This window comes from Triticum aestivum, chromosome 5A, assembly GCF_018294505.1.
Source record: "Triticum aestivum cultivar Chinese Spring chromosome 5A, IWGSC CS RefSeq v2.1, whole genome shotgun sequence".
NCBI lineage: Eukaryota > Viridiplantae > Streptophyta > Magnoliopsida > Poales > Poaceae > Triticum > Triticum aestivum.
Genome location: NC_057806.1, coordinates 682,609,519 through 682,680,546, shown reverse-complemented (window position 1 = coordinate 682,680,546; position 71,028 = coordinate 682,609,519). Strand labels below are relative to the sequence as shown.

Below are 71,028 nucleotides of genomic sequence, written 5' to 3'. Positions count from 1 at the left end.
AATTACACAGATTGGGTCCGTAACTTCAGGATTATCCTCATTGCCGCACAGAAGAATTACGTCCTGGAAGCACTGCTAAGTGCCAAACCTGATGCAGGAGCAACACCAGATGTTATGAACACCTGGCAGAGCAAAGTTGATGACTACTCGATAGTTCAGTGTGCCATGCTTTACGGCTTAGAACTGGGACTTCAACGACGCTTTGAACGTCATGGAGCATATGAGATGTTCCAGGAGTTGAAGTTAATATTTCAAGCAAATGCCTGGATTGAGAGATATGAAATCTCCAATAAATTCTATAGCTGCAAGATGGAGGAGAATAGTTCTGTCAGTAGCATATACTCAAAATGTCTGGGTATCATAATCACTTGACTCAACTAGGAGTTAATCTTCCTGTTGATAGTGTCATTGACAAAGGTCTTCAATCATTGCCACTAAGCTACAAAAGCTTCGTGATGAACTATAATATGCAAGGGATGAATAAGACAATTCCCGAGCTCTTTACAATGCTAAAGGCTGCGGAGGTAGAAATCAAAAAGGAGCATCAAGTGTTGATGGTCAATAAGACCGTCAGTTTCAAGAAAAAGGGCAAAGGGAAGAAGAAGGGGAACTTCAAGAAGAACAGCAAACAAGTTGCTGCTCAGGAGAAGAAACTCAAGTCTGGACCTAAGCCTGAGACTGAGTGCTTCTACTGCAAACAGACTGGTCACTGGAAGCGGAACTGCCCCAAGTATTTGGCGGATAAGAAGGATGGCAAGGTGAACAAAGGTATATGTGATATACATGTTATTGATGTGTACCTTACCAGAGCTCGCAGTAGCACCTGGGTATTTGATACTGGTTCTGTTGCTAATATTTGCAACTCGAAACATGGACTACGGATTAAGCGAACACTGGCTAAGGACGAGGTGACGATGCACGTGGGAAATGGTTCCAAAGTCGATGTGATCGCTATCGGCACGCTACCTCTACATCTACCTTCGGGATTAGTTTTAGACCTAAATAATTGTTATTTGGCGCCAGCGTTGAGCATGAACATTATATCTGGATCTTGTTTAATGCGAGACGGTTATTCATTTAAATCTGAGAATAATGGTTGTTCTATTTATATGAGTAATATCTTTTATGGTCATGCACCCTTAAAGAGTGGTCTATTTTTGATGAATCTCGATAGTAGTGATACACATATTCATAATGTTGAAGCCAAAAGATGCAGAGTTGATAATGATAGTGCAACTTATTTGTGGCACTGCCGTTTGGGTCATATTGGTATAAAGCGCATGAAGAAACTCCATACTGATGGACTTTTGGAATCACTTGATTATGAATCACTTGGTACTTGCGAACCATGCCTCATGGGCAAGATGACTAAAACGCCGTTCTCCGGAACTATGGAGCGAGCAACTGATTTGTTGGAGATCATACATACTGATGTATGTGGTCCAATGAATGTTGAGGCTCGCGGCGGGTGTTGTTATTTTCTCACCTTCACAGATGATTTAAGCGGATATGGGTATATCTACTTAATGAAACATAAGTCTAAAACATTTGAAAAGTTCAAAGAATTTCAGATAGAAGTGGAAAACCATCGTAACAAGAAAATAAGGTTTCTACGATCTGATCGTGGAGGAGAATATTTGAGTTACGAGTTTGGTCTTCATTTGAAACAATGCAGAATAGTTTCGCAACTCACGCCACCCGGAACACCACAGCGTAATGGTGTGTCCGAACGTCGTAATCGTACTTTACTAGATATTGTGTGATCTATGATGTCTCTTACTGATTTACCGCTATCATTTTGGGGTTATGCTTTAGAGACGGCTGCATTCACGTTAAATACGGAACCATCTAAATCCGTTGAGACGACTCCTTATGAACTGTGGTTTGGCAAGAAACCAAAGTTGTCGTTTCTTAAAGTTTGGAGCTATGATGCTTATGTGAAAAAGCTTCAACCTGATAAGTTCGAACCCAAATCAGAGAAATGTGTCTTCATAGGATATCCAAAAGAGACAGTTGGGTACACCTTCTATCACAGATCTGAAGGCAAGACTTTTGTTGCTAAGAATGAATCCTTTCTAGAGAAGGAGTTTCTCTCGAAAGAAGTGAGTGGGAGGAAAGTAGAACTTGATGAGGTAACTGTACCTAGTCCCTTATTGGAAAGTAGTTCATCATAGAAATCGGTTCCTGTGACATATACATCAATTAGTGAGGAAGCTAATGATGATGATCATGAAACTTCAGATCAAGTTACTACCGAACCTCGTAGGTCAACCAGAGTAAGATCCACACCAGAGTGGTATGGTAGTCCTGTTCTGGAGGTCATGTTACTAGACCATGACGAACCTACCAACTATGAGGAAGCGATGATGAGCCGAGATTCCGCAAAATGGCTTGAGGCCATGAAATCTGAGATGGGATCCATGTATGAGAACAAAATATGGACTTTGGTTGACTTGCCCGATGATCGGCAAGCCATCGAGAATAAATGGATCTTCAAGAAGAAAACAGACACTGATGGTAATGTTACTGTCTACAAAGCTTGACTTGTTGCGAAAGGTTTTTGACAAGTTCAAGGAGTTGATTATGATGAGACCTTCTCACCCATAGCGATGCTTAAGTCCGTCCGAATCATGTTAGCTATTGCCGCATTTTATGATTATGAAATTTGGCAAATGGATGTAAAGACTGCATTCCTGAATGGATTTCTGGAAGAAGAGTTGTATATGATACAACCTGAAGGTTTTATCGATCCAAAGGGTGCTTACAAAGTGTGCAAGCTTCAACGATCCATTTATGGACTGGTGCAAGCCTCTTGGAGTTGGAATAAACGTTTTGATAGTGTGATCAAAGCATATTGTTTTATACAGAATTTTGGAGAAGCATGTATTTACAAGAAAGTGAGTGGGAGCTCTGTAGCATTTCTAATACTATATGTGGATGACATATTGTTGATTTAAAATGATATATAATTTCTGGATAGCACAAAAGGATATTTGAATAAGAGTTTTTCAATGAAAGACCTCGATGGATCTGCTTATATATTGGGCATCAAGATCTATAGAGTTAGATCGAGACGCTTAATTAGACTTTCACAAAACACATACCTTGACAAAGTTTTCAAGAAGTTCAAAATGGATCAAGCAAAGAAAGGGTTCTTGCCTGTGTTACAAGGTGTGAAGTTGAGTAAGACTCAATGCCCGACCACTGCAGAAGATAGAGAGAAAATGAAAGATGTTCCCTATGCTTCAGTCATAGGCTCTATCATGTATGTAATGTTGTGTACCAGACCTGATGTGTGCCTTGCTATTAGTTTAGCAGGGAGGTACTAAAGTAATCCAAGAGTGGATCACTGGACAACGGTCAAGAACATCCTGAAATACCTGAAAAGGACGAAGGATATGTTTCTCGTTTATGGAGGTGACAAAGAGCTCGTCGTAAATGGTTACGTCGATGCAAGCTTTGACACTGATCCGGACGATTCTAAATCGCAAACCGGATACGTGTTTTTATTAAACGGTGGAGCTGTCAGTTGGTGCAGTTCTAAACAAAGCGTCGTAGCGGGATCTACATGTGAAGCGGAGTACATAGCTGCTTCGGAAGCAGCAAATGAAGGAGTCTGGATGAAGGAGTTCATATCCGATCTAGGTGTCATACCTAGTGCATCGGGTCCAATGAAAATCTTTTGTGACAATACTGGTGCAATTGCTTTGGCAAAGGAATCCAGATTTCACAAGAGAACCAAGCACATCAAGAGATGCTTCAACTCCATCCGGGATCAAGTCCAGGTGGGAGACATAGAGATTTGCAAGATACATACGGATCTGAATGTTGCAGACCCGTTGACTAAGCCTCTTCCACGAGCAAAACATGATCAGCACCAAGGCTCCATGGGTGTTAGAATCATTACTGTGTAATCTAGATTATTGACTCTAGTGCAAGTGGGAGACTGAAGGAAATATGCCCTAGAGGCAATAATAAAGTTATTATTTATTTCCTTATATCATGATAAATGTTTATTATTCATGCTAGAATTGTATTAACCGGAAACATGATACATGTGTGAATACATAGACAAACAGAGTGTCACTAGTATGCCTCTACTTGACTAGCTCGTTGATCAAAGATGGTTATGTTTCCAAACCATAGACAAAGAGTTTTCATTTGATTAACGAGATCACATCATTAGGAGAATGATGTGATTGACTTGACCCATTCCATTAGCTTAGCACTTGATCGTTTAGTTTGTTGCTATTGTTTTCTTCATGACTTATACATGTTCCTATGACTATGAGATTATGCAACTCCCGTTTATCGGAGGAACACTTTGTGTGCTACCAAACGTCACAACATAACTGGGTGATTATAAAGGTTCTCTACAGGTGTCTCCAAAGGTACTTGTTGGGTTGGCGTATTTCGAGATTAGGATTTGTACTCCGATTGTCGGAGAGGTATCTCTGGGCCCACTCGGTAATACACATCACTTAAACCTTGCAAGCATTGCAACTAATGAGTTAGTTGCGGGATGATGTGTTACGGAACGAGTAAAGAGACTTGCCGGTAACGAGATTGAACTAGGCATTGAGATACCGATAATCGAATCTCGGGCAAGTAACATACCGATGACAAAGGGAACAACGTATGTTGTTATGTGGTTTGACCGATAAATATCTTCGTAGAATATGTAGGAGCCAATATGAGCATCCAGGTTCCGCTATTGGTTATTGACCGGAGACGTCTCTCGGTCATGTCTACATAGTTCTTGAACCCGTAGGGTCCGCACGCTTAAAGTTCGATGACGATTATATTATGAGTTTATGTTTTTTTATGTACCGAAGATAGTTCAGAGTCCCGGATGTGATCATGGACATGACGAGGAGTCTCGAAATGTTCGAGACGTAAATATCGATATATTGGACGACTATATTTGGATACCGGAATGGTTCCGGATGAGATCGGGATAATACCGGAGCACCGGGAGGTTATCGGAACTCCCTGGGAGGTATATGGGCCTTAATGGGCTTTAGTGGAAAGGAGGGGAAAGGAGCAAGGGAGCCCACCCCCCCCCCCAAGCCCAATCCGAATTGGGAAGGGGGCCGGCCCCCCTTTCCTTCCTCCATCCTTCCTCTTCCTTCCCTCTCCCTCTCCAAATAGGAAAAGAAGGAGTCCTACTCCCGGTGGGAGTAGGACTCCCCCCTTGGGCGCGCCTCCTCCTCTTGGCCGGCCCTCTCCTCCCCTCCTTTATATACGGAGGAGAGGGCCACCCCATAGATACAACAATTGATCTCTTGGATCTTTTAGCCGTGTGCGGTGCCCCTCTCCACCATAGTCCACCTCGATAATATTGTAGCGGTGCTTAGGCGAAGCCCTGGAACGATAGAACATCAACATCGTCACCACACCGTTGTGCTGACGGAACTCTCCCTCAAAGCTCAACTGGATCGGAGTTCGAGGGACATCATCGAGTTGAACATGTGCAGAACTCGGAGGTGCTGTGCGTTCGGTACTTGATCGGTCGGATCGTGAAGACGTATGACTACATCAACCACGTTATGCTAATGCTTCCGCTTTCGGTCTACGAGGGTACGTGGACACACTCTCCCCTCTTGTTGCTATGCATCACCATGACATTGCGTGTGCATAGGAATTTTTTTAAAATTACTATGTTCCCCAACAGCCTCCTCCAGATCTGAGGTTTCCTCCGGAAACAACGGAGCGAGAGACGCCCCACCATCGCCTCCAACAAGGAAAACGACACCCACGGGTGCCGCTGATGATGGTGGCATCCTCACCCACTTCATTAGCTAAGCCACCATCTCCTCCTCCAGTTGATCCACCGCCGGGAACCACCGCGAGGCAACACCTACCGACGAGATCCCTTTGGACCGATGATAAAGACAGCCAAAGGTAGAGAAGGTCACATCGCTGCGTGACCAGTGCCATGGCCACACACGTCGTGCCGAGGTGCCCGCTCAAGATCCACCATCACATCCACGCCTTCAAGCCACGACGAAGTGACGCCCCGCCGCTGCCATCATCCCCCGCCACGGGCTTGGCCCGCAGCGGGAGGGGAGGCGGGCGTGAGGTGGAGGAGATCGGGAGGGGCAGCGGGGATCAGAAGGGGAGGCAAACGGGAGGGGCGGAGGGGATCGAAAGGGGGCCGAACATGAGGGGATCAGGAGGGGTGTGAAAATGAACAACTCACATATTGGACGCGAGTTACCTGAAATCAACATCCTCGCCGGTTCTTGATTGTCTGTCTAAAACTTGAACGAATTTCACCATTGCCCATGTGTCACCCTGAGTCAAATTCGTAGTTGTCTCACCCTTTTCCGGATAGTCTCTGGCATGTCCCACCGCTATAGCACTCCGCCTCCTTCTGTCTTGTCATACGCACTTTGGCATGTGCACTGAACATCACATAATATACGGCCATGTACTCTCTCAGCTTTTGACAATTTCAGAGTTTCCTGTCACTTTCTTAGATTCTCCGTGGTCAACTTCCGTCCACCAACTAGCACCGGTAGACACAGTCACCAATATGAATCTGATACTAGTCAACACTGCTTTAGCACCATCTACACACATTGTTTGATCACTAGTGCCTTGGTCTATTGACATGTCCCGTGCTTACAGCACGCCTCGTCATTATCACCGCGCCGAGCCTCTGCGGTCCTGGTCAAGTCTCCAGGGTCGCAAACCAACACCACTTAACCCCCACTGCATAGAACCACCGATCATCACCAACCGATGTCGAGTATTACGTCTCCATCAGACCATTGTGCCCCAGTCCAATCCGAGCATCTCTCGCTATCCGCTGAAATAGGCTTCGATTCTCCGACATCTTACACTGTAGCCCTTCCATCAGCACCGAGTGAAGTCTTTCACTAGACTCCGGCTCCACCTTCAACATGACTCCATGTAGCTGGCCACGCGCCCCGCGCCCCGACTTCATGCTCTCTCGTGTGCACAATGACTTGAATGAATCCCGTATCATAGTCTTGTCGAAGCCGCACAAGCCCTCAAGCTTGTACCATGTCCCTTTTAGCAACACCATAGCTCGCGGCATTTCTGCTCAAAGAAGAAACGCCGAGGTAGCTAGCGTTTCTGATCAAAGAAGAAACGCCGAGGTAGCTAGCGTTGCGGACCAGGTAAGAAACGCCGAAGGCGCTAGCATTTCTGGCCATCATATAAACGCCAAAGAACCATGGTGTTGCTGCCCTTTTTCATGTGCATGTGAAACATGGATGGACAACCTAATTAATAAGGCTAATAAATTATGACCAAAGAGGGCAGCAACGCCATGGTCATTGGCGTTTCCATGATGGGCTGCAACGCCAGCGACTTCGACGTTTCTTATCTGGTCCGCAACGCTAGCTACCTCGGCATTTCTTCTTTGGTCAGACACGCTAGCTACCTCGGCGTTTCTATGTTGGACAGAAACGCCGCGGGCTGTGGCGTTGCTGAAAGGGTCAGATCGTGAAATATTTTCACGTCGAGTTTATTTTGTGACAAAGTTCGTTCAATGGGTCAGAATAGTGATTTCGTCCGACATTATAAACATCCACACAAGAAGCTGCAGTTTGGAGGCAGTCATCACACATCAAGCTCCTCTTTGCCTAGCATCTATGCGCTCTATGCGCTCTCAGCTGAAGCTACTCGTGTCGCAGGGGAGGCGACCGTGGAGCTATCCTCTTCTTAACTCTTCTCTTAGAAGTTCCAGGAGTGACCCTCCGCACAAGATTCATGATCCCCCAGCGATCATCCAGCCGATCAAGCCGAGAACACTCCCGCCGTTCAGCAGGCTCCACCCGTTCCTGCAGGTATGCACTCACCGACTACTTACCTACTCTCAGCATGCATGCATTACACACATCTTTTTGCCCCCTAATCTCGTCATAATAATCCGTGGCGTTGCATTTCAGATCTTGAGCATCTCCCAAGTCCTAAACACATAGGACGCGATGGTGCACCTGTGCCCGATCCGGCCGGCAAGCCGAAGCTTGGCCACCAGTTTCCCTCGGCACAAAATTTATGATCCATTCGGCGGTTACTCCTCTCACGAAGAATCATGAAGGCTGGGACCCACCAAGGGCCCGTGCACCGTTGTGGCGCACCCATCACTTGGGTGCACCAGCCTCCCATAGGGTTTCTTCGGACGCCACCTTCAGATTTGTTTTTAGGAAGACATATTGTTTCTCCAGCATCCTGCCAAAGGAGGAATTCATTGTCAAACTTTAGCAATATCGTCACCATGTTGTTCCCCATGAGCTTTGAGTGGTCCCGCCTCCTGGACTATGGGTTTATAGTACTAGATAGATATGTAGAAATCTCCTTTTGCGTGTTTTATATGTATTCATTATGTGAGGTCCATCATATGAGTATGATGATCTAAGTGGTTTTTGTGGTGGATGTTTTGTCATGAGTTGAATAATTTTATATATTGTTTTTAATGGAAATTTCATATATTCGTGTTCATTTTGAATGTATAAGATTAGTTTGTGGATGTCTATTGGATCTCTGCTCTACTAGTCTAATTATGGACAAGTTACACTGTATTAGATGAAGTAGTAGAAGGGATATGATTAGCCTGATGACAGAGAAGATTAAAGAACTTGTACCCGTTGGTATACTTTCTTGGTTCATCTCGCTGAGGATAAAAAGGGAGTTTTCTAGCTATCTCGGTATTGTTTTGTGGAATAGACGCAACATGTCATGTGTAGTATCGATTTTGTATACTGCTCCAATCGAATTGATCAAGAAATGTGCACGTTCACTCAGAGTTTTTTTCAAAGGGAGGTGCTAGTTATTGAACATTGCCTCTTTGCGTCTTGTGTTGGTTGTCTGTTACAAATCGTATCAAACCGGTGCTAAAATCGGCTTGGGGGCGATTGGGTTCCCAACCGCCGCCCCAAGGTCGCCCCCAGGTGCCGATATCGGCCCGTTATGGCGCAAATTTTCCCGCTTTTCAGACCATTATCGGCACAAATCGGCCCATATTTATCGTGCTTCGGCGCAAATTCAACAAAAGTTATTTGGCGCCTTTGTACATCCCCTGCCAAGCAAATGGATAGTTTTTTCATTTCCAGTGCATGCAGTCAATGCTTTCAAGCATCCCAGGAAATCCTCTTGCTGCATTATGTGCTAGGATCCTAGCAGTGTCTTTAGTATTGGGTGCTAGCAAGTATTGCGGTCCAAACACTGCCACCACTGCCCTGAAGAACTTGTAGAAACACTCAATGGTTGTGGACTCGGCCATGTGCCCATAGCCGTCCAAACACTGCCGAAGCTTGGCAGTTCCACCAGTCTCCCTCGGCACAAAATTTATGATCCCGTCGGCGGTTACTCCTTTCAGGAAGAATCATGAAAGCCGGCATCCCGGTAGAACCCACCAAGGGCTCGTGCACCATTGTGGCGCACCCATCACTTGGGTGCACGAGCCTCCCGTAGGGTTTCTTCAGACACTACCTTTAGATTTCTTTTAGGAAAGACATATTGTTTCTCCAGCATCCTGCCGAAGGAGGAATTCATTGCCAAACTTTAGCAATAACATCACCATGTTGTTCCCGATGAGCTTCGAGTGGTCCCACCTCCTAGACTATGGGTTTATAGTACTAGATAGATATGTAGAGATATCCTTTTGTGTGTTTTATATGTATTCATTATGTGAGCTTCACCATATGAGTATGGTTATCTAAGTGGTTTTTTTGGTGGATGTTTTGTCATCGGTTGAATAATTTCATATATTGTTTTTAGGGAAATTTCATAGAAGTCCCACTTTACCAAGGTGCAGGAGGCTTGCAGGAAGGATGTCGAGCGGGCATTTGGTGTGCTTCAATCTCGATTTGCTATTGTTCGGTACCCTGCTCAGACCTGGTCGAAAGATCAAATGTGAGAGATCATGACTTGCTGTGTCATCTTGCACAACATCATCATCGAGAGCGAGCAGGAAGAGTCAGTGTTTGACACTGAACCATACTACAGGCAGGGTCCTCTAGCCGAAGTTGATCACCAGCTACCGGCAACTTGGACTGCCTACCTCAGTATGCGTCAGGAGATTCAAGACCCACAAGTGCATCATCAACTGCAGCAGGATCTGGTGGAGCGCCTATGGAGGATCAAGGGCGACGCCTAGCTCGACGTGTGATGAGTTTTTATTTGTTGAACTATATAATTTGTATTGAACTATTTGTTGTTGCACTATTTTGTTGAATTATTTAATTTTCTGTGATAAACTATGTGATAAAAAAATTATTTATGTTGAGAATTCAACGCCGAACCACGCCGAATATGGGTCGTTTTTTGCCGATATCAGGCCATTTTTTTTATTTATCTAGGCCGAAAAGCGGCCGCGAATGGACCAATATCGATGACTGGGGGCGACCTGGGAGGCGACGGCTAGATGCCAAACCGCCTCCAGCGCCGATTCTACCGGCGGCTCGCCCTCAGGCGGCGATTTTTATGCCTTCTGGTGGAGCCAACGGCTGGAGATGCTCTTACACCTTGGATATCAAGGAGGAGGATACATTGAGGAGGGACAAGTGTGGATTTATATTTATCTCCAACCCCAGCCGCCACACCCGTTCACCCAGTTGTAGTAAGAATACAACTCCAATCAGATCAAGGGGCATTCAAGGGATGCTTATTGTTTACGCAACTCTAATATTAAAATGTGTCGGACTATGTGCCCAACGGGACATGAGTCTAGTCATTTAGGACAACTGGGGCCGGCTGCATACCCCTAAATGGAGCAAAGAGGTCACTAGGGACCAGGACTGGACTTACATACTGGGCGAAGAGTGTAGAAATAACAATCAGACATCCACGACGCATGAGCTGATGGGTGCATCAGTGCCAACTGAGGCAGAGGCGGGACATCGAGGCAAAGAAGTTGCAGCTCACTGGAAGTCTAGACATGCCATACCGAGGTTCTGAAATCTATGTGGATCGAACCCTCAAACTGGATATTGTAGACAAAGCACATTGCGAGATGCGAGAGACATTTGGTGTCCAAAGGATCTTGCGGATAGAAAGAGTTGTAAAAGATTTGAGAAGTTGTTGTTGAAAGACTTCCTCCCCCACCAACACATGTTGGATTCCTCTTTCACCACTATGTGCTTTCCGAAACTGAACCATTAAATCATACCAAATATAAACCAAACCGAATCAATTTTATGGTTTCTGATTTTGGGTCCTGATAACTGCCACACATGTGGTGTATCGGATAGTTGTGCCACACGCCTCGTGTGGCATGGACAGCAACCAGCCCACACACCTACGTGCGGGCAAAACAACTAATGCCCACACACATCTTTTTTTCCCTCCTGAACCCTCGCACACGCGTACGTGTGGGCGAAGTTGATAACGTCCACACGCCCGTATGTCAGGCCTCGTACCCTTCTGGTCCCGCACGCGACGCGTGACGCCCACCGCGCGCCCGCAGTTGCCATGGTCCAGATCCTCGTCCATGTTTGTTTATCTGCAGTTGCCATGTCGCTGAACTACGGTTGCCATGTCGGACAACTGCAGTTGCCATGGTTGCTCAACTGCAGTTGCCATGTATGGTCTGATCTAATGTAGTTGCCATGATTTCATAACTTTAGGAGATGCCACATACTAACACTAGGCGGTTGAGAGAGTTGCCATGTGCTCACAAGCATGCTAGGGCAGTTGCCATGTAAAAAGGAAGAGTTGCCATCTGCTTACGTGCACGTTAGGGCAGTTGCCATGTACGTGCACGTTGGGGCAGTTGCCATGTACCATGCAAAAACACATAGCAACTCGGTAAAAGACAGTTGTCATGTGCTTACGTGCACACTAGGCAGTTGTCGTGTACCCTGTAAAAATACATGGCAACTCGGGTAAAAAAAGAGAGTTGCCACCTGCTTATAAAGTACACTAGAGGCAGTTGCCATGTGCGCTGCAAAAACACATGGCAACTAGCAGCTTACGTGTGGGAGAGGAGACGGGCGTGTGGGCGAGATGGCAAATGCTCACACACCAGCCCTTCTGCGTGACTGAAAACTGGTGTGTGGGTGAACTGCTAAACGCCCACACAACAGCTCCTCCGTGTGGTAAAACGAATGTGTGGGCGAACTATGTCACACACCACACACACCTTGTCCTACGTGGCACAGAAAATCAGCCAGATTATGTCAAGATTCGTGCATATAATACTGGACGGTGATGGATGCGTGTGGTCGAGATGATCAACGCCCACACGTGTGTGCGTTAACATTTCCGCTGATTTTTGGTACGGTATGAAATTTTGTTACCGTTTTGAATTTCTATTTTTTGGCAATACCCAAAACAGAATAGTTAACCGAATTTAAAGAGATATTTATATTTCTTGAGTGAACAAACATACAAGCAGTCGATCACGTGAGCACGTGAACTTGTCACAACCTTATATAGACCGTAGATCTACTCTTCACTACGTAATGCTAAAGTTTCTACCATCGTTCTTGAACACTAACTGGTCGGTGACCGCATTGCATAAAACATTAGAACGAGTTGCGATCTGCTCACTCCGGCATATGGAAAAGTTAACAAACAGACCAAAGGCTCAAAAGAGCTTAAATCAAAAAACAAAAAATGTACTCTCTTCATTTTTATATACAAGACCACAAACTCAAATTATATGTACTAAGATAAAATTTAATATACATGTTTTACAACCCAACTTTTCTTTTCGTTTAGTGGGATCATTAATACACCGCATGCATGCAAGAAAACTGAGTGAAGGATGTAACTAAATGTCATTATGACTGCATGCATGAAAGTATTAAACAAGTTGCTAGTGTGAGAAAACATCATTAATTTTGTCTCGGTTATTGTTGGTGGCCTTGTATAGATGTAAAATGTATATTTCATAGTGGCCTTGTATAAGTAAATGGAGGGAGTAACAAACTTTGAGAAATGTCGTGTGTGCTTGCGAACATTTATCATGAAACGACATTCATGAAAGTCGTGAAAAAAATGATGCTCCTAAAATGCTATGTTTGAAAGCATTTTGGAGTTATTTATTGTGTTTTTTTTGTCATGACTTCTTTGAATGTCATTTCATGATGAAAATTTTCAAGCACTCAAAATATTTGTCAAAGTTTGCCACAAAACAAATCCATATTTGTTTGATTCTTTTTTTCCTTTTTTGGGTTTTACTGTTAATCCAGAGCTGATTTTTCTTGTACAAGAGCCAGATTTCCAGCAAGCATGCATATAGTATATTCTACTGTTTGTATAAAAAATGTGTTTTGAGTCATAACTTTGTAAAATATTGTTTTCATTTTTAAATTCACATCAACTTTGGTTATTATGGTATATACCAAAGCTGTACTAAAATAATTTGATAATATACCGAAACCGAACCGTACTCTAAATTCAATACCATATTTATTGAAGTATCAAATACTGTACAAATAAAAAAATCGTATAAATCAAACCATATAAACCAAATGCACAGAGTTACTCTTTCATACCGTCGTTCATCACTTTCACCTCACCAACGACCCTCGGTCTTGTGAACTTAACCATAAGGTCGCCTCTTCCTACTCCCCCTCCATCATTGATAGGGGCGGATCCAGCCCAGCAAGCCGCCCCGGGCCGCCTTCTTGTACTGTAGCAGTTGCTACACTATTTTGCTACAGTATACAAGGAATTTGGACCTCATGCCCCGGGCCTGGCCCTGGGGCTGGGTCCTAGATCCGCCACTATTTGTTGACTAGTTATTACAGTACTACCATTCCGATGATGTCGTCTCTACCCGCTCCGCCGCCGTCATCGACCTATCATTGCAGTTTTGTTTTTGCCAGAAACCCAAAAGTAAAATATGAATTCAGTAGGTTAAGCTCGCACGTACGGCAGAGACTTTTTAAAATCCTATGGACTGAGCAGTATAGCTAGCAACTCTGAAAACGTCTGATATCCGTCCCAATCTACATGGTCACCACCCCAACTACGCCGACCAACAAACAAGGGGCACTGATAGGCGCCGGTGCGCGGGCCCAAATTTGGGTCGGTCGCATCGCAGCCGCACGATTAGCGCATCAATCGAGCGTCTGTTTTGCCAGCTGGCCCACGCCCTTCGTTGACTTCGTCTTCCACCACCGCGATCCTTTCTCTGTGAGTAGTTTCCCACCCCGCCGACCACGCGCGCTGTAGACCTCGAAGCAGGTCTTGCCTCGCGCCCCCTCCCCCCGCAGCGCAGTTGGGCGCCTTCCCCTCGTCGCCGGTCGTTGCCCGGCTCCAACGGGACGCCGTCGCTCCCTCCCCCAGCAGCCCCTCCACACCGTGCAGCGCGCGTCCGCCGTCGACAATCACCGCCGACGTCGCCCGGCTCCAATGGGACGCCGTCGCTCCCTCCCCCTAGCAGCCCCTCCACACCGTGCAGCGCGCGTCCGCCGTTGACAATCACCGCCGACCCTCACCCCTCTCCAGAAACAATGGCGAGAACACCGTGGTTCGCATCCAAAACAACGGTTGTAGCAAAAAATGCGTTGCTTCCAGCAAACTAGAAAACATTGGTATCAAAAATTGGAAAATGGACGTTGTTGAAGCAAAAATCAAATATGTCGGTGGTAGTAAAAAGAAGCTCGTTCCAGCAAATCAAAAGACCGGTGGTAGCAAAAATGCAAAAAAATGGTGCTGTTCCAACAAAACCAAATAAAATGACGGTAGCAAAAAATGTTGATGGTTCCAGCAAACAAATATCATGGTGGTAGGAAAAAAAGTAAATTTGGGCATGATTCCAACAAAACCAAAACACCGATGGTAGCAAAAAAATGTTGATGGTTCCAGCAAATACATATTACAGTGGTAGCAAAAAACTGAAAATTGGGCGATCGTTCCATCAAATCAAAACGTCTGTAGTAGCACAATTAGGCGCTGGTTCGAACATCTGGTCGCCATGGTTATTGTAGCAGTTGTCGGGGCACGGGCATCCACCCCGTTGCCTGCCCGTGGTCGTGGTCACCCACCCATCGAAGCTCCTTTGTCCACCGGTTGCAGCTCCCCACCGTGGTTGGTTGCAGCTGTTCCCGTCCACCAGGTGCAGATCCCCAGCGTGCTTCCTCCTCCTCCTAGCGCCGACCCGTGGTCCATCACACGGGGGCGTTAGGGAGCAGGAAGGGGAGGGCCAACGAGCAGAGGTGAAGAGAGGTGAAGAGAGGAGCATGGGATGCCTCGCTGTAGGGGGCTCACCAGAGAAACCGCGGCACTGGCCAGAGCCCGGCTTATGGAGAGAGGCGAGTGTGGGATGGATATGTGTCAGAGATGCTAAGGAGAGAGGCGAGCAGGGGATGGAAAGATAAGACATGGGTGGTTGAGATATGAAGAACGGGTGTGTGCGGGCCCTGTGGCCGCACGGCGCGTACGTGGTCGCTCGCGACCGGCCGAGCGTTCGGCGCGTCGCAGCCAAATGTTTACCATAAACAAAACCATTGCGACATGCTACCTCTCCGATCAGGGCCCCAGTTTTTGTCTGAAGTGCAGTTTTCTTTTTATTCTTTGACTGGTGTGGTCTGAACACTGAACTACTCCTAGTACAGTCGTCGTCTTGGCATGGTGGTTTGAACTTTGAACGGTCGCGTTCCTCAGTTTTCCTGTCCTGCTGATTTCTTCTTCACTCGTCGTTTTGACTCGATGAACGCATGTGTTGGTAGCTCACTTCATTGGGAGAGCGAGGATATATAAGCGGCTTGTTTGGAGACAGTCATCACACACACATCAACCTCCTCTTGGCACACCACTGATCAACCATCAAGATTCCCTTTGCCTACCTAGCTAGCGAGAGTGAGAATCAATCAATGGCATCCCGGCTGGAGCTGCTCATGTCGCAGGGGATGCGACTGTGGAGCTATCTTACCTCCTCCTCCGTCGTTACTCTCGCCAGTTCCACAAGCCAGCTTAAGCACCGGAACCGTGACCCTCCTAGACACAGGGTAAACGCGGGGAGGGCTCACGAGGCAGAGAGACAGTGAGCCTTACAGTTCAGAGAGGATTCTTTGACGCGCAGCCGCTTGTAGGATCCTGCTAGGTTGAGCAGCTTGAATCAAGATCTCAATTGCCATGTTGGTTTTTCCGTTCGATGCAGGAAACATGCAGAGGCCGGGGTAATCCTCCTTTTCTAAAAAAATTGAAAAAACATGCATGTCATAGTAATGATTGTGCATGCTACTCCAATTGAATTAATCAAGAAATGTCCAGTTCAGACTTTTGTTTTGAAAGGGAGGTGTAAGTTGTGCATCGTGTGTTGGCTCTCTGTTACATATCATATCAGACGTGTATATATGAAACTCATATATGTTCTTTATCACAAAGCAAAAACTCATATGTTCTCTGTAAATCAGCATCTCGGTTGAAGGAACGACCATGTGTGCGGAGGATGGATGTGAGGTTGTTCATTTTCAGCCACCTGAGTTCGATTCTATTGGGAGTGAATCGTGCGCCTTGCTGCCCTGTTTCTTTTCCATGAAAGGTACAAGAGGAATTTATGTACATCACAAACATCAAGTTCATCTGGCGAAAAGAAAATGAATAAGTCTGTCGGGCAACATCACAAACATGCTCAAAAGATGGCGTCCTACCGCACACAAAGAATCGGTCATGCCGCCTAGCCGATCCCTATCACGCTGCCTAAAAGCAGGTATCAATGATACAAGAAGGACAAAAATTTCAGCATGGAGTCCCTGGCACGCTGCAAAAAGACCAGTTCAATCACTAGGGTTCAGGACATCGCCACATACACTAACCACAAGAGACAGCCCCTCCTACCGGTACGTGCGTCCTGGACTTTCAAGAATTATCCAAGGTCCGGAGCCTGCCACTCGGACCTCCAAAGCCTCATGGACAATGTTGGGCTAAGTCCCTCCACATGGAGGTGTGTTGGCAGCCCAACATTAGCCCATAAGTCCAACACATGTCAGCCGTTGATCCTCGCTGCATCCAACGGTTGAGAGTACTTCCAAGTGAAGTGAAGCAAGGAGAAAACCCAAGCCACTCCACCCCTGCTGCTGGTGGCTGCCATTCGTGAGAGTGAGAGAGGGGGCTCACAAGAGAAAACACAACCTGAGAGAGAGGAAGAAGAAGAAGCGGAGGTTCTGTCCAGATTTGCTGCATCTGACTAGATAGTGTTCAAGCTGGTGATTGGAGGTTCAAACGTGCTTGGATCGACCCCAAACTTGGTGAGCTTGTTCCTTACTTTGAGTACTTCGATCTGGTTAGCTGGTTTGAGGATTGGGTCAGTGAAGCACCAGATTTGAGAGTGGTTTTGTCAGATCTGACTGCTACAGTTTCAGAACAGAGTAGTTTTGGGAGACGAACAGTTTGGGTAGGCAAACGATGTCCGATTGAGCTGAAATTTGGAGGGGATCTCAAGAACTCGTGTGTCTACTTGTCTGCCAAATTTGGTACTATTTGGTTCAGTGGTTTAAGAGCAGTTTGCAAAACACTGAAGGGTACAAAAGCTATGTAAACTCTGCTTTGCTGAAATCTTGCTTCTTGTGGTTGTTGTTGCTGTTGCCGGTTGGCAACATGGAGAGTGTGTTGTAAATCTCTCTAGAGGTTCTAGAGCAGACTTTGTACTCATCATTCTCATAATGAAGTTGCATGGACCGGTCGGTCCACAGCCGTGGTTTTTTACTCCTGAAGTTGAGGAGGTTTTTCCACGTTAAATCCTGTGTCACATGTGCATGTTGTTTGTGTTTTTCTGCTGCTTACTTGTTGGTTGAAGTTATCCTCAAAGTTCATCACAAGTGGAGGGGGCTGTGTAGTATGCATATTTGCCGTGTCGATGAATTTGTGCAGCGCATTGTTGCTGTCCAGCCCCAACAAAGTGGTATCAGAGCCTTGGTTCGCTTGTGCAAATTGCTGAGTTTCTTGTGGTGAAAGATGGAAGTGAATACCAGCAGGATGATATCTTTGAATGGTACAAATTATTAAGCATGGAAGGGCACGATGAAGGACTTGTTATTTGTGAAAGAATACCGAAAGCCAGTGTTCTCCACTGAGATGCCGGAGGGCATTGAGTAAGGTCATTGGAAGGTACTTCATCGCCAAGCTTGTGGGTTCATCCGGCAATGGGTCGATGACAATGTTTTGAACCATATCATTGATGAGACACATGCACGCACCTTATGGCAGAAATTGGAGGAGTTGTTTGCCCGGAAAGAAGAGACAAACAAGATGTTCTTGATCAAACGATTGATGTGCTTAAGGTACAAAGAGGGCATTCTAATTGCAGATCATGTGAATACATTCCAATGCATTATAAATCAGCTTTCTTCAATGGGAATAACATTTGAAGATGAAGTGAGAGCTTTGCTGCTACTAGGCTCATTAACGGACAGCTGGGAGACCTTTAAGGTCACGGTTTGCAATTCAGCACCTAATGGAGTTGTCACTTGGAATCTTGTGAAAACCAGGGTACTAAATGAAGAGTCCAGAAAGGTGGTTGAAGCTAGTTATTCCTCACATTAAGAGGTGCTGGTCACTCAGTCTAGGGGGAGAACTAAGAGCAGAGGTCCAGGTAAAGGGGCAGAAAGAGGTAGGAGCAAATCAAAAAGCAAGTAGGGGTGGGCGTTTGGTTCCCCCCGTTCGGTTCGGTGCTTCGTTTTTTTCGGTTCTAAGAAAATAAGGACCGATCGGTTTGTACCAATTAACATAACCGAGAGTTCGGTCTCTGGATCGTTCGGTTCGGTCCTCGGGTCTGCACCGAAAAGACCTTCTACTGAAAAGATGAGGCGCTGGGCTAGGCTAGGATGGTCGGATATAATATATTATACAACTGCTAGTGCTAGATGAATTGGCACAGAGCGCACAAGTTTCTCTCACGAAAAAAACTTCAGGCAGAAAGCAACCCTTGATTCACACAAGAACAGTGCACCTGACAACAAGGATCAAATCACGAACTTTGATCTGGATGTAATCAAGAATATGACAGAATAAAAATCAACTACTATACTTACTTTGCAGGCAAGCAGCAGTATTCTTCTTGTGCGGAAATTGACCTGCCACCGCCGGTGTGGTGGACAGAGGACAGGGATCTGGGCGGACGGCTGGCACAACGAGGAATCGGACCTCATATAGGATGCTCGGGAGACAAAAATCAAGCGGCCATGAAAGGTACAGATTATGGACGCGAGACTTGCGGTCTTGGGGAGGGAAAGGGTCGATCTCTGCCACGATTTTGGGAGGAGGCGATTTGGGATGAGCGACGTTTTGGGAAGAGGGCAGGAGGAGGCGCTAGTTACCTAGTTTTATGGGTGAGAGTGTGACTGTGCGGGGCTGCGGTTGTGCGGCAGCTGGCAGGATAGGAATTAGGTGTGGGGCGTCGGTGCTTCGGTCAGTTTGGTGGACCAGGGGTACAGACCGAATTCACCGAACTTAATTCGGTTTTCTAGAATTGTTAACCGAGTTTTGTACTGAAGGTTTCAGTTTTGGTCACTTCGGCTTCGGTCCAAGTTAAATCGGTTTTCGGGTTATATGCCCACCCCTAAAAGCAAGTATGCTGATTATGAGTGCCATCACTGCCATCAGAAGGGCCACATTAAGTGGCAATGTGACAAGTGGAAGAAAGACAAAAAGAAAAAGAAGAAGCAGGATCAGAAGCAAGATCAGAAGCAAGTTGACAGTGATAGTGACACAGAGGGCAACCGAGTTACTGCAGTAGAAGAGGACATCATGCTTGTTATGCATGAAGAAAATGAGGGCAGATTTGGTTCCACTTTTGAGGAGAAGATCATTGTTGTTTCTGATGAAACCGTCAACCTTGTGGATGGTGACGAGATGATTTGGATACCGGACAGTGGTGCTACCATTCATGCTACATCTCGCAGAGAGCTCTTCACTAACTATATATCAGGTGATTTTGGTGTTGTGAAGATGGGGAACAATGATAGAGCAGCCATCATTGGAAAGGATATGTGCATTTGGAGACCGCAAATGGTACAAGGTTAGTCCTCAAATCTGTGAGAGATGTTGAGGCACTTTGTCTCAATATTATTTCAGTTGGTTTGCTTGATGGAGATGATTACTTGAGCAGTTTTGGAAAAGGGCAGTACAAGCTCACCAAAGGCAACATGATTGTTGCAAGAGGTAAAATGGTCTCAGTGTTGTATCATGTTCATGCTAAGCTCTTTATTGCTTCTGTCAACGTACTAGAGAAGGATGATCATTGTGCTCTATGGCACAAGAGACTTGGGCACATGAGTGAGAAGGGAATGACAGTGCTAGTGAAGAAAAAATTGTTGAAGGGTGTGAAAGGAGTTCACATCAAGAAATGTTCAGATTATCTAGCAGGGAAGCAACATCGAGTTGCCTTCAAGACTCTACCTCCTCACAAGAATTCCGAGAAGCTGGACTTGATACATTCCGATGTTTGCAAAATGTCGGTAAAATCTCTTGGTGGTGCTAAGTACTTTGTGACTTTTATTGATGACTTTTCCAGGAAAGTTTGGGCCTTCACTTTGAGGACCAAAGATTAAGTACTAGGTGTATTCAAGTAATTCCAAGCCTCGGTTGAGAGAGAAACTGAGAAGAAGATCAAGTGCATTTGCACTGATAATGGAGAAGAGTACATTGGGCCATTTGGTGCATATTGCAAGTAGCAAGGCATTAGGCATCAATTTACTCCCTCAAAGGCACCACAGCTGAATGGTCTTGCTGAGAGGATGAACAGGACAATTGTGGAGAGAGTTAGATGCTTGTTGTCAAGTGCAAAGCTACGCAAACACTTTTGGGGTGAGGCTTTGATGACTGCAGTTTATCTTATTAATCTCTCACCAAGTTATCCTTTGTAGGGAGATGTTCCTAACAGGGTCTGGTGTGACAAGGACGTCTCATATGACCACCTGAAGATTTTTGGGTGCAAGGCCTTTGTTCATATTCCTCAAGATGAAAGGTCAAAGCTTGATTCAAAGACACGGTAGTGTATCTTTCTTGGCTATAATGGTGATGAGTTTGGCTACAAGCTGTTTGACCCTATAGCAAGGAAAGTTGTGAGAAGTCGTGATGTTGTGTTTGTTGAAGACCAAACAATTGAGGATATTGTGAAGACAAAGGGGCAGGTTCCTCCTCAGCAGTAGCAAGACATGATTGATTCTGACCCAGTTCCTGCAGCTCCAGCTCCTGTGCAAGTTGAAGCAGATGTAGAAGATGTACAAGGTGGTGCAAGTGAAGAAGATGCTCCCCAGCAGCAGCAACAAGAGTATGATGCTGAAGTTGATGATCCAGATCAGCAGGAAGCACCAGCACCAAAAAGTCCACAAGCTGCTCCACTCAGAAGATCCAACAGGGGTCAAATTCCTTCCAGCAGGTATCCCTCAGATCAATACGTGGTGTTATTATCTAACGGTTCAGAACCTGAATGCTTTGCAGATGCAATGGAAGATGAACACAAGAAGGAGTGGAAAATGTTATGCAAGAAGAGATGGATTCCTTGCATAAGAATCATACTTATGAGTTGGTGAAGTTGCCCAAGGGCAATACAATTTTGAAGAACAAGTGGGTCTATAGAATCAAGCAAAAAGAGCACACATCACATCCAAAGTACAAGGCCAGGCTAGTTGTAAAAGGATTCGGTCAGAGAAAAGGCATTGACTATGCTAAGATTTTTTCTCCGGTTGTGAAGATGACATCCATAGAAGTAATCCTTGGCATGGCAGCAAGTCTCAACTTGGAGGTTGAGCAAATGGATGTGAAGCCTGCATTCCTTCATGGTGAGTTGGAGGAAGAAATATACATGGAGCAACCTGAGGGGTTTCTTGTGAAAGGCAAAGAAGACTATGTGTGCAAGCTGAAGAAAAGTCTCTATGGCCTGAAACAAGCACCAAGACAATGGTACATGAAGTTTGAAACTGTCATGGGGGAGCAAGGCTACAAGAAGTGTAGCTCAGACCATTGTGTGTTTATTCAGAGGTTCTTAGGTGATGATTTCATCATATTATTGCTCTATGTTGATGATATCCTGATTGTTGGCAAGAATGTCTCTAGGATTGCTAAGTTGAAGAAGGGGTTGAGCAAATGTTTTGCTATGAAAGAATTAGGTCCAATAAAGAACATTCCCGGGATGAGAATTGAGCGAGACAGAAATTGCAACAAGTTGTACTTGTCTCAAGAGAAGTATATTGAGAAGGTACTTCAGAAGTTTAGGATGGAAAATGCTAAAGTTGTGAGTTGTCCACTAGCAGCCCATTTCAAGTTGAGCAGAAAGCAATGTCCTACCACTGATGAGAAGAAAAAGGAAATGCATCATGTTCCTTATGCTTCAGCGGTTGGGAGTTTGATGTATGCTATGGTATGTACAAGGCCTGACATTGCTCATGCGGTTAGTACTGTGAGCAGATTTATGTCCAATCCAGGAAGACCTCATTGGGAAGCCGTGAAGTGGATTTTGATATATCTCTGGGGCAGCACAAATCTGAAACTTTGCTTTGGTGTTGGTGAAGCCAAGCTGGTTGCCTTTTCAGATTCTGACATGGCTGGAGATGTTGACAGAAGGAAGTCTACTTCAAGTTACTTGGTTACCTATACAGGGGGAGCGGTGTCATGGTAAAGCAGGCTGCAAAAGTGTGTGGCATTGAATACAACTGAAGTTGAATTCATTGCAGTAACAGAGGCGAGCAAAGAGCTATTGTGGCTGAAACGGTTGGCTTGTGAGCTTGGTTTTAAGCAAGACAAATTTGTGTTGTTTTGTGACAACCAAAGTACTATCCATTTAAGTAAGAATGCAAGCTTTCATTCAAGGTCTAAGTATATAAAGGTCCGTTATCATTGGATTCGAGATGTGTTGTATTTCAAGAAAATACAACTTGAGAAGGTTCACACCGATGACAATGGGGCTGATATGTTGACTAAAGAGGTGACAAGAAACTTGAAATATGCCGCCGGCTCGCTGGCATGGCTGCCGGAAGGCAGTGAGACCCTTCATGATGTCGGGAGGGGGAGTTTGTTGGGCTAATTCCCTCCACATGGAGGTGTGTTGGCAGCCCAACATCAACCCATAAGTCCAACACATGTCAGCCGTTGATCCTCGCTGCATCCAACGGTTGAGAGTACTTCCAAGTGAAGTGAAGCAAGGAGAAAACCCTAGCCACTCCATCCCTGCTGGTGGTGGCTGCCATTCGTGAAAGTGAGAGAGAGGGCTCACAAGATAAAACACAACCTGAGAGAGAGGAAGAAGAAGAAGCAGAGGTTCTGTCCAAATTTGCTGCATCTGACTAGACAATGTTCAAGCTGGTGATTGGAGGTTCAAACGTGCTTGGATCGACCCCAAACTTGGTGAGCTCGTTCCTTACCTTGAGTACTTCGATCTGGTTAGCTGATTTGAGGATTCGGTCAGTGGAGCACCAGATTTGAGAGTGGTTTTGTCAGCTCTGACTGCTGCAGTTTCAGAACAGAGTAGTTTTGGGAGACGAGCAGTTTGGGTAGGCAAACGATGTCCAATTGAGCTGAAATTTGGAGGGGATCTCAAGAACTCGTGTGTCTACTTGTCTGCCAAATTTAGTGCTGTTTGGTTCAGTGGTTTAAGATCAGTTTGTAAAACACTGAAGGGTACAGAAGCTGTGTAAAATCTGCTTTGCTGAAATCTTACTTCTTGTGGTTGTTGTTACTGTTGCCGGTTGGCAACGTGGAGAGTGTGTTATAAATCTCTCTAGAAGTTCTAGAGTAGACTTTGTACTCATCATTCTCATAGTGAAGTTGCGTGGATCGGTCGGTCCACAACCGTGGTTTTTTATTCCTGAAGTTGAGAAAGTTTTTCCACGTTAAATTCTGTGTCACATGTGCATGTTGTTTGTGTTTTTCCACTGCTTATTTGTTGGTTGAAGTTGTCCTCAAAGTTCATCACAAGTAGAGGGGGCTGTGTAGTGTGCATATTTGTCGTATCGGTGAATTTGTGCAACGCATTGTTGTTGTCCAGCCCCAACAGACAAAACATCATAGGAGGAAGGCAACAGGACATGAGAAGAAAATGTAGGTCCCGGGCTCTGGGACACCATACTAAGGGCATAGCCCATCGTTAGGGCCGTGTCGCTTCAACAGTTGCGTCCATGAGGGGGAGGTGATTGCACATAAGCTATCAAACAAAGATCTTGACCTTTGAGGAAGTTACGCTTTTCGTAAAAGAATGATCCACGCCAGATTCAGAGCCTGATCTAATGCACAATATGATGTGCCAATATAAAAGAGGCATGATGGAGCCTGGGGCCAAGAAGCTAGAAACAATGAAAAATAAAAGAGAATTATATTAGATGAACACCTGAGGAAATTTGTATTATGGGATAGTAATAACCATGTCAGGTGAGTGATGCCTTGCAAATGTAGCCTTGTCAAAATAAGAGTATCGATCCCACGAGAGGCTCCCATCATTCTAGGGTTTCTCCGTCCCCCCTGGTCTCGGCGCCAATCTGCCTTGTCCTCTGTGGCTTTAGGGCCATGGAGGTGTGGTGGATCTTGGCCATTGCCGGTGGATGGGCTCCACCTTATTTTTTGGTGCTTTTTAGTTTGTTTAGGGTTGTGTCTTGCTCAGAAAGGCGAGACGGCGGTGGATGTGCGTCTCCAACGGATCTGGTCGGCGTTTGTCTTATTGGATCCGTGTGGATCGGGTCTTATTGGTCCGTGTTCATGTGTCTATGAATAGCATCCTTCTGATCTATGCTTCCCTTTGTCGGCAATGGTTGTTGTTCTGATGTGCTGGTCCTTTGGGTCCATAGTATGATGATTTCTCGATTGTCTATTATGACAAGATTTGCTTGACTTCCACAAAGGAGGGGTGATGCCTTCGGCTCACTCCTGTGCTTATAGTCATCGCTAAGTGGTCTACGAACATGAATGCGATTTTTGTTATTTACAGAGTTTTTTTTGTAATGCCATAACATTTGATGAATAGATTGAAGTTTTTTCGAAAGAAAAATACTCATATGTTTCTACTAACGAGGCTTCCTCCATATATACGAAAAAGAAAAATATGAATTCTCTTATACCCGTCTGCCTTTCTTCGCCCAGCTCTCCCAACACAAGGGAAGGGCATCTCCCCGAGCGCCCGCGCCCACAACCTGCTCATCCTGTCATCCAGAAGAGAACGCCGGCAGGCTGGCCGACCACCCCGCTATTGCCCACGCGCTCGAGCAAGTGTCAGCGCGGCGGCTCTCCTTACCGAGCAGGCGTTCGCGTTCCTTTTGGCCGCGGCGAGGTCGAGCGTGGATGGCACGGTGAGGGCGACTCTGAGAACTTTGCACCGGCGCCGGCGGCCCGTGCCCCTCGCTGCTCAAGGCGCTGGCCTGGATCAGCGAGTTCGACGCGGCTGTGTGGGTGATCGAGAAGGGCCAGCTACTAAAACGTCATGTTAGAGGCTAGGTGTGAGGCCGGCGACATCCAGGGCTCCCGCCAGGTGTTCGATGAAATGAGTAAGGGGAGCCACTGAAGCCTGCGACTTCGTTGAGGCCATGGAGTGGTCTGAAGTCTGAAGTCTGAACCTGATGACATCCAGAAATCACTGACGTAAGAGATCCTCACACACCACGCCTGTAAAGCAGGGAAGATGGATTTGGCAAGACGGCAGATGTTCCTGGAATGCTGACGCCGAGGATCACAATCCACACATCGGGGTATGTTTATACCAGGAGAATCGAAGATGCTTGCGAGCATGTCGGGGCTATGAGAACCAGGGATAAGCACTCCACAAACAGGAAGTACAGCCTGCTCACATGCTGTTTCGCAAATCTGGGACGATCATCGAGGCGGGAAGTCTCCTGCATGAGTTGATGGGAAGGGCCTCACACGGCTGACTATTCTGCTTACGTTAAGAGTTCACAAAGATTTGCACAAGATGGGAAGGGGAGATCTGTCTGCTGAATAGAAGCCCTTGTTTCAGAAATTCATTGGGAAATCAGGTTTGGAACACTGATTTATTTTGAGCTCTTATTAAGTCATCTAAGTGAAACTTGCTTGTCCATTTAAGATATTTATGTCCCAGTTTTTCCCTTCACTCACTCCTCTCAGCCCTATGTATGAATAGATGACTTGCTTTAAATCAGAACGACATGTCTCCTACTTTGTATAGATGAGTAAAACATACATTAGCACTAGCACATACATATGGTGCAAAGCCATTTGACATGGATGCATTAGCTTCCTCTGAAATGACTCAAAGTGGATTCAAAAAGAAAGAAAAAAAGAAACATAAGATAATATACATTACTACTCTTATTTACATGAACTTCTGTTGCTAGCTACTACCCTGCCAATTCTTTGCTTTATCTAGCATGCATGTGTATGAGGCCACATGCTTTATTCTAAGGATCTCAGTACAAATTTGTCCCATATCGGGCCGCTCTTTGGGTGATGCCTTGGAGCAAGAGAGGCCTATTCTTAGAAGTGGAACAACACAATTCTCCATCATGTCAGTTGCATTGCTGTTATCTTGTAGCATTGTAGGGTCAACAACCTCATGAATATTCTTCGTAAATGCTCTATCAACAAATTCATGAAGGCTTATACCATCGTTAAATTTTTCATCAGTTGGACTACGCCCTGTTATCAGTTGTAACAGAAGCACTCCGGAGCTATAGACATCACCCTTGGTTGATATCTCTTCGCTCATTCCATATTCTGCGTTTACATGTAAAAAACATAGTAAAATTAGAGAATCGTCATTATTTGTACAACTCCATAAGGAACAAACAGAATCAATATCTTGCAAAAAAGCTTATCTCACCTGGTGGGATGTATCCTATGGTCCCTTTTAAGCGTCTTAAACTTGCTGAACTATCTTGATGTGCATTTGCTGTGCTGAACAAGAATCTTGCTAGGCCAAAGTCGATGACGTACGCAGCCATGTCAAGGCCCAAAAGAATATTGCTTGGCTTCAAGTCGCAATGTATAACTGGAGGTGCACACTGATTGTGAAGATAATCCAAAGCAACTGCCACATACAAGGCTATGGTAGTCCTTTGGCTTAAACTCAGAATATTCTTTTCACCATCTTCAGGATCTTTTACATGTAACCACATTTCTAGATTCCCATTTGGCATGTATGGGAATACTAGGGCCTTGAAATCTGCCCCAGTATGATCCACAGAAGAGCATGAGGTAATGATTTTTACAAGATTCCGATGGCGAACATTTCTTAGAGCTTCACACTCTGCTATGAAGCTCCTATCTGCCCCATTAATGTCAAGGTCAAAAATCTTGATGGCAACTTGATCTGATTGTAACTGCAGACTTCCCTTATAAACCCTTCCAAATGATCCAGAACCAATTAAGTTTGCAGAAGAAAACCTATCAGTCGCCCGTACCAAGTCTTCATATGATATCTTCTGTATCTTCTTTATGTTCTCATTGTGATGTTGCAAATGGGGATTTGCTTGCATCCGTTTCCTCCAATAAATTGTTACAATACAAGAGAAAAGGATTGCAGTGGCAGCAACAATTGGCAATAGAATCACCAGGGCTAGAACCAGTAGCCTCTGCTTTCTTTTGCTATCAGCCAGTGCCATACAAAGATACATACCTCTCGTTGGGATGATTGTACACAGATGATCATTTCCTTCGATTGAAACCGCACCAGCGATGTCAAAAACACCGCCTGTCGGAACTGCTCCATCAAAATGGTTGAAGGATAAATTCAGGTCTTGAAGTGATTTCAAGGATTTGAGGAACTCCGGTACATTTCCAGACAAATTGTTCCCAGAAATATCCATGTGTTTTATGCTGACTAAGATGGCAAATGTTTGCGGAATCCTTCCTTCAAATAAGTTGTTTTGCATCTCAAGATACTCCAGGTCAACACACTGGCTGAGAGTTGATGGGATGTTGCCAGTCAGCCTGTTATTTGATATGTTGATTTTCTTCAGATGAAGGAGACTTCCAACTTCATCAGACATTCCTCCAGACAAGTAGTTGTTTGACAAGTCCAGCTCTATAGAAAGCGTAGAGATTGTCAAGATTTTGCTTGGTATACGCCCATCTAGTGAGTTGTGAGCAAGGTTGAGTATGGTGAGTTGAGTGCATCGTGCTATACTTGCAGGTATTCTTCCACTGAAGTTGTTATGATCCAATTCCAGCATACTCAGCTGGACAAGATTGCCAAAAGTATCTGGAATCTGACCTGAAAGCCTGTTATGTGCAAAGGATAGCTTGACCAATTTGTTCAATTTCCCAATTGTTGGTGGTATATTACCAGTGAAAAAATTGTATTCCATGTACAATATACTGAGGCTCTTAAGGTTGCCAATCTCCGGTGGTATAGGTCCAGAAATTTGGTTGCTATTCAGCCACAACGAGTCAAGACTATTTGAAAGATTTCCAATAGAACTTGGCAATTTCCCATTGAGATTGTTTCCATCCAGGTCCAGCATGTTCAATCTGGAGCAGTTAGATAGTGAAGAGACAAATCCCCAGTCATCTGCTTCTAGCTCGTTGGATGCCAAATCGAGGTGCACTAAATTTGGCAGTGAGCCGAAGAATGGTATGAATCCAATAAATCTATTATTGTTCAAGTCAAGCCAGCGGAGGTGGTAAGCTTTGAGAAGAGAGGCTGGGATTGGTCCATCAAAATTGTTTCCTGAGAGTATTAAGTCCTCGACATTATGCAGGGTGTAGCCGACTGCCGACATCAAAGGGTAATATTCCAACAAGTGAGTTGTCAAATGTGCTAAGACTTTTCAGGGATGACATGTTGAATATAGAGGGTGGAACTGGTCCAGATAGGTTGTTTGTACTCAAGGTCAATATCTCTAATGCTGGAATATAACCTAAGCTCTCCGGGATGCTCCCAACTAAATGATTGTTTGTGAGACGAAGACGAAGTAGGGAGGAAAGGTTCCCTAGTGAGGAAGGTATTCTTCCTGAAAGATGGTTTCCCCCTAAATAGAGATGCTTAAGAGGGGAAGAGGTGACAGTAACAGAAGGTATGGAACCAACGAAATTGTTCTGTGTGAGGCAAATGGCACCAAGTGACAAAGTGTTGAGGAGAGTCTTTGGGAGTTCTCCAGTAAGACTATTGCTCATGAGCCTAAGTACTTGAAGAGATGAACTATTTGCCAAGGACTCAGGGATGACCCCTCCAAGAGCATTGATCCCGAGATCAACATATGTGAGATGACGGCAGCTGCCCAAAGATGGCGGTATGTTGCCGGTAAGTGTGTTGCTGGCCAGATCTAATATGCGCAGCTCAGGAAGGTTTCCGAAAGCAGGAGGGATGCTCCCTTGGAGCTTGTTTTTGCTAAGGTTAATCTCTTGAAGGCGCTTGCATTGGCTAAGGCTAGCTGGGATCTCTCCACTGAGGGAATTTTTCCTCAAGCCCAGGACTTGAAGTTGGAAACATGCAGAGAGTTGGGGCGGGATGGTACCTTCCAAAGTGTTCATGCTGAGGTTGAGGTTGGTGAGTCTGCTCAGCAGGCCAAGCTCGGACGGCACGCCACCACCGAAGCTGTTGTTGGACAGCTGGAGCCCTGCCAGCCAAGTGAGGTTAGCAATGCAAGGAAGGATGGAGCCTGAGATGCCTTGGGATTCAAGGTCCAGCACGATGACACGCTGAGGGGACATCGCACCGCAGGTGATCCCGTGCCAGTTGCAGAACTCCATGGACACATTGCTCCATGAAGTTAGAACTCCGGCGGGTGCCGAGAGCCCGGACTTGAAGCACAGGAGGGCTTGTCTATCGCTTTCTGATTCATCGCAGATGCCTAGTAACGGTAGGCTGCAGAAGAAACCCAAGAAGAGGTAGAGAAGCCGACAGAGGCCTGGAAACAACAAAGTTGCCATTACTCTGCTATCGGCCTGGATGAATGGAAGCTCTCGCTTTGCAACAGGATGTTGAAGTGTGGTGTGATGGTACAGCTCACTGCACCCACTTTAAATAGAAGGGCGGCAATGCAATTTGATCATTCAGTTCTGACGGAGGAGCAGGTACGCAATACCATAACAGAATGTGTGATGACACTGATGATGCTGGCACACACACGCAACCAAGTGACGTACGATGGAAAGTTAACACCTAGTTTAGGGTAAGCATATGATTGACTGACTACTCGTACTGTAAGCAAAAAACATGCAGGCTCAGCACTGGTTGATTAATGAGGCGAGAAGCTTCCTCAGAAGAGAGAGAAAGAGAAAATTTTCAAAGGTGAGGATGCAGGTTAATAGTTAGAACAAATATAATGGTTTGGTTGGGGTCCTCTCCAGCCAAACTAGATGGTTTCTCCAACTTCAAGTGGGAATATACTATCCCTGGCCAAAAAAAAAAATCAGAATACGAGTGCAATAGAGTAACTGGGCTCGGACGACTGAGGCACAAAAGAAATCTTATGGAAGCAATAGGTACTAGCTACTATAGCTAACTCCAAAAACGATATCCGCATTGAGCCAAACTGGGCCAGCTCCACAATATTTGTCTGAAGTGCAGTCTTCTCCCTATTCTTTGACGGGTATGGTCTGAAGTAGCACAGTCTTCGTCTTCGCACATGGTTGGTATGAATGGACGCGTTTAATTATTCAATATTTATTCGTTATTTTGACTAGTTGAACGCGTGAGATAGGTATCTCAACTGAGTGCCTTGGTGAGACGAATCCGGTAGATGGAGTAACTCGACTCGGACAACTGAGACTTAACAGAAATCTTATGGAAGTAGTAGCTACTAGCTAGCAACTCTGAAAATGAAATCCGCAATGAGCCAAACTGTGCCAGCGCCACAATTTTTGTCTGAAGTGCAGTCTTCTCTCTATTCTTTGACGGGTATGGTCTGCTGTAGCATAGTCTCGTCTTCGTCTTCGCACATGATGGTATGAGCCGTGTTCCCTCTTTAATTATTCGCTATTTATTCGTCATTTTGACTAGTCGAGCGCGTGTGGTAGTTCACTGGGTAAGAATGAAATAGATAGCTCAGCTGAGTGCGTTGGTGAGATTAATCTGCATGTATAAGTACCCACGCAGGAGGCTTGTTTGGAGGCAGTCATCAGTGACAGAACCACCTACTACTCAAGTACTGATCGACTACTAAGCTGTCCCTTTGCATAGGTAGCAAGTGAGAATCAATGGCGACATATATGGGCTCCCAGCTAGTCATGTCGCACGGGAAGGGACGTCTGTTGAGCTCTCGTTCCTCCTCATCCTCCGTCGGGCGAATAACTGTTACGCCTCTGGCTGCTCAAGTAACCCGAGTCACTCGGGCCGTCCAGCATCCTCCACCCGGTCCAGGTTCACTCGGCTACTTATCTACTCTGCATGCACCCATTCAGTAATTAATTACACACATCTTCTTGCTAACATATATACTCCATGGCATTGCAGTTTCAGATGGACCTCGTCCTGATGGTTCAGGGAGCATACTTCAGGTCGATCGGGCCAAGAAGACGGACAAGGTTCATACGGGTTGTGGTGACCCTCCCTGCGGAAAGCGTCCTCCAAGGCCAAAGAGGATGGCTCGACAAGGCCAAGAGAAAGAGGAAGCCCAATCGCCGTTTTGATCCAACTACGTGGGAGCTGTGAGCCGAGGGCTGAGACGAGTGAGGCATCTGAGTTATCATTTGGCTGTAATCTGTTCTCCCCTTCCCCTGTTCCCCTGTTCCCCTCTCGAACCTACCCTTCTTCCTCCTCCAGATCCCCAATCTCCTTCCCCAAAAACCTTGTATCTGGATATGAATCAGTGCTAGTTAGCAAAGAGGAACCTAACAGAAACTAATGGCGTCTATGTGCTCCCAGCTGGTGCTACTCATGTGTCATGTCGCAGCAGGGGAAGCGGCTGTGGAGCTATCTTACCTTCCTTAGCTTGCAGGAGCACGTGCTGTGTTGTGTTTAATATAAACTCAATTGGACAGAGTATAAACTCAGTTTGCTGAATAAATTTGCCCCAACAGTGTTGTGTTTAGTATGAAGCTCAATTGGACAGAGCACGTGCTGAGCTTTTATCGCTTTCTTTTGGTTTTTGGTGTTAGTAATTTGGGCCGGAGTGGAGGTCTTGTAATCTTTAATTTGGAACGAGAAAATAAAGCTTGAAGTCAAAGGGTACTCAAAATATCATACAGATGCGGTCGTTGAAGAGCTGGGTTCTGAGCCATGGCGTTTGTCATGCATCTATGGGGAAGCTCAAGTCCTGGAAGGGTACAGAACATGGGATACTCTGAAATCTATTGCCTCCAGCCATGGCTCGTGATTGGAGACTTTAACGAGGTTCTTCATCACTCCGAGCACGAGGGGATTGGTCAGCGAAGCCAGTAGCAGCTTGATGGCTTCAGGGATGCGTTGGATATATGTGGCTTGGCTGATCTAGGCTATTCTGGTAAGCCATGGACATTTGAGAAAAAAGTCGCTGGCGTGTGGATCCTGTACTAGAGTCAGATTGGACAGAGCAGTAGCTGATCCTTCGTGGTGTGCTATATTCCCTTCGGCCCAGCTAGATCATGAAATAGCGGCTTGCCCCGATCATGTACCGTTGATGATCAAGTTTTCTGATGAGTTTTTGAGGGAGGAGGGGGTATGTCCTTTTAAATATGAACTTATGTGGAAGACGCACCCCAAACTGATTTTCTTTTTGTTGAATCAGGATGGAAGAAGAATCCTTCAAGCATGCCAGTTAAGGAGGTGCATGAGAAACTTCTGTCGCTGTCAGGCCTTGCAAACTGGGATCGGCAAACTTTCGAAAGTGTGAGAGTGGAGATTAAATAACTGAATAGAGAGTTGGAGATTATGCGCAATGTTCCTGCTCGTGTTGGCCCTATTCATGTCAAGTTGAAGACCACAGAGCGTCAGAGCGCCTTGTGAAATTATACTACACGGAGGAGGTCCTTTGGAAGAAAAGATCAAAAGTTGAACGCCTTGCTCATGGTGATAAAAATACATGTTCATCTTTGAACCTCCCTGCGCAGAGGGATTTTTTTTGTGATAAAATCCCTTGCTAGAGCGAATGGTGGGGTGATTGACGACCAAATTGAGTTGGAGGCAGTTACAACTCATTCTTTAAGGAGCTATTCACTCTGAAGGAGTGTCAAATATGCTAGAAGTTTTAAACTCTGTCCCAAATAAAAGCACCCTTGAAATGGGTGCCTTTTTGTCAATTCCTTATACAGTCGAAGAGGTAAAAAATGCTTTGTTTCAAATGTTCCCTACTAAAAGACCCGGCCGGATGGATTCCCGGAACACTTTTTTCAGAAACAGTAGGATATCCGTGGGGATGAGGTGACAAAGGTTGTTCTTCGAATTGTCGATGCTGAAGAGTGTGGAGAGCGTCAACAATACATGTCTGGTTTTGACTCCCAAGGTAAAGAATCCAATCTTTCTTACACAATTCCACCCCATAAGCCTTTGCATTGTCCTTTATAAGATTGCTTCTAAAGTGATTGTTAGTAGGTTGAAAGAAGTGCGTCCGGAGATTATTTTAGATGAATGGTCTGCTTTGTTCCTGGCCACCTCATCACAAAGTAAAAAAAAATTGTTGCGGATGAGTGTTTACACTTAATGAATATGAAAAAGCTTTAAAGCACCGTCATTATGCATTGAAATTGGACATGGTGAAGGCATATGACAGACTGGAGTGGGCCTATCTAGAGGCAATTATGCTTAAACAGGGTTTTGCTGACAGAATGGATGTAATTGTGATGAATCTTGTCAAATCTGTCTCATACTCAATTTTGTTGAATGGTAAGAAGTTTGAGGATTTTAAATCATCGAGAGGTACCCGTCAGGAAGGCCCCATATCATCTTACATGTTCTTGTTGCCAGCAGAGGGCTCTTCGGGCTTCCTCAAATCTATAGATCAGTTATCTCAGATTGGTGGAATTCAAGTGGCTTCATCAGCTCCATGCATTAACCATCTTTTATTTGCATAGGATAGCTTGTTGTTTTTCAAAGCAAGTGGTTTAGGTGCAACAGAGGTGTCATACTGTTGGATTCTTATTGTCAAGCGTCGGGACAAATGAAGCGGCCAGAGGCCTACGGCAAGATTCCCTAGAACCCACAACAGCTGAGTATGATTCGATCCAATGTGTATATTTGCAGTAAGAGTAGAACGGGAAAATGAGTCTTCCAGTCAGCAGTCATGAAGACCCGGTCATATATTAACGAATGGGGTCAGACCATATCAAACTTGTAGCTCATATATGTTCTTTGCAAACCCGCCCAAGTTAAAAGAGGATCAACGATCTTTTTTTTGAGAGACAAGAGTATCAATAATCTGTGTGGATCAATGATCTTTTTTTGTACCGTCATGATTGAAGATGAAGAGATTGGATGTTTTCTTGGAAAAAAAAAAGCTTCCCTCCGCTCGTAATCCACGAGCCTCCCCACCGTCGCTTCATGGGCCTGGGAAGGGCCAACCACGAGGACACAAGGAAGGGGTCCCAGAAGGATAGGGAGGCTACCTCTCTTCTTTCTCGACTCTCCACCTGACCCCTTTCTTGCCTCGAGAAAGAAAAATCGATCCCCTTCTTCTCTCTGTCAATTTTATCGCAATATCGAGTGCACTGAGTCGAACGAGAACAAGATCCTTAACTGTCAGTGTTGCCTATCTAGTACCGTCATCTTTGGTGCGCATCTTGTAAGATCCTAACACACTTGTGTACCACAGTTTTATAGAAGGTAAAACATTAAGTATAAGAAGACTACAACTCATTGTAACAACGTCTGCTTTTTGAGCATTTTACGTAGCGTAGTTGTCGCTGAAACAGTCACTGTAGCGTCTGTTTTTTTGTTCGGTTTTCCATATAAGAAAGAATGTTTGTAAAAGTGCAAACATTTTATTTAAAATCCGTACAAGTTTATTAAATTTGAGCATTTTTTCAAAAAAAATCCGTATAAGAAAGAATGTTCGGATCGCTCGCTTTCACCTCCGCGCCCAAACTCCCCGCCCCGTCCGCTACAAATACGCCCCAGCCGCCAGCTTGTCCTCCACACCAACCAAATTCCCCACCACCGGCGACCTCGTCAGCCAGCGATGTCGGGCCGTGGCAAGGGAGGCAAGGGGCTGGGCAAGGGACCTCCTCCCGAACCCGGACGGCAACGTCTTCCTCGACACCGACGCCGCCCTCTTGCGCTGCGGCGGCGGCGACGGGTACGCCATCGCCACCCTCCGGAAGACGTCCCGCAGGATGCCGCTCAGGGACGACGGCATGCTCAAGGAGCCGGTGCTGTTCAAGCTCTGCCTGTACCGCTCCGCCGAGGGGTGGCGCTCCAGAATTGTGCAGGTGGCCGAGCCGCTCCGGGACAGGGTGTGGCCGCCCGGTGGTGGAGACAGGGCGGTACCATGAGATGAACAAGGTGATCACGCTCGGAGGCCCGCGTGGCACGGTTTGCTGGGTTGACCTCTGGCGCGGCATCCTCGTATGCAACGTGTTCGACGAAAATCCCGTGCTCCACGACGTGCCTCTGCCGCAGCCGGCCAGGGGCAACTAGGCATCTTACACCTACCACAAGTGTGTTGGAATAAGCCACGGCGGTGGTGATCAGTGTGCATGCTGGTGGAGCCGGGCACTGGTTTGTGGCCGTGGAAACTGGCCTGCGGAGGACGTGGTGACCGCCGAGGAGTACCACCCACCTGAGACCTACCCGGAAGGCTTCCACTAGAAGCCACGCCATCAACCCCACTGCGATGGCTGGAAGGCCACCACATGGAGCATGCCGATCCCGATCCTTTCATGGAAGGACTGGAGCCCTGGCTGCACTGTCTATGTCGATGAGATCGTCGTTGAGCCATTGCACTACAAGCTGCTGCCTGGAACGCCAGGCAGTATCAGTGACAGTGAGCCCACCGAGTCCATGTTGCTGTCAGTCCTCAGTCCTCGCCGCGGGTTTCCCCACAATGAGTATGGATGATGATGTTGTTGTGTACCTGCTGTCCAAGGCATGCTCCGCTGGCGAGATGGAAGTGGTGATTGCTGTTGATTTGAGGAAGAAGACATTGCGAGGAGTGGGCAAGCTTGTTGCCGGAAAAGACTTCACTGACACGCGCAACCGCACCACTGAGATGTCCAAGTATCTCAGTCTCAATAAGACTGCAGGTAACTTTGCTTTACTGCTACTTGCTTCTTGTGTACTATGTTACAACCTGTATGAAGTGTCTAGTTAATAGTTATACGTCAGTACTTGCTTGGCAATCTGATTTCATATCGTCTCCATGAGCAGGGGCGTGCCCCCCCCCCCCCCCCCCCCCCAACGATCGACAATTTTAGTAGGAGCGACGAGTAATTACCAACGAGATTAGATCAATATACGTACTCGGCCCCCCTATACTCGAATCCTGGCTCCGACACTGTCCATGAGAGTATGATGATTGTTAATATAGTGAAGTTGTGTGAGGGCTAAAGCTTGGTATGCCCCTGTAAATTGGACATGCCCCTTTATTAATTTGGAAACGGCTAAGACCTAGGGTCTTATGGTACTCTTTTGTTTAGTATGGTCTGAATGGCCAACTTCAGACATTACTAGACTTATTAATTCAAGAGTGTCAGGCGATGGTGTGCAGTGGGAGGTAGCAATTATAGTTGTTATATTCTACACTTTGCTGTGTAACTGGCATATCAGCTGATAAAACAGTTTCTGGTTTTGAGGCCACACCGCCATAGTAAGGGAAAAAACAGTGAATTATGTAACATTTATGTCAGAAAAACAGATGAACAGGTGATGGTGGGATGTTGTCAGAAAAACCCTGACATCATATCTTGAACCGACAGTTGTTATATAGAGGAGTTTGAATGAACACTGTAAAGGCAGAGAATATGCATTGAAGTAATGGTGTTTAGACCTGTTTGTAGCCAAATGTAGTACTATCTATGATACTAGCGTGCCATTTGAGGAGAATTTTCCTTAGATTCCATTTTAGAATCTGTGCTGTCAACATTCCTAAACTTTTAATTGCTAATACACAAAAACTTATCTGGATTCATCCTCCACAGATGTTATTGCTAGATATTTCATATTTTTTCATCTCATTATATACATTTTCTATTGACAGCTAAATAAAAAAAGTAATGGTCATGTTTGTTATGAATACCGTCTTGGTTTGCAGAATGATGAACGGAGGCATCAAAAAGATATTTGATGGCCAAAACTAGCAGAAAAATAACTGTTGCAGTGGTCTGTTTTAATCATTATTATTGCTCAAAATGTTGCTTACTGTTTTGTACTAGTATTACTGAAGGACATCTTATACTATGCTTCACTGAACAGAAGATTGTATTTCTTGATGTAGGGCACTTGAATTAGCTATTGTATTTGGTACAGACAAAAGAGAAGAGGAATAGAGGATAAACGAACTGAGCAGTAGAAAGTGGCAAGGAAAGAAGAAGTATACTGTATACATGTGCCTTTGAGATTTAAGGTATCATTCGCCGAAGCCCACACATTCCAACACTTATTTGGTGCGAGGTTTCCCTGGAAGCACACTTATTATGTTTTGATATAGTAGCATCGCAGCGTGGCACTGACGAGATGAGTATATGGGATGATTTGTGGTAGCATATTTTATCTTGAAATGGATGAAGCTAGCAAATGATAAATGGCCTTTGTATCTGTTTAGGCAGCAATACTCTCTGAATTAAGTGTGTTGTCACCAGTCCTATTGATATGTGCTAGCTCTGTAAATGTCAGTTAGAAGAAAACATCTACCGTAAACTGTTTTCACTCATCTCTGACACATCTTTGTCTCGTCAGTGATAAAATGACATCTGAACTAGTATTGTTGCACAGACTCAACAAATAGTCTCTTGTACCATTTCCCAGTGATCTGGGACACACACAGGCATAGGTCAAAATACTTCCAGGCTGCTGGTATACTTGTGTCGTTCCTGATCTTGCCGTCCTGGCACTGTTGACCATGCTTATGCCAATCTTTTAGTAGTATAAATGCTTAGAAACCAAAAGAAATTATATGGAGCACGTACCTTCCAACAAAAAATGCTAAGTGGTTGATTATATTCTCTGTTTTATGATGGGCTCAAGCTACTACACTGTATTTATACAGAAATGAGGTTTTTTGACTGTGATTTAGCATATAAACACGATCCCTATGTCTGCAGTGCTCAGAGCTTTCTAGTTAATTCTGTTTTAGAAGAAAAAGCTATGTAATCTGTCGCTGTTCCATTATTATTAACACCTCTGCGCTACTATGTCTGCAGTGCCCATAACTTCGTGAATTTAGGTGTGCTTGAAGGTATTATTTTCCATTTGATATGTGACTATATTCAACTTATTCTTCTTGGGGTATCTCAAACTTTTACTACATAATGAATATGTAATGTTGTTTCAAGTTTTATTTATTCATTTATGAATATGTAACTAACACAATTAAAAGTACGACATGTTTATAATGGATGGAGGGTAAACAGAGCCCAACACAACTTCTGTATTCTGCAATCTGCAGTTATCATGCAGCGTTGCACGAGTTGGTGGGCATGGATGTGCTAACTGTGGTGACTAAGGCAGTTCTAAACAAATATCTGTGTAGGCCTCTGGCTTTGTGTTTTAGTTAGCTTTTCTTTATCAACTTTACAATTTCTGCAACTGGTGTCTGCTGACTGCCAAGATCAACCCAGGAGGAAATTTGGAGGTATTACAAACTAAAATTTCCGGTTTGTAACTAGTTTTAGAGGGAGAAACTGCTCTCTCCAACTGTACTCAGAACCTGAAAGTGACTCATGTAACGAAAATGACATGTGTGAGAGTGCAACAGAATTCAGTGCGTTAGTGGGGCATTTTAATTGGGTACTATTTGGTGCATAATCTGGCTTTTGGAACATAGGCCTTTGCAACTTGGCCGCTCGGGTAAAATCGAGTAATTGACAAAAAACTACCACATTTCACGTATCCGTCCCACAGAACTACCACATTTTGAAAACTGACCAAAAACTCCAGATTAGTGATAATTTTGTGACAAAAAACTACCAGGTTGAGTTGATGACCGTTTTTATGATTTTAAACCTGTTTATGACATGCGGGACCCGCGTGTCAGAGCTGATGTGGCGGAAAAGTTACCTCCGTTTATTTCGACAGTTAGATTAACCGTTATTACAGGTGGGTCCCACATGTCAACATCTACCTTCTTCTTCCTCATCCTCTTTCTCTCTTAAGCATTTCAACGAACACTTGGTGTTCGTACCCGCGTGGTGAAACAGAGCATGGGCACGCTGTCGAGGACGCGGAGCTCGCCCTACCGCGTCGCCGGTGGCCTTGTCTGCAAGCTCGTGGCGTTGGCCGCCGCGAGCCTGGTCGCGAACCCCAGCCTCAGGCAGCTCGCCAGCGTCTCCTCCCTGCCCTCCATCTCCCCCCGCAGTGCCGCGTCGGCCAACCGGAACGCCTGCTGCCCCTTGTCCTCCCCCGCCGCCCACTGGCAGAGCTCCACGCTCGTCAGCGCTCGCCCGGCCACCAGCTCCAGCAGCACCATGGCGAACTAGTACACGTCCCACTTGGTGCTCGACTTCGTCGTGTTCTTGGCCGCCTCGGTGCCCGGTAATGCGCGGCCGCCTCGGCGGAGGAGGAAGGCCCGGCGCCGGCCAACGGGCTCGCCCCTCCTCCTGCTCCGGGCGGCGGCGGCGACAGGTCAGCAGGCTCTTGTCGTGGAGGTATGCCAGGCCTCTTGCCATGCCGCGCGCGATGCGCAGCCGCGCGCTCCACCCGAGGTTCATCGGCGGCGTTCCCGGGTCCAGCAGCGGACAGGGCGCGACACCGGAGCTGGACGTGTCGTGGACGCTGGCCGTCGAGAAGAGGACGAGGAGGAGGAGCGCGCGGAGCATAGGAGAGGAGGTGCCCGTGGGCGGCGCGGGCGAGCACTGGCCTGAGGGCGCCGGAGCCGGCTTTTTTCGCGCGGAGGAGGAGGTCTTTGGCATGGACGGACCACTCCGGCAACGGGCTGGGTGGATGCGATGGCGGAGGAGCGGCGACGCCCTGCCCGACCACATGCGTGCTCGAATGATGCACATGAAGTGTTTGTTAAAATGTCAGAGAGGGAAAGAGGAGGAAGAAGAAGAATGACATATGGGCCCCACCTGTCATAACGGTCAACATGGCAGTCAAAATAAACCGAGTTGGTGATTTCCGCCACGTCAGCCCTGACAAACGGGCCCCTCCTGTCATAAACGTGTTTAAACCGTCTAAAATTGCTATTTTACGAAAGTGATAGTTTTTTGTCACGAAATTATCACTAATCTGGAGTTTTTGGTCAGTTTTCAAAATGTGGTAGTTCTGTGGGACGGATACGTGAAATGTGGTAGTTTTTTGTCAATCACTCGGTAAAATCACTTAGTTGTTGGAGATGTTAATACCCTGTTCGTAAAACCTCGGGTCTATGATGAAAAAGTTGTAATCGAAAGCAGTTTCATGCCAACATGGTAGTTATGACTTATGAACTTGCTGTGGGGTCTCATTGTAAAAGCAACTTGAAATTGCAGTGACTGTTAACTTTATACCTCTGTTCAGAAAACTGGAGCTGCTGTTGTAGTTAAATACAACTTCTTTTGCTTGAGTTGTGTTGTGAGGCATTAGCAGTACTTGATGGCAAGTCCTATTTATTTTACAGCTCACTTGGTAGAACCAGGGGTCCTACAGGACCTGCTCCAGAGGTTGTAGGGGAAGGATGGAGTGGGACGGGGCGATGATCGGGCGCGCCGGCGGCTGGGCGCCGTCGCGTTGGAGGGAGATGGCGGCGGCTAGGGTTAGAGGCGGCTAGGGTTCCGGCTCCTATGGGAGCCGGGCAATAGGGATAATAATATTCTTATTGCTTAATTCCAAAAAGAGTCTTACAGCCTATATTTATAACCTAGATAACTTGCATAAGAATTAACCTAAGATAACTTGCATAAGAATTAACCTAAGATAACTTGTGGGCTAAGATTGTCCGGTGGGCCTAACTAAACCGGCCATAACACTTCTCCCCGCCTACACAAACAGCTCGTCCTCGAGCTGTAAGGTGGGGAAGCGCTGGCGGAACTCCTCGAGGGGATCAACCAGCGTCGAACACCTTCTCGACAGCTGGGGCGGCCAGGTCGGCGGCGACGGCGTCCTCCAGAATGTAGTCTGCAACATCCAAGTAGAAGAGTCGCGGGCAGGCATGGCCGGGCGTGTAGGGCTCGTCGCAGTTGAAGCACAACCCTTGGTGGCGACGCTCGAGTAGCTCGGCTGAGGTGAGCCAGCAGAACGGGCGCGCCGCGGTCGCGGCGAGGGGTGCCGCAGAAGCCTGCGTAGGCCGACCCTGCGCGGAATCCGGCCCGGGTAGCGACCCAGTGGTCCGAGACGGTGATTCCTGCTGGATGGCCACCGCGCGCCGCTCGAACGCGTGGGCATAGTACATGGCCAACTGGAGATCCTGGGGTCCCCGAAGCTCCACGTCCAGCGGATGTGATCCGGAAGTCCACCGACAAAGAGGTCGGCCCGCTGTTGCGCCATCACGCCCGACGCATGGCATGCCAGGGCCTGGAAACGGTCGGCGAAGTCCTGCACTGTGGAGGTGAAGGGAAGGCGGCCGAGCTCCGCCAGGCGGCTCCCGCGAACTGGAGGCCCAAAGCGAAGGAGGCAGAGCTCGCGGAAGCGCTCCCAAGGGGGCATGCTGCCCTCGTCCTGCTCGAGGGCATAGTACCAGGTCCGGGCTGCACCGCGGAGGTGGTAGGATGCCAGCCAAGTGCGCTCCGACACGAGCGTGCGCTGGCCACGGAAAAACTGCTCACACTGGTTGAGCCAGTTAAGCAGGTCCTCCGTGCCGTCATAAGTGGCGAAATCGATCTTGGCGAACCGTGGCGGCGTCTGGGTCGGCACGCCATGGCCGATCGGCTTGGCGGTGCGGAGCAGTGATGATGACGGCGGCCGGTCAACGGCGGGGAGGCCGTCGTAGGCCCACGCGGAGTCGGACGAGGCCCCAGACTGCAGCGTGGGTACCGGCGGGTCCCGGCCTCTGTGTAAACTGGCGGTGGCGATGTCCCAGTTAGCCAGGCCGGGATCGGGGACGGTGACGGTGGAAACCGGACCTGCTGGATCGGAAGTTCTCCCGGTGTGGACTGGCCCAGTCCGGAGCTGGGCGGCGGCGGTGGGAGCTGGACCGGCGCGGGCGATGCGATTGGCGCGGCTGGGGCCGGCGCGGGCCAGTGCGGCCATTGCGGCGCTGAGGCGGGCGCGGGAGGCGCGGGTGGCGCCGCGAGAACCGGCGCGGGCCACTGCGGCCAGGACGTCGCTAGGGCGGGCGACAGCTGGAGCAACGGATGGGCCCCGACGATCGCCGCGGGTACCGAGTACCAGGGCAGGTGCAGCAGCGCGGGGGCCCGCCGGTGTAGCCCGCCTGGAACGGCAGCAGGGCCGTCCCGCTCGGGCCCGACGCGTTCTGGATCGGCCAGTGCATCGCTGGGTGGCTGTAGGCGGGGCCCGCAGCCGGCAGGGTGGTGTGCGGGCCGGCCAAGTACAGGGAGATGCCCTGGACGGCCGTCATGAGGTCCCGCAGGGTGCTGGTCATCTCCTCCGGCATGAAGACGGAGGTTGTCGGCGGCGCGGAAGTGATGGGGGCCGGCGGCGCGGAGGTTATCGGGGCCGGCGGCGTTGGGAACCCGGCAGTGGTCATCGGGGCGGTGGTGATGATGGGTAGCGGCGGCGTGGGTGTTGATGACGACATGATCGAACCCGAGTCTCTAGATACCAAATTGGTAGAATCAGGGGTCCTACCGGACCTACTCCGGAGGTTGTAGGGGAAGGATGGAGTGGGACGGGGCGATGATTGGGCGCGCCGGCGGCTGGGCGTCGTCGCGTCGGAGGGAGATGGCGGCGGCGGCTAGTGTTAGAGGCGGCTAGGGTTCCGGCTCCTTGGGAGCCGGGCAATAGGGATAATAATATTCTTATTGCTTAATTCTAAAAAGAGTCTTAGAGCCTATATTTATAACCTAGATAATTTGCATAAGAATTAACCTTAGATAACTTGCATAAGAATTAACCTAAGATAACTTGTGTGCTAAGATTGCCCTGTGGGCCTAGCTAAACCGGCCATAACATCACTGAATCTTAAATGTATTATTAAATAATATGTACTATTCTTAATAGTGCTCTAGCACTAGTAATTTTGGAACAAATAATGTGAATGCGTAAATGAAATTTGTTCCATGGTAAGTAAAAAGTGGACAATGCTTCAGTGTGAACCTTCTTTACACCACTATGACTGCCAACTCTTTATGGACTTGATTCAGCAGCTCATGTAATATGGGGACAGATGACTGAAAAATAGGATCGAAAGCCCATATGCATCTCACTACATCTTTATCCTCACTATGAGTTCATGCAGCTTCTTTTGACGTTGTATCCTACATCTGACTTCTTTTGACTTCATCTTTATCCTCACTATGAGTTCATGCAGCTAATTATGAGGTAGTACTTACAATGGTGCCATTTTGTTTTGCAGCAGAACTGAAAACGACTGCTTCTTTTTATCCTTATCATCCTTTTCGCCTTTCATGGTGCTGGATACCCTGATGCTGGTATCATGACGTTACTTCTTTCAAGAGGAACCGACCACTTAAGCAGCTGATCTTTTCTGCTTAGAAACGGTTACCTGCAAATATACTTTAGCCTTTCAGCGCAGTTGTTTCGTTAAAGATAATTTTCCATCCATAGTAAAATCAAGACAGAGGGCAGGCCTGGCGCAGTGGTGAAGTCCTCCCCACTTGTGCCAAGAGGTCCTGGGTTCGAACCAGCCTCTCTGCATTGCACTTTGCAGGGGTAAGACTAGGTTCCTATAATCCCTCCCCAGACCCCACCTTGTGTGGGAGCTTCTATGCACTGGGTCTGTCCTTTATAGTAAAATCAAGACAGCGGTCACACAGCATGTTCCTAATTTCAGACTGAACTGTATCATACGGTAAGTGCTAAATTGTTGCGATGTCAGGCTGGATAAATTTTGAAGCCAACAAGATTTGATCCTCAAAAAAGAACCTAACAAGATTTCTTGTTTTCTCAATTTCATCATGAGACAAGCAAGCATGTTAAACATGTGCAAGTTCCCTCATCATGTCTTACAAATTTATTTGAAGTATCCAATGATTAAAGGGAATAGCCCAACTTTCTGTTCGATGTTGACCTCAGTTCCATAATTCCTTTTCCTGTGCTCAAGACTGCATTTTTGTCATGTTTTCCCCACGTTTATGCTTTTGCTTGTTCTGCTTCAAGCTCCGTAGGCAGTAGGCATGCATCTTTTTGTGAACTTATTGCTCATCCAAGTTATTCTTCTCTGATCTGTGTAAAACAAGATATGCTATGCGAATATCAAGGACGGACGTTTGTTTTCTCCCCTTGTGTGTGCTCTAGTACTTATGTTTGCTTGGATTAGTTTCATTGTGTTTCCTGTTCTCTAAATTGATAGCTTTCTCTGTTATAAATGACAGTCTCGTTTTTACAGTTACTGCCACAAGCTATAAATATATGTTTATTAGAATCCAGGCTTAAAATTCGAAGAGCATAAGGTAGTCAAACATGTGCTGTTATCATCAAAACATGTGTTTCCCAGTAAGCAGTAGTAGATCTAGAAGCTAATACTAAGTTTAAGCTACTACTAATGATCTACGTATGTTGCTGCTATAGTTCTATGAAGTTGTTGAAGACGCTAGCATGGTAGTACGGGTTATTATACCCGCTCACAATGGTAAAGAACCAATGTAGTGTCTGAATTCTTATCTCAGCAGCACACCTTTTGTTGCTATCTTTTTTCCAGCGAACACAATCCTGCAGAGTTGATTGGCTCGAGCATTGTCGCGTAGAGTATGAAGTATCGGTCATCAGGTGCTGAGTTCAGTACTTTGTCAAGACCGGTAAGTCAAATCTGATGACCAGACCATGAATTTTTACTTTTTTGTGTGTCTGTAAAATTTCTTTGAAGAATATGTAGCATGTTTCCATGTAAGCAACAGTGTATGCAATGCCAGTTTATAGAGTAAATTGGACACATCTTCCGTTAGCTAACCATATATATATTTACTATAACAAGTGAACCTCACCTTTGGAGCTTTGATTCTTACCGTTAGTACCCTGTTTTCAAGAAAGTTGTCTAACTGATTATTACTGTTCTGGAATAATATAGCATTTTCATGCTAAAAGGAATTTATATCTAGACTTGCCTAGGGCTAATGAATCAGAGAGTAGTAAACCCGTAAAAGCTTCAGATAGTGACTGAACCTGACATAAGCAAAATGTTTGCAAGTTGCCTAAAGCCCTAGACTGCTTTACTTTACGGGGTACTTATATATGGTCCTATACCCCTATGGATTTTAATCATCACAGTCAAGCAAATGACACCGGTGGGAACGGAACGCAGAGTTTTTGGACTGCTACAGGAGGAACATTTATATAAACTTCATTTCCCATAAGTTGATCAGCTTTCTCTGTCTACACTGCAAACAGATAAAGCATACGTGCATTTCCCTGTCATCTACATTATTCGTATCGTATTGCTTCATCATCTGGTGTTCAGATATCCTTCCCTGTTTGGGCAGCGGCAGATTCTCGAGGAAGCCCCAAGATACTTGCGCACAATAGCCTCCTTTTGGGGTTCGAAAGTTGGGGTGGCTAGGGGGGTGGCCTACCCTTTCGGCTACACTGTTGAGGCCTTGTTTTCTTCTTCCTCTGATTCCTCTTCTCCTCTAATCAGAACCGACACTGCCATTGAGCTCTGCAACCCTTTGTGATTAAACAACTTTCCGTGAAGTGCTTTTGAACAGAATATGTCTCGGCATATCTTAATCGCAGTTATTTTCTGTACCCAGGTTGAAGTAGTACTTTGCTTGCAGCTCGCATGCAGAGGCCACCCATATCTCTCCACGGATGTATGGCAATGTGGGCACTCAAGGTCTGATCCCAATACCACCTCCAAAGTTGTAAGGATAATTCCTACCCCGGTTAATCTATTGCCCATCGTTAATTTAATTTATCTTTTTATCCCAACTAGTAGCCTGTCACATAGCTGTCTGTCTGAACTTACTTAATTGCAAAGGTCTCCAGCAAATTCGAACTAAACAACAAAGCTTTTAGGAGGGCCTCTTGGGTTCATTTACGGAATTATGGCTCGATTTTGATCAAGACATACTCTGTAAGCAAAGGAAGATTAGTTATTCTTTGGAAAGCCGGGAAATGCGACGAACAGTTCCAGTTGAATATTATCACAGAATAGAACACATGTAATTTAGACCATAATCATTGGATTGATGAGTACGTAGGCGGGTTTTGTCTCTGGCATCATTACGATCAAAGATTACACACGATCTGATCTGCTGGGTCCAGGGTGGGTTAAATTCCCCCTTTTGCCTGCTCATATTCCTTAAAGCCATGTGAAGATGTGGAGGCCTGGGCCTCCTTTGCTAATCGAGCTGGCCGATCACGCGTACTTTAGCGTTTTCCATTAGATTAGGGACGCCAGCACTAGATAAATCGCACCGCTTTCAAATTCTAAATGAATTGCGTCATGTGCCCCCTTCATTCCCGTTTACTCTAAGCTGTCGGATCTACCGACTGGTTTCACCGCCATCCTATGATGTCACTGTGCCACATTCACTGTAGTCCCTCGTCCAACTTTTGCATCGATCAGTGCCGCAAACTGAATCTGGTGATGGTAATTAACCTAGCATAGTAGCTAATCAGTTAGTGTTTGGTTTGCTTAGCTGTTGCCTGAATATTGAGCCAACGCGCACCATCTAGTACGTAGTCCTATTGCTGTAGACCACAGTAGATGTGGTGGATGCATGGTTCTAGTATAATTTGCCGTGATCTAGTGATGGCAATTAACCTTCACCAGGTGCTTGGTAATTAACTGAGCACAGCTAGCATTGTACGTATAATAGGTGCTGTGTATGTAGGATAAACGGAGGTGGGAAGGGATGGTTTAGGGCGTAGGAGAGGAGATACCACTCCCGGGCGTGGCGCGGGCGGTGTGGTGTGAGGGGTGGCGGGGAGAAGCATAAACTCGGAAAGGAGAAAGGAACCTAAAGCTGTGCTGGGGCGGGGAGATGGATGGGATGGATTGATATAAAGGAAAAGTGGCCCACAAGCGATGCTGCTGCATGCATCCCACACACCATTCAGATTTCAGCAGCAGCCGCAAGTTGGAAAGCGCCGGGGACCCAGCTTGCATTGCCATGTAGGAGTAGGCTCTGCAGCAATGGCAAAATAGTACTCCCTCCGTTCCCAAATAATTGTCTTTCTAGCCATCTCAAATGGACTACAACATACGGATGTATGTAGACATGTTTTAAATTGTAGATTCACTCATTTTGCTCTGTATGTAGTCACTTGTTGAAATCTCTAGAAAGACAAGTATTTAGGAACGGAGGGAGTACATCATAGTACAGTTGCCGGATCATGTCATGCATCCACCGGAAGCCCTTTAGCACTCACTAGTCTCTTCTCTTTTTGTAATCTTGCTAGCTGAGAGATGGTCGCCATCATTAGCTCGTTGCACGCTGCCGAGACCCGATTGGTTTGGAGCACAGCTTGATTTCAGTTGGTTAGCAGCTGAGTTGTCGTTAGACGGAGAAAGAGGTTTTTCTCGCAGGGAAGAAATGGGCCGATCCTGCCGGCTTTGGTAAAAGGACGGCGGCCGTTTTCAAGTGCTGGTTTTTACCATAAAATCCATGGCCAGGCAGATGGTGTGTGAACCAACGAAATCTTTTGGGTGTTTAGTGGGACCTTCGGATTCGGATGACTGTTCTCCTCGTCACCGGCTGGCTCCAACAGAGGCCTTTTCCGGGTCCTTCCGCTTCCAGCTTCCAGCTTCCAGTGTGGACAGTGTGAGCACGCTACGCTAGCTCTTTATCGGCCTCCTGGGGTTCCGGTGCTGCTGCCAGCACAGCCTTTAGTTATCAGCTGTACCAACAACATTATCTGATAATTATCGTTAGCAGCATGCCCCTCTAATAAAACATTAGTACATGTCTAACTCACACTTTAGAATATCTATCTAGTGTTGTTGGAACATATGGGATTTATCCGCTAATGATGTCAGATGTGAACCAGCCGAGCCGGCCGGCCGGCTCCCTGCACTGGTAGCTACCAGTTTTTTCTGAAAGCAGATTCCACCAAGCCATGCCAGCCTAGTTTTACCAGTTATATTACAAGCTTCTTAGTTAGTTACAACTATTCAAAACACTCGTCATATGCTGCAGTACGTGCAGCAATACTGAATTCTCTCTTGTCCTCTTGACAGTGTCTCCATGGTGGCAATGCCGGCATGCATGCATGCATGCTTGCAGCAATCACATAAGACACTGTGAGCATTGCCTAGATTGGCATGCATCTACCCCAGATCGGTCGAGCAACCAGAGCAACACACCAGGTGACTTTAACATGTTACTCCTACAGTCCATGGACGCATGCATGCAGCATCGGCGCCAGTGCCACTCAGTTGAGAGACAGTTAATCAGTGCTGGCAAAAGATGGTCTAGCACTACATGCATTGGCTGCTAATTACTACGAGTAATCTGGAGTGCCGGGCACGCACGCCGAGGCATGCATGCATGCTCCCGCCCGGCAAGATCTACATGGGGCCGCGTGTATGAACGTGACGTAAACCGTGAAAGCGAAGGAGGACGGCGGGAGGGAATCGAGTACCAACCTTGGGGCCCTCCCTCATTCCAACGAGAGCTGACTAGGCTTCTCCTTCTCTCTCACGGGCCCACACGGCAGCCAATGGCATCTCATCTCCCTCCATCGCCGCGCCGCATGCACCTCCTACGCTACACACACAGGAGGCCAGGCCATAGATATGGCTATAGGCATGCAGCTTTAGCTTGGCCAGCAAAGACAAGGGGAGAAGATTGGGATATTTCTATCCCATACACGAAAGCCATGCATCCGAGCCTGACGCTGCACAAAGCAAAAGCAAAGGACCCAAGGGAGAGAGAGAGAGAGAGACAGAGACAGGGAGAGCTTGTGAAAGACGAGAAGAATCGTCCGAGCATTGTTTGCACACAAAATAATCCCACAAGCTTTGCTATAAAGCATGCTCTCCCCTCTGCCCCTTTCCCTCCCTCCCTCCTCTCTCTTCTTCCTCCTCTCTCCCTGGGCGCCATTAGCCATTAGCACCCAAGGTCGGCCTCGTCCTCCTCCTCAATCTCTACTGCTCCTCTGAATTGGTTGGTTTTTATGACGACTCATGTGTGTGCCATTGCATCGTTCTTGCAGGTTTTGTACATTTGTAGCTGACGACGATTCATTGCTGGCTATAGCTAGCTAGCTGTTCGAGCAGGGCTGGTGTGGCTGTCCGCATTTTAGCTTTGGAGAGCCCTGCCTTCCTGCCTAGCTCCGCTCCAAGCGTCCATCCTTTTGCTGTGGGAGCTCTCGGAGGACGAGGAAGTTAGCAGATTCATGGCGCCGGTGAGTCTGCCGCCGGGCTTCCGGTTTCACCCAACTGACGAGGAGCTCATCATCTACTACCTTAAGAGCAAGATCAACGGGAGGCAGATTGAGCTCGAGATCATCCCGGAGGTTGATCTTTACAAGTGCGAGCCTTGGGACCTTCCAGGTGCGTCCTTTCTATTTCCTAATAGAAATGTTTGTATCGACACTAGCTTCTGATTAGAGTATTTCAATCCAAAACCCTACGTCCATGTAAGCATCAGCAGTTAATTCCCATCAGAGAACAAGGTCCTCGTAGATAATTTCAGGATCAACTTCAGTACAAATTTTGGGGATAAGGAGATAAAAGCGTTCCAAACTGGCAGTTAATTAGTTAAATTTCTTTTTGACAGAAGATAGCTGTTTGAATTACTCTGTTATAAGTCTTCCGTGGATTAATTATGGGTTTTTGCACTGCATACACCTTGTTCTCAAAGGAAAGCACCTACACGTACACCACTCTGATACTTGTTTTGGATGCCCTGTTGTGAAGACATTAAGCAATCTTATTCAATTCTTGTACCACTATCCCATCCAAGAAATGCCAGTGCCAATTCTTGAGGAAAGAATAGTCAGAAGTTCCCTTCTTGATGAGCACTTCATCGTCCTATTATATTCTAATATTAACTGGCCCTTGTTCAATGCTACTCTAACTTAATATTTGCATGAATGCATGCATTTGAAGAATATATTTGGTTTCCACCCATAAAATGCTTTCATGAAAGAAACCTGTACATATATAGTTTAGTGTACCGTCCCCATGCATCCTAGCGCTCTGTTTGTGTTAACTATACTTTGGAACTTGCATCTACTTTCAAACATTTTATGCACACCGAAAGGTGTGATATTGATAGATCTCTTGCTCCTTTTTGTTGAAAGAAATTAATCTTCCAATACTTATGTCAAAATTCTCCTAAGTGTAAAGGCCATCACGTAATGTCTCTGTCCCTGCATTGAGCTACTTGAAAGGGAAAGAAATCCTTTATCACAGCGACAACAAAGCTAAAGCCTATATATTTTGGATCATGTCACAATCACGCAGAGATTTGAAGAAAAGATATATTCTCTTTATCCACTTGCAATTTGCTTTCGAGCTTGATCGTTTGCTAAAAATCACCCCGCTGAATGCATTGCGTGAAACTGGTACTGTAAAAAAACGATTTCAAATTAAATAAAGAGGATTGTTTGTTCTTCTTTGGTGAGTGACAATACCAGGAAAGATGACCTAAGTCAAGTCAAGAAGATGAAAAAAAGTTGCAGAAGTCATGCAGATGAACAAAAGTTGCACAGTTTTCAAGACAAGATAATGCATATAAAGTGTTGTCTAGTTTTTCTTTTGAACGATGTTAGGCTAGCTATATAATGGTCGATAGACACACATTTGGTTTCTACAATTAGCTCTAATCATGGTTAAGGTACACCTACTCATAAAAAGACGGCTTATCTTAATATATGTGTACTGTACTGTATGCATGACTTCTCCCTTACCTTTAAATTTCAGAAAAGTCATTCCTCCCAAGCAAAGACCTGGAATGGTACTTCTTCAGCCCGCGAGACCGCAAGTACCCGAACGGATCGAGGACGAACCGCGCAACCAAAGCCGGATACTGGAAGGCAACTGGGAAAGACCGCAAAGTGAATTCCCAGAAGCGTGCAGTTGGTATGAAGAAGACCCTTGTGTACTACCGTGGCCGAGCCCCGCATGGGTCTCGCACCGACTGGGTCATGCACGAGTACCGCCTCGACGAGAGGGAATGCGAGATCGATAATGGCTTACAGGTACTACAATACTCCCTAGTCCCTACTACAGTTCTACACTGGGGGGAAATCTTGAAGTAATCATGTGAGGTTCCACATATTGCCCAGACTCTTGATCTCTTGTAGAACATTAACACACATGGTTTTGTATACAGGATGCGTATGCATTGTGTCGGATTTTCAAGAAGACAGCACCCGGGCCAAAGATCATGGAGCACTACGGCGCAGCGCAGTACCACGGGGAGCAGCCTCAGTGGACGCCGAGCAGCGTCGAGCGCTCCCCGACACCATGTGATGGAAGAGGTGGTGGTGATGACTTCGAGAGCAGCAGCTTCTCATTCCCGACGGAGGCCCCAATGACTTCAGGATCCATGCACGGCAGTGGGTTCGGGATGCAGATGATGGGCAGCATGCCTCACGAGGACGGCAGGTGGATGCAGTTCTTGAGTGAAGACGCCTTCAACGCCACCAACCCCTACTTCATGAACCCAGCTGCTGCCTCCAACTTCTCATGCCTTCCATCCAAGGTACATATACAGAAATAATGCCACTGTTTCAGACTTCAGGTAGTGATATATTCAGCTCAAATGCAGTAAAATCTTAGGTGCTTAATGCATATACATGTCGATGCAGGTGGATGTTGCACTGGAGTGTGCAAGGCTGCAACACAGGCTGGCCCTGCCGCCATTGGAGGTGGAGGACTTCCCGCATGACGTCAGCCTTGACACGAAGACCGGCATACTCCAGAGCAACCCCAACGAGGTCGACATTCTCCAGGAGTTCCTGTCGGTGGCCTCGGCGTCTCAGGAGCTGATCAATGGCTCCGGCAGCAGCAGCAGCTACCCTGATATGTGGTTAGGTGCCGGCACCAGCAGTGGCGGCGGCCACTACATGAACGAGCTGTCCTCTCTCGTTGATCTCGGAGCGGCGAAGGCGAAGGAGGAGGTCGACAATTTCTACCATATGTGCGGCATTGGCGCGTCAATGATGAGGCGTGATGACGAACCCGGCAGGCTGGTTGAGATCAGTGACATGCAGGAGTTCAAGGAAGAGAAGAAGCGGCCGGTTGAGAACCTCAGAGGTGTCAAGCTGGTGAACAATGACCTTGGAGAGGTAATGTCAGGCCCCTATCTGAATAATTAACTTGCCTCCACAATAATTTGGTATATGATTAATATACATTTGGTTGCTAACCACAAGCATCAATTTTCCTGAAGCAGATCGTGGTGGAAGGAGATGAAAGCAATCCAGCAGAAGGCATCACGCACTATCCTATACAAGATACTGCAGAGAATTCAGGTACTTAAATTTTTGGCTGTAACATTTGCTCCATTGGCTTAGCTAGCTCTTGTACAGAGGTAGCCTTCACGCATGCACTAACTGGGTGTTAGACTGCAGGAGAAGCCGGTCACCACATGACCGATCATACCACTGACGAAGGCGGCATCGACACGGGCCCTATCTTCTCGCAATCTCAGCCTGACGACTTCGCTCTCGCTATTGGTTTCGACAACGACGGCGACGACAACACCAACCCCAACGCGTCCTTGGACCTGTACGGGAAGGTCGACGTGCAGCGCGGTCTCTTCGTCTCGCGGGTCGGCGCGGCGAAGACATTCTTCCACCGCGTCGAGCCGCCGAAGAAGGTCAGCTTCCACCTGAATCCAGCAGCGAGCGAGGTCAGCAAGGCGATCGAGAAGTTCCATTATCTCCCCGTCACGTCCAAAGTTAGTGGTAGCGGTAGTAGCAGTAGCAGGGTCTCCGTCTTTGGCAAGGTGAAGGCACTCATCAGGGGCAAATTCCCGACGATGAGGAGGCCGCCATCACCATTGCAGCACCAGAGGCCGGAGACGACAGTGAGTGAGCTGCTGCAGATCGTGTCACTCCTCCTGGCACCCAAGGAAGCCGTAACCGAGCGAGAAGAAGAGATGGTCAGCAGGAAGAAGGTGAAGCCGGGACGACGGGGTTGCGACGGTGGGTGCAGCAGCTCGTGGCAGCTTGGGCTCCCCGGCAAGGGGAGCAAGGGTATTTCCAGCATGTTTTTGAGTGGGAAATGGGCGTTTCTAACCTCTGCATTGGCGGCCGTCCGCGCCCCAGGGCCGTGCAATCACTTCTGAAAGGTCGCACGCCTTTCGCTTCGACCATCTCTGATCATGACTACTTATTGTAACACTATTTGTTTGTTTCTTCTACTACTGTAAGCTCAGTAGCGGCGCTTGCGTCTGTTGATTAACCGGGTGTGAAACTGGAGGGTGTCGGCACTATTTGTACGTACGTGCATTAACTTGTATCAAAACATATTGTTTATATATGAATTGTAAGTGCAGATATATATACATATACATATGGATATACATACATTACAAATTCTATTCAGCGTATTTCTTCCTGGAAAATTTTAACGGTGTGTTTACTTCACATGAACTCCATACATATATTTCACTTCCTAGAAAGTTTCTGCATTTTTCTTGGTGCAACCAAACAACTTCTATTATAGATTTAGGGTCTCTTTGATTCACATGATTTCAAAAACATGATAATTGAGAAAACACTGGAATAGGATATGATTCCATATGCAAAATAGAGAATTACGAAACAGGAATTTGCAAAGTTGTGTCTTTGATATGCGGGGAGAGGAATCCTAAAAGCTGTAGCCAAATTAAGACTAAAGCACATGCAAAGGCGATATTAAGCTATAATACTATGCTTCTTATGGGCTCTTCCTTATTCTTCGTGCATAGGAATGTAATATAGATGTCTGAAAGGATTGTAAAATTCCTTTTGTTTTGCCTATGCAACTCAAACCAAAGAAAAAATTCCTCCATTTTCCCTATGGTTCACTCCTTTAAATCAAATGGATGACTATCACATCCCAAATTAGGATTGGAAAAATAAATTAGAGGGAATTAATAATTTCCCAAATCCTATGGTTCATCTTCAAGAAACTCGGGCAAGTTGCAATTTGACCATTCCTTACCTATATTTCCATTTTATGCACGCCTCTTTAAATTTCAGTACTATGCATGTATAGGGTTTCTACTAAAGTTTTAGAAAGTGATATCATGCTAGTTAAATCCCTAGGTTTCAAGCTTATATTTATGCTTATGCGTAGCCATGCTTGTAAAATGGGGCGGAATTGAAAGGAAACTTGTTTTAAAATCTTTGAACTTGCTCCCTCTTAGAGCAATGTTTTATGAAATCTGTTGAAACAAAAAAAATATTATTTTATTTTATTCTCCGGCTGAATGGATTGATGGGAGCGTCTACAAGTAATTGTGCCCAACTGGGGTCTTGCACACTAAGTGATTGCGCCCGATGTGAGGGACTTGCACACTTGAGTGATTGTGTCTGACTGTGGACATGCACATAGGTTTTTGGTGGGGACTGCTGCCTAGGAGACCGAGATCTTCCAAGTTTCACTAAGAAGTAACTTCTAGTACAACCACATGCTATCATGGGCTATGGCTGTGAGAGAGGCCTGAATTGCCTAGGTAGCTGGCGGCTTGGTAATAGGTAGAGGAGGCCGTTATGGAAAAGCTTCGTCACAATCTCCTTTCGGTCGTGCAGGGAAGTGTGTAACAACAAATGGGGTTGATTGTGTCATGTGTGGAATGCGTACGTCCTCTGCAGAGGGTTAAACCTAATTGTTTAGATGTGCCTCGGGATACAAGCAATTCAAGTAACTGAAAACTTGAACTGAAGAAGGATATCCCCTTTCTTTTTCTCAAATCCGATTTAAGGGTTCTAGGTTGAGTATTGAGCACATGGGTGTGTTTCCCTTCAACCATAAGTATTGTTTTACCTATGTTGGAGAATGAGCCTTACTGTGTTTACCTAAGTGTTTCACTCTAACCCTATATCTTAAAAACTAATATTTCAAAAAAATTTACAAATCCTAGTGCATGTGAAAATTGGTTTTACGCAGACAAAAACCCCTAGCAATTTTTTGTATTACCTTGAACGAATATTCAGTTATAATTTTCTTTGCAACTTGTGAGTACATTCTACGTACTCATCTGCACTTATCATGTGCAGATGTCGACATGTTACGACATGTTAAGAGGTGATAGGATCACTGTATCAAGGGTCCGCGCACAACAAGCCTGGAGTTGATGGAGCCCTAGCTTATCATTATGTATGTTTCTGTTGCATCCTGTGCCAGCTTTGAGCTGTGCCAACAACATGTATATGTAATTTTGGATCCATCGTTTTGTAGAAAATGATGCATATTTTATTGATATTCACTCTTGTTATCGTGTGTGCTAGTACGATCGATGGGTAAGCATAGAGATTCAGATCCTACTAGATCCGGGTCGTTACACCAGACCCTCCGGACCCTATTCCTCTTTCGAATATGTTGGTGGCATCTTCAATGTCCCTTAGGTAATCTAGATGTTGCAAAAATGATTAGGAGTTTTCAAAAAAAATCCAAATTTTTAAAATTGTTCATGTTCGAAAATTTGCAAAAAGTGTTCGTATTTTAAAAAATTATTCAGTATTTCAGAAGAAAAAAAATCTTGTTTTCAAAATTTGTCCACAAATTCAAAAAATGATGGGGAACTTCCAAAAAATGTTTGAGTTTTTTTTTCAAAAATGACCACACTTCAAAAAGTGTTATTTTCTAAAAAGAAAATGTATGTCTTACCACCACCAGGGGAAGCTACATCGCACAATCGACGCCGCCTTGCAAACAACTTCATTTTTCTGCTACAACCAAGGTTGTCTGTGCTGGAAGAGCAGACCACGCGACCAACGTTCTTTTTTTTCTTTTCCTTTTTGCGAAAATGATCATATCCATTACTCCCTTCATTTCAAAATATTTTTTTTTCCGGGTACGTACACGGTACACCAACCAGAGTATGCAAGTATTTCTACACCCTACTGTGTGTGCAGTGTTCACAGGGGCCAGCAACTTGCCAGAGTAATTTCATTCGTTTCCACATCTGCTTGCAGTGTCCTTCTTTGAGGTGAGCGAGCAACGGAGTCGCCGAACTTGAGATCACACCAACATTCTGGAATCTGTGGCCCGGGCACTTTTTTCTTTTTTACTTTTCTACATACATAATAATATGATAAATGAGAAGGAACACAAACTCTGATGCTTTCTGCGTATGGATTTTTAGCTATCTCAGACTTTGTTGGTACATGCGCAGCTACTTGGAGTGCTGGAGAACTTGAAAGGGATAACATCACCTCAGGTGGCTTCCCAGTGCCTGCTCCAGGCATATGCAAGTGGAAATGTGCAACTTATCAACACGACAGACACAGGCAAACTCTCGCAGTTTCGCGCGCATTTCGTGAGCACGGATCAAGATAAAGGTTGCAACTTCGCAGCTTATGTGCCCTCTCAAGAGGACACGCCGTTGCAGGTAAAATCACTACCTAGAATCCTCTCAGCAGCTAGATCAACTGACAAATTTAATTTTGGTTTCTGTGCAGAGGGCCGAGTGGATCAAGTACCTGGGAACGTTCACGAATTCTGAAGACAGGGCCAATGCAGTATATGATGCAGTTAAGACCAGCAAAATGTGACTGAATTTGTGTTGTCATGATTGAGCGAGAAAACTCTGTTTATTATGCACTCAGTAATATTACCATACCATAATAAGTAGCTGCAGCTTAACTAGCAAGCCCAGATAATTTCTGCAATACTATTCTGTAGATTTTATATATACAGGTACCTAAGGACAGTGTATCTCATTTTTGCACCAAGTTTTAACGGAACCGGATCCTCTAACATTGAGAAGGAATGTCACCGTGCTACAGTGTTAGGCTAGTGTAAAATGAAGAAGGAAAGTTAGGGACTGTTAGTAGATAATTAATAGGTTGTTTAGTGTTGGTATTTACTGTAAATATAAATAATTTAAATTTAATTCTATTTCACCATCAATTTGTTTGCATATAATTACTATAAATGTATACGGTAGATCATCAAATTGCAAATTAATTTAAATCATTTTAGACATAATCATATGAATAGAAAGAAGGAAAGTTAAGAGTATTGTAGCTTCTCTAACATTCCTTCTTAATGTTAGAGGATCCGGTTCCAGTTTTAACACACGTATTCATTCCTAATGCAGATCAAGACAAACTACCTGTGCTTAAGCAAAGCAGCTGCTGCCCTAAGCACCCGATTCAAACCTGTAGTGGCATGGGTCGAATTCACAGAGGTATGCAACTTTACGCCCAAGGGATCATGAATGTCTGGTGCATCTATCTAAGCAAGATTTTGAATATACAGTTTTTACTGATCATCAATGTACTGTATCTACTGCTGCTGTAGGGAGTATGGACATTTGTCAGAGAAAGTTACAAGTTACAGGTAGCAGCATCACTCTGTATTTCAGAAGTTCAAATTTAAAAAAGGAGTGGAAAACTGATGTGCATGTCTGTGTTTATTCCATGAGCAGTACGTCAAAGATGCAGGAGCAGAGATTGTGGATGCAACTATTACCGATAAGAGGTTCAAGGTTTCAGATCCAGAGGACATGGACAGCTTACATGCCATTCTTTGTGTGAGTACCAACAATAATGAACCTAATGTCAGCCAGACCACCATTTCAGATGATGCTAAGAAGAGCTCGTTTCTTACCACTTGACAGCTTATATGAACTTTTAACATTTTTCTAAAATGAACTTGGCCTCTTAATATGTATAAGAAGAAAATTCCGCAAACCTCCATATGATCTATTAGTTCACAATTCTTTGACTGACTATTTATTTACCATTTACTAGCATCTAACTCAAAGCCTGGTTCGTACAAATTTCAGACGGTGGATGTGGTCATAGATCAGACATATGCCTCGGATCCTGCAGAGTACAAGCTATCCACATTTTTGGACAATATTGATGTGGGCCGTGACTCTTGTTTCAGTTTCATAACTAACCAAAGCATATGGAGATTTGATAAAAGAATAGGAAATTCCAAGACACTTGGTAATGACAGTTATCTTTATTGTTTCTGTGCTTAAGAAAACATAGTGATCTGGTTTTCCTTTTTTTTTTCTCATTCCACTTAATCAGGGTTGATGAGTTGATAACAATGCCCAAACCCCAGGGTGTGATATGGTTTTACATATGGTAGTGGTCTAATGAACTCCCTGTTTTTAATAAGATTGGTCAGACGGAGCTATCTCCCAGCCCCAGGTGGTTCTTGCTGATCTGATAGAAGTTTTCTTCCCAACGGGGAACTACACAACATTTTACTTCAGGAACCTTGCAAAGGTATGCACTATGTTTTCTCCAGGCTATCTTTTCCCTTCTGTTGAATTAAACCATTAGCCCCCCAAAAATGATGTTGATCAGCAGCATTGTAACTACTCAGGAAGAAGGGGTCACAGAAATTGGCCCTGAAATGTGCACTAGGAGCATATCCACGCCCATGGAGCCTACGATCCTGCCCTGCCAATGACCACCTTAGATGAACATTAAGACGATTCAAGCTACCGTGCTCGCAAACAGTGCATGCTTATTAGTGGGAGTGTTTAATTTCTAGGTTACTGACAAGGTGACTTGATCGGCAGTGTTTTGTTAAGTGTGTTGCATCACTATACTCATCAGTCGTCAATTGACTTTTTTTTCCAAGAGCAGCAGTTGTACCTTTATCTGCCGATCGTTTTGATAAAGTGATCACAGATCAATACAAACTTGTTTTAGGAATATCACTTGAGAATGACAACTATTCTTGGTACAAATATTTGCAGTCTTGTTTCCTTGAATGATAATTTCTTTATAAGACTGAGATGAACTGCTTGTAAGCTCAGTCAGTAGTCACATTATTAATTTGGCTTACAAGCAGACAAAAGAAATAGAAGGAGAATCCCAGCACATTAGCCCTCAGATCTTCAATATTAAGGACATGCTTGGTTTGAGGACTAAATTTGGCATGCTAATGTTTAGCAAGGTAGAAAGTTGGCTACCAATTTGCCTTGCCAACCTCTCAAAAAATTGCCAATATTGTCAAGTTTAGGACATTGCCAGACATTGGCTAGCCAATTTTTGGTAAATAAACCAAGCATGCCGTAAGATTAGCACTTGGTGATACCTTTTATGTGATCAAATAGGGAAACATGAAACATGAACTGCAAGAACAGGTATAAGTATCTGCTACCATAAGCACAATTAGTTGGTTTATAATTCATAATAAGCATTCAGAAACGACTCTCGGTATGGTCAGATAAGGTCAGATAAGGTTTAAGTCAACTGATCACAATACATTCTGTTCATGTATGTATGATGCTATTAGGGCTCCAAAGTCAACAAGATCCTCATGCCTGTGAGCCATGACAAGCCCAGTGAATGGGAATAAGAACAGACACCCATAGATCCAATTGGAGGAATTCACCCATTGAATGATCTTTTATTCTCAGACAGGATACTCCAGTCTAATAGTTAACTCTATTCATCTATTCCATGACAGGTTCGAGGGGTCTGCAAAGTTCCTGAAAATAGTCAAATGTGATTATCTTGGCGCAACAATTAGAACTAGTCACTAATTAACCCTTTGTACAATTTCATATAATGGTTCATGCATAACAAGCTGAAAACTAGAGCTCAAGCTTCGTATATGATGGAACGAGAAAAGAGCCATCTGGCTCATTATAGCATCTTCCTAATTTCACTCAAATTGACAGAACCAATAACTACATTGTTTTAATCTAATCAAACAAAATGCATTCAGGTAACATACTAATAACAAGAGGGTTCATGAAAAGTAAGTGTGATATGAATGCTCCAAAACATGTTTTAAGATAGAGAAATGAGATGTCCAGTATGAAATAGCAGTCAGCAAACTGTTAAACATACCTCCGTTTAACCATGTAGAGAACTAAGAAGCCCATAGCAAGGGAAAGGCACAAACCACCAATAGTCAGATATGCCATGCCAATGAAGTTGTTTTTCCCTCCAATCCAAGATGCAGTAGAAAGGACCAACGCTTTTGATCCTCCAAAACTATATGTGTTATAGTTGTTCTGTATAACCACTGTTACATTATCATTTGCATTGATATCTTTCTCAATTCTGCCATACAGCTTCCTGAAAGTTGGGAGGGCAGCAGTTCTCATCCAAACAATGAGATCTTCTTGCTCACTTAACTACACAATTGTGACAAGAAGAATAAATTAGAGTAAAAAAATCTAGAAGGATGTGCATAAAATGATTGTAAGTGTTCTATATTCCAGCACGCAGATCCCTTAATACCAAAAGTAGTGCATATGCAGGGTGATGGAAATATGCACGTACTGGTATGCTCTCATTTAGCGTAGCACCACCTATAAGCCTTCCCTTCTGAAAGTTACTGGGATAGATATTCTTGCCGAATTTATTGTTCTTGTCACTCTTCCAAGCTATGTCCTTTTTATTCACTTGAGTAACCACTCCATTGACCCGGACTGTATATGTGTCGTTGAACAAACTCCAAGCAACAAGGCCACATGGAACAATTGGAGCATGATCAGCGGTCTCACCTTCAGGCACACAATCTGATGTCAAATGTGCAGCACTCTTATACCGCAGTTGTTTGTCACTTCGACTTCTCACATACCTATGAAAAGACAAGCAACAATTGGTCTGAGTATGTCGACATAATTTGTTCCAACAGGACAATTGTCAATACAACAGTATAGCGTGCCTGCTAATGTAGTAGAGATAAAAATGCAACAGAAGGTAGGAAATGAATATTTTCAAATTCCTTGTGAAGCACTGATTGAGAACCAACCAGGGAAGCAATATAGGTTTTTTCAGTAAAATATTTAATAGGAAAATATACCTTCGATGGTTTTGATAGAAGCCGTCGATCAGGTAATAGACATGGATTGGGCTCTTCATGTATTTTGGCACCTGAAAGGCATACAACAACCAGTTTGTTCAAATTTATAGGAGATAATGTGCTTAAAGACTATCTCAACAACAGCAGTACTATGCGCAACCATCACAAGTAAATATGTATAACTGCGATAACATTTTCACTTGAAACTCACAGTCATTGTTACTGTGCATGTTTTGTCAGTCCTGGAGTTCTGGATGAACCCAACCTTGTCATCCACGGGCACACAACTTGCATCATATCTATGCACCAGTTCGACAACCTGCATCACAGGGAAGGTACAGGGTAAACAAATGCACCATGAAGAATCACGCCAGAGAAACATCCAAGACATCCGCATTTGACCTGCCGTGATGCATGCAGCGACGCAAGCCCGATGGGAACAAACAGGGCGCCAATGAGCGCGAAGGCGGCAATGACCTATGCATGTCCAGATATCATCATCACTTGCAAGTAACTCATAAATTTCATATGTAATTATTGGAACTGAAGATGGTAAACAAGCATCGGAGATTAGGATGGTTACGATTTCAGGTGTGAGTAGTGGCTTGCATGCTGGAAGCTCCTGCTGTGTGAACTTGGAATCTGCAGACAGAGAGAACCAAACCATGCCTGTCAATTTGTCGAAACAGCACTGGATCCAACAAAAGACCCTGACAAATAATAGTACGGCATGCATTCGAGTCGAGATAGAATAAATAATAAGGTACTGGCAGGGGAGCAAGAAAGAGGTGAATACACTTGGGCTTGTTGGTCGTCTTTGGGTTCGAGTTGCCCTCCATTTCCAAAGGATACATCTGCATGCGTGAGCAACCAAAATGGAGTCGAGCATTAAAAAAAGTCAAAGATAAAACATTTGATAGATTTACTCCGAGAATAAGCAAACGGCATATAATTAGAGGTGATAAACAATCGGAACATAGTGCGAAGTTATATAGAAACAGAGAAGAGTCAAAGCCAGTGAGACCAACTCCTGTGGCGCACAGCTGAGTCGAAAGGGGATTTGGATGGAGTGGCCGGGACCCCCACAGGAAGAAATGATAGAAAAAGACCCCGTCTTTTTCGGTCTTTTTCTCTAATCATCACCCTAATGACCCGAGTCCGCCCACGACTCCAAGGTTCCTCGCGGTCTCTGTCCAAATCGCGACCATTAGCTAGCTGATAATGATGCCGATGCCCTAGCTACCGGGCGACTGGCACGGCAGCGCCCGTCGGAGACGAGTACGACCACGCGCGAAGACCGCGGCAGTCCTCCGCTGACCGAGGAGACCGGGATTACGCCTCCAGCAGGCAAGCGCGGCCGCGCAAATCGCGATTGGACTGGCCGACAGGGCGCGCGGGGGAGCGTGGAAGCGGGGGAATCGGTCGGTCGGGGGTTTGGGGGGCGGCGGCGGGGGGGATCGGAGCGTCGGGGGCTTGCTTACCGCGGAGGAGAGGAGGCCGGGGTCGCCGGCGCGACGGGGGAGGTGGGAGGCGGAGGTGGAGGAGGGGGCGGGGTTGGGGTCTGGGTGGTGGACGGCGCTGGGTGACGGCGGTGAGGGAAGCCCACAAGGAAGGGAGGACTGCGACGGTTTTGGAGTGACAGCGGCAGCAGGGGAGGGGAGGAGCTCGGCGGCGGTGGCACGCCACCAGCGGGCCCCACCGGCCCAGCCCACACGGGCTTTTCTTCGCATGTGTTGGGCTGCAGCCCGGGATTGGAGAAATCCTATATGACGCACATAGCGTCAAGACGTCGGTCAAACGAGTAAACGGCCCGGCCCATTCAATGGGACCATAGTACCCGGTTTTAGGAATTCATTTTCTGTTTTTTCTTTAGTGGATGGATTTCCGGTTTTCTTTTTTTCCTTTCCATTTTCGTTTTACTTTTTATTTATTTCAAATTTATTTATATCTTTTATTTTTTTCACTATTTTAAAAATAGTTGTGCAGTTTTTAGAAAATGATTGTGCTTTTCATAAATTGTTCAAAATTTCAAAAATGTATAAGGTGGGATGGGGAAGATCCTGGCAGTGGCACAATGCTCTAGAACTCGGATGGTGTGAGGCAAGTGTTGTCTGGTGTGTGATGAGATGCATACTTTTTAGAGTATATTCTAGTGCAAAAATCCCTCATATCATATCCATCTACCACTTATTCATCTTCCCAATGCATAGTTTCCGATATTTACTTATTTTACCAAGTTCGTTGCACACTTTTTTTTATTTTTATTTAGTTTTTCCTTTGTTTTGTGGTCTTTGTAGGTGTGTTGACATGTTCATGGACTTCGGATATCAAAAGAATCAAGCTAGGGGTCAAACCGGAGAAGTTTTAGGTACCAAATCAAGGCCCTTTCGAGAGTTTGATGATTTGACATTTATCAAAGTGTCCAAAATGACGATCCAAGGCCACAGACGCATCGGTTTTCTTTGCTAGCAATCCAACGAGCCCAAGATTGTCAAAATCGGAGTTCGTATGAAGAGATGGGGTGTAGTAAGTAGATGATGGGTTGCGAGAGTGACAAAACCTTAAACCCTAGTTCATTTGACTCCATGCATGGTTGTACTGACATGCATGTCAGAGACCTTAGATTTTACAATCAAGAATCTGTAACCAATGCTATGAAAAGCATAGCCCAGGAAAACACAATCCACATTTTTTGGCCAAGTTTGCGCTTCCTTGGAATTGGCACATTGACTTTCGCCAAATAGCCCCAGGTTCGTACGTGAGAGAGTTTTAACCTTTCTTTTCTCATTCCTCAAATGGATTTATCTCTTTGTTTTTTGTGGGAACTCGGTTTAGGACATGACATGAAGTCAATATCGTCTCCCCCACCATGCTTGGAGAGCCTCAACGTGTTTAACATGGTGTTAACCAAATCATTTAGAGTACGGTACTTTTTTTGGCTACACCATTTGACTAAGATGAGTAGGGAGGCGTCCTCTCATGGACTATTCCATGTTTCGCACAAAAAGAATAAAATTCATTGGAAAAATACTCTCCACACGATCAAACCTAACCCTCTCGATCTTTCGACCAAGTTGATTTCCCACTTCAGCCTTATAGATTTTAAAAAAAATCAAAGCCTCATTTGGTTACACGGCGCGCTACTCTACTCACTCTCATTCCCGCAACCCGCGGTGCGCACGTCGTGTTGAGGCGAGGCAGGCGGCGGTGGAGGAGCGCGCGTGTATATCTCTCTTCTTCTCAATTTTCAGTCTGTATGAGCCCAGAGGTGGCTTCGTCCAGGATATTTCATGTGCATGATTTCTTGTTCGAACAGTAGTGTGATGAGAGGAGAATGCCTAGATAGCGAACGCCATACTCGTCGGCAAAGCGACCGCTGGCCCTTCACAAACTTGTGCCTTTTGTTGGGGAACGCAGTAATTTAAAAAAAATCCTACGCACATGCAAGATCATGGTGATGCATAGCAACAAGAGGGAAGAGTGTTGTCTACGTACCCTCGTAGACCGTAAGCGGAAGTGTTATAACAACGTGGTCGATGTAGTCATACGTCTTCACGATCGACCGATCCTAGTACCGAAAGTACGGCACCTCCGCGACCTGCACACGTTCGGCTCGGTGACGTCCCATGAACTCATGATCCAGCAGAGTGTCGAGGGAGAGATTTGCCAGCATGACGGCGTGATGATGGTGATGATGATGCTACCGGAACAGGGCTTTGCCTAAGCACCGCTACGATATGACCGAGATGGATTATGGTGGAGGGGGGCACCGCACACGGCTAAAAGATCAACTGATCAACTTGTGTGTCTATGGGGTGCCCCCTGGCCACGTATATAAAGGAGTGGAGGATGGGGAGAGGCCGGCCCTCCTAGGCGCGCCCCAAGGGAAGTCCTACTCCCACCGGGAGTAGGATTCCCCCCTTCCATGTAGTAGGAGTAGGAGAGAAGGAAAGGGAAAAGAGAAGAGAAGGAAGGAGGGGGCGCCGCCCCTCCCCTTAGTCTAATTCGGACTAAGCCTTGGGGGGCGCGCAGCCTCCCCTCTCTCTTTCCCCTAAAGCCCAATAAGGCCCATATACTCCACGGCGAATTCCCGTAACTCTCCGGTACTCCGAAAAATACCCAAATCACTCGGAACCTTTCCGATGTTCGAATATAGTCGTCCAATATATCGATCTTTACGTCTCGACCATTTTGAGACTCCTCGTCATGTCCCCGATCTCATCCGGGACTCTGAACTATGTTCGGTACATCAAAACACATAAACTCATAATACTGATCGTCACCGAACGTTAAGTGTGCGGACCCTACGGGTTCGAGAACTATGTAGACATGAACGAGACACGTTTTCGGTCAATAACCAATAGCGGAACTTGAATGCTCATATTGTCTCCTACATATTCTACGAAGATCTTTATCGGTCAAACCGCATAACAACATACGTTGTTGCCTTTGTCATCGGTATGTTACTAGCCCGAGATTTGATCGTCAGTATCTCAATACGTAGTTCAATCTCGTTACCGGCAAGTCTCTTTACTCGTTCCGTAATACATCATCCCACAACTAACTCATTAGTTGCATTGCTTGCAAGGCTTTAAAGTGATGGGCATTACCGAGAGGGCCCAAAGATACCTCTCCGACAATCGGAGTGACAAATCCTAATCTTGATCTATGCCAACTCAACAAGTGCCATCGGAGACACCTGTAGAGCACCTTTATAATCACCCAGTTACGTTGTGACGTTTGGTAGCACACAAAGTGTTTCTCCGGTATTCGGGAGCTGCATAATCTCATAGTCATAGGAACATGTATAAGTCATGAAGAAAGCAATAGCAACAAACTAAACGATCATCGTGCTACATCACATCATTCTCTAATAATGTGATCCCGTTAATCAAATGACAACTCATGTCTATGGCTAGGAAACTTAACCATCTTTGATTCAACGAGCTAGTCAAGTAGAGGCATACTAGTGACACTATGTTTGTCTATGTATTTGATACGTCTCCAACGTATCTATAATTTTTGATTGCTCCATGCTATATTATCTACTGTTTTGGATGTTTATGGGCTTTATTATACACTTTTATATCATTTTTTGGACTAACCTATTAACCTAGAGCCCAATGCCAGTTTCTGTTTTACCTTGTTTTATGGTTTCGAAGAAAAGGAAAATCAAACGGAGTCCAATTGACCTGAAACTTCATGGAACTCATTTTTGTAAGGAAAGAAGCCCAGAAGACTTGAAGTGCACGTAAGGGAAGCTTCGAGGAGGCCACGAGGTAGGGGGGCTGTCGGTGTCAAAACCGGCGGATCTCGGGTAGGGGATCCCGAACTGTGCGTCTAGGCCGGATGGTAACAGGAGGCAAGGGACACGAAGTTTTACCCAGGTTCGGGCCCTCTCGATGGAGGTAAAACCCTACGTCCTGCTTGATTAATATTGATGATATGGGTAGTACAAGAGTAGATCTACCACGAGATCGGAGAGGCTAAACCCTAGAAGCTAGCTTATGGTATGATTGTTGTTGTCTATGTTGTCCTACGGACTAAAACCCTCCGATTTATATAGACACCGGAGAGGGTTAGGGTTACACAAAGTCAGTTACAATGGTAGGAGATCTGAATATCCGTATCACCAAGCTTGCCTTCCACGCCAAGGAAAGTCCCTTCCGGACACGGGACAAAGTCTTCAATCTTGTATCTTCATAGTCCAGGAGTCCGGCTGAAGGTATAGTCCGGCTATCCGAACACCCCCTAATCTAGGACTCTCTCAGTAGCCCCTGAACTAGGCTTCAATGACGATGAGTCCGGCGCGCATATTGTCTTCGGCATTGCAAGGCGGGTTCCTTCTCCAAGTACTGCATAGAAGATTTTGAACACAAAGATAGTGTCCGGCTCTACAAAATAAGTTTCCACATATTGCCATAGAGAGAATAATATTTACACAAATCTAATCTGCTGATGTATTCCGTAGTGCGACACACTACGGCCAAGCCTTTATCCGAGTCGTCTCATTATCCCACCTCAGCGCGTCATGCAAGGCGGTTTCCTTGGCACGTCTTGTTAAAGCAGAGATCGTGTCCCCTTATTCTGGGATTCTCATCAATACGGGCGTGGGTAACCCAACCGCGCCATTGATTACGGCGCTTGGAGATAAGCGAGTTTTACCAGGCTGGTGGGGACACATAGTTGCGTCCACCCATATAAGGGGATAAGGATCCACCTTTTCACCTACGCCTTCTTCCTCCTTTGCCTATCCATTCTCGCGCACTCGAGCTCCAGCGCCCAAGTCCGCTCTCCCACCTCAACCTTCTCCAGTCATGTCCGTAGCGGGAGGCAAGTGGATGGTCTCCTCCATCACGGAGGGACACAGCAAAAAGCTGAGGAAGGCCGGATACTTGTCTAACGACATTGCGTACCGGCTTCCCAAAAAGGGGCAGCTCATCCCCACCCCTAGGCCCCATGAGAGGGTGGTGTTCCTCCCCCATTTCCTCCACGGACTGGGCTTCCCTCTCCACCCATTTGCCTGGGGGCTCATGTTCTACTACGGCCTGGATTTCCACGACCTGGCCCCGAACTTCATCCTCAACATCTCAGCGTTTATCGTCGTGTGCGAGGCTTTCCTCCGCATCCGCCCCCATTTCAGCCTATGGCTCAAGACTTTCAACGTCAAGCCGAAGGTGGTGCGCGGCAACCAGGCGGAGTGCGGAGGCGCTATAGTTGGCAAGATGGCCAATGTCTTATGGCTCGAGGGCTCCTTTGTGGAGACCCTGAAGGGGTGGCAAGCGGGGTGGTTTTACATCACCAAGCCACGTGACCCTGAATGGGTCGCACCCCCCGAGTTTCGATCTGGACCCCCTACGCGGCTCACCTCCTGGAAGGAAACGGGCCTGTCATGGGGTAAGAAAGGAGAGCTGACCGGACTCCAAACATGCATCCAAACCCTGGTGGACAAGAAGCTCAAACTTGTCAATGTAGTCCAGGTTATGCTCATCCGCCTGATCCTCCCGTGTCAACGACGGGCTTTCAACCTGTGGGAGTTCGATCCGGCACGGCACTAAACTCTGAGCAGGCTCTTCGACAAGATGTACGAAGATGCCTGGAGGGTGCTTTTCAAGGGCGCCGAGGCCCCCGAATCTGCTACCGAGGATCGCGGATTCAGTACACAGCATCACGCTCATGCGGTAAGTTGTTTATTTCCTTTTACAGGGTATTAGTTTTTCATAGTTTGACTCCATGCGGGATCTAAGCTCCCTTACCTTTGACAGGATTGGCAGGTGACGTCCGGACAGATCAACTGTTCGGCTCCCTTGCCCGAAGGCCTAGCGGACGCTCGCTTGGCGAAGCTGCTGGTTCCAACACCCTATGTGGTGCCGGAGAAGAAGGCCACGGGGACTCGAAAGAGTGCCCGACGCTAGGAGGTGTCGGATTCATCATCCGGTGGTTCCGAGGCGCATTCCTCCTGTGAAGACGAGGAGGAAGAAGAAGAAACCTCTCCCCCTCCAGCGGGAGGAGAGAAGAAAAGGAAGGCCGCCCTCTCTGGGGAGGCCGGAGGGTCCAAGAAGGGGAAAACCCTTCCTCTGGACTACTCCACCGACGCCGACGACGATGAAGAGGAGTGGCAGCCCAGGGCCAAGCCCCTGGCGAAATCGTAAGTATCCGGATACCGGAGTAACTGATAGTATTCGTTTATTGCACAGCTTTCCCTTATGTCGAATATGTTTATGCAGCCCACCCAAAGACCGGCTCGACGCGTCGTCGAGCGGCTCACTGAACTCGTCGGATGTGAACTCGCTTCCGACGGCTTCCTCCCCCCGCCCTACGGACGACACCGAAGTGTTGTCCCAACAGGTTCCAAGCAGGGAGGAGGTGGTCCTAGAGGCGCCGCAAGGCGACCTCCCAGACTCCAGGAGTAAAGGGGAGGAAACCCCCCAGGGCTCCAAGTCCGGCTCAAGGCCGGACACTGCTCCGGAACCTTCGAAGGTTCCAGAGTCCGGCGGGCGACCTCCTTCTAAGAGGAGCAAGCCCACCGTGCCGGTGACCCCCGTCCAACCGGGGGCGCCGGACAATCTGTTGGAGGTGCTCGAAGGCGTCTCCATCGACGAGGGGCACCACACTATTATGAGTGCGGTGGTCCAGAAGGTTCAGTCCGCCAAGAGCGGACTGACTGAAGCTTGTACTAGCCTTTTAACAGGCTTTGAGGTAAGTAAAGAATGTGTAAATAATATTACCGCATAGACAGTAGCCCCTGATGCTCTGTTGGGCATTCGGGAAGAAAAGTTGAATAGAGGATCAAAGAATCCACAGGAGGCTAACAAAAGGAGTCAATATGCGTATGCATGCTTCTCTGCTGGCGTCCGCCGCACCGACTGCGGAAGTGGACGCGCTGAAGCAAAGCCTCGAGAAGTCCGAGCAACAGCTCGGGCGTGCCAAGAAGTAGCTCGAGGAGAAGGAAGGTAAGAAATACCTTGTTTGGATATGTATAAAAAAGGTGCAATTGCAAAAAAATGACAGGATTAACATGGCTATTGTAGGGGCCACATCTGAGGTGGCGACCCTTAAGCAAGCGCTGCTCGAGGCCGAGAAGAGTGTGGCCGTGGAGCGCACTGAGCGGGAGAAGTATGAGGCCGAGGTTGGCAAGGTGCGGCAAGAGCTCCAGGTTCTCATGAAGAAACATGAGAGTTTGGAGCTTGACTCGAAGACGCGAGCGTCCAAGCTCGCGGCGGCTATTGAAAATGCCAAGTCTGCTAAGACCGAATCCCAGAAGACCCTCCAGGAGTTGGATGAGGTGAAGAAGATAGCGGCGGGTAAGGAATTCTTTATGCAAAGCAAACATATAAACGTGAGTTACCGAGAGGGCCCAGAGATACCTCTTCGACAATCGGAGTGACAAATCCTAATCTCGAAATACGCCAACCCAACATTTACCTTTGGAGACACCTGTAGAGCTCCTTTATAATCACCCAGTTATGTTGTGACGTTTGGTAGCACACGAAGTGTTCCTCCGGCAAACGGGAGTTGCATAATCTCATAGTCATAGGAACATGTATAAGTCATGAAGAAAGCAATAGCAACATACTAGACGATCGGGTGCTAAGCTAATGGAATGGGTCATGTCAATCACATCATTCTTCTAATAATGTGATCCCGTTGATCAGATGACAACACATGTCTATGGTTAGGAAACATAACCATCTTTGATTAACGAGCTAGTCAAGTAGAGGCATACTAGTGACGTTTAGTTTGTCTATGTATTCACACAAGTATTATGTTTCCGGATAATACAATTCTAGCCTGAATAATAAACATTTATCATGATATAAGGAAATAAAATAATAACATTATTATTGCCTCTAGGGCATATTTCCTTCAGTCTCCCACTTGCACTAGAGTCAATAATCTAGATTACACTGTAATGATTCTAACACCCATGGAGCTTTGGTGCTGATCATGTTTTGCTCATGGAAGAGGCTTAGTCAACGGGTCTGCTACATTCAGATCCGTATGTATCTTGCAAATCTCTATGTCTCCCACCTGGACTAGATCCCGGATGGAATTGAAGCGTCTCTTGATGTGCTTGGTTCTCTTGTGAAATCTGGATTCCTTTGCCAAGGCAATTGCACCAGTATTGTCACAAAAGATTTTCATTGGACCCGATGCACTAGGTATGACACCTAGATCGGATATGAACTCCTTCATCCAGACTCCTTCGTTTGCTGCTTCCGAAGCAGCTATGTACTCTGCTTCACATGTAGATCCCGCCACAATGCTTTGTTTAGAACTGCACCAACTGGCAGCTCCACCGTTTAATGTAAACACATATCCGGTTTGCGATTTAGAATCGTCCGGATCAGTGTCAAAGCTTGCATCAACGTATATGAGAAACATATCCTTAGTCCTTTTCAGGTATTCCAGGATGTTCTTGACCGCTGTCCAGTGATCCACTCCTAGATTACTTTGGTACCTCCCTGCTAGACTTATAGCAAGACACACATCAGGTCTGGTACACAACATTGCATACATGATAGAGCCTATGGCTGAAGCATAGGGAACATCTTTCATTTTCTCTCTATCTTCTGCATTGGTCGGGGATTGAGTCTTACTCAATTTCACACCTTGTAACACAGGCAAGAATCCTTTCTTTGCTTGATCCATTTTGAACTTCTTCAAAACTTTGTCAAGG

The 71,028-nt window shown here is 46.0% G+C and overlaps 4 protein-coding genes, 1 long non-coding RNA gene and 1 pseudogene across 5 annotated transcripts; 4 read left to right on the top strand and 2 right to left on the bottom strand.

The window, feature by feature from the left end:
* Positions 1-26,181: 26,181 nt before the first annotated feature.
* On the bottom strand, positions 26,182-29,592 carry LOC123108400 (receptor kinase-like protein Xa21; annotated as a pseudogene).
* A 1,001-nt stretch (positions 29,593-30,593) lies between these two features.
* On the top strand, positions 30,594-31,831 carry LOC123108399 (uncharacterized). The gene is made up of 2 exons (XR_006451896.1): positions 30,594-31,189; positions 31,283-31,831. It is a non-coding gene; the product is annotated as an uncharacterized lncRNA (long non-coding RNA).
* A 3,065-nt stretch (positions 31,832-34,896) lies between these two features.
* LOC123108398 (uncharacterized) lies at positions 34,897-37,772 on the top strand. Its single transcript, XM_044530193.1, has 2 exons — positions 34,897-35,982; positions 37,173-37,772. Exons 1-2 carry the CDS (start codon positions 35,574-35,576, stop codon positions 37,184-37,186), a joined length of 423 nt encoding a protein of 140 aa, XP_044386128.1. The 5' UTR covers positions 34,897-35,573; the 3' UTR covers positions 37,187-37,772.
* An 11,176-nt stretch (positions 37,773-48,948) lies between these two features.
* Positions 48,949-53,411, top strand: LOC123105971 (uncharacterized). Its single transcript, XM_044528151.1, has 7 exons — positions 48,949-49,014; positions 49,109-49,448; positions 50,823-51,100; positions 51,235-51,606; positions 51,713-52,192; positions 52,300-52,378; positions 52,478-53,411. The coding sequence occupies exons 2-7, from the start codon at positions 49,292-49,294 to the stop codon at positions 53,194-53,196; spliced, it is 2,085 nt and encodes a 694-aa protein (XP_044384086.1). The 5' UTR covers positions 48,949-49,014; positions 49,109-49,291; the 3' UTR covers positions 53,197-53,411.
* A 1,942-nt stretch (positions 53,412-55,353) lies between these two features.
* Positions 55,354-58,490, top strand: LOC123101799 (uncharacterized). The gene is made up of 10 exons (XM_044523087.1): positions 55,354-55,357; positions 56,033-56,046; positions 56,233-56,448; positions 56,519-56,590; positions 57,160-57,249; positions 57,363-57,401; positions 57,490-57,594; positions 57,850-58,015; positions 58,194-58,303; positions 58,404-58,490. The coding sequence occupies exons 1-10, from the start codon at positions 55,354-55,356 to the stop codon at positions 58,488-58,490; spliced, it is 903 nt and encodes a 300-aa protein (XP_044379022.1).
* A 701-nt stretch (positions 58,491-59,191) lies between these two features.
* Positions 59,192-62,593, bottom strand: LOC123105970 (ALA-interacting subunit 1). The gene is made up of 9 exons (XM_044528150.1): positions 62,330-62,593; positions 61,645-61,702; positions 61,432-61,490; positions 61,251-61,325; positions 61,060-61,167; positions 60,849-60,919; positions 60,323-60,623; positions 59,885-60,174; positions 59,192-59,520 (listed from the first exon to the last, which is right to left on the bottom strand). The coding sequence occupies exons 1-9, from the start codon at positions 62,576-62,578 to the stop codon at positions 59,481-59,483; spliced, it is 1,251 nt and encodes a 416-aa protein (XP_044384085.1). The 5' UTR covers positions 62,579-62,593; the 3' UTR covers positions 59,192-59,480.
* Positions 62,594-71,028: the final 8,435 nt, after the last annotated feature.

Coding starts and splice junctions, on each gene's coding strand:
- LOC123101799 (XM_044523087.1), top strand. Junction 57,402..57,489: donor GAGAAAGTTACAAGTTACAG/GTAGCAGCATCA, acceptor TTCCATGAGCAG/TACGTCAAAGATGCAGGAGC. Junction 58,016..58,193: donor AGGAAATTCCAAGACACTTG/GTAATGACAGTT, acceptor GTTTTTAATAAG/ATTGGTCAGACGGAGCTATC.
- LOC123105970 (XM_044528150.1), bottom strand. CDS start 62,578: ATGCGAAGAAAAGCCCGTGTGGGCTGGGCCGGTGGGGCCCGCTGGTGG. Junction 61,491..61,644: donor GACGACCAACAAGCCCAAGT/GTATTCACCTCT, acceptor CTCTGTCTGCAG/ATTCCAAGTTCACACAGCAG. Junction 61,168..61,250: donor CGCTGCATGCATCACGGCAG/GTCAAATGCGGA, acceptor CCTGTGATGCAG/GTTGTCGAACTGGTGCATAG.
- LOC123105971 (XM_044528151.1), top strand. CDS start 49,292: ATGGCGCCGGTGAGTCTGCCGCCGGGCTTCCGGTTTCACCCAACTGAC. Junction 49,449..50,822: donor CGAGCCTTGGGACCTTCCAG/GTGCGTCCTTTC, acceptor TTTAAATTTCAG/AAAAGTCATTCCTCCCAAGC. Junction 52,379..52,477: donor AGATACTGCAGAGAATTCAG/GTACTTAAATTT, acceptor GTTAGACTGCAG/GAGAAGCCGGTCACCACATG.
- LOC123108398 (XM_044530193.1), top strand. CDS start 35,574: ATGGCTGGAAGGCCACCACATGGAGCATGCCGATCCCGATCCTTTCAT.